The following is a 72,089-nucleotide window of genomic DNA, read 5'->3' on the forward strand; positions in this document are numbered from 1 at the left end:
GCTACGCCTCATATAGTAGGGGTAACTTTACGCCGGAAAAAGCCTTACGTAAACAACGTAAATCAATGCGCCGGGCGGACGTACGTTTCTGAATCGGCGTATCTTGCTAATTTGCATATTCAAAGCGGAAATCAACAGAAGCACCACCTAGCGGCCAGCGTAAATATGCACCCTAAGATACGATGGCGTAGGAGACTTACGCCGCTCGTATCTAGGCAACTGTGAGGCGTATATGATTCTATGAATCAGGCGCCGAGTTGCGACGGTCCGCATTCAGAGTTACGATGGCGTATCTGGAGAATGTTTTTTTTTTTTTTTAGCAAAGACCCTAGGCAAAAAAATGGGGGCTTAAATCCCCTTTCTTCCCCATTCTGATGCTCAGTTTGGACTTCAGCAAGTCGTCTTCACCACGCCTAGGAGCCTAAAATGCATCAAGTTGCTTTCATGGGATTGGCCGGTGAGTGTATATTGTATAAATTGTCAAGAAAACACAACAGAGGAGCAAGGAAATCCATAGTGCAGAAAGTATTACAAAATGTTTATTGATAAATATTCAGTTACAAAAGTGACGGCAGAACATGGCGGTGAAGAGCAAGTCCTCTTGTGTGACGAGTCCTTCCAGCAATCAGAGTCCTGCCCTGGCCGCAGGCAAGGGAAGCAAGCCGCACTCAGTGTCCAAACGATGGAAACCGGTGTTCTGACGAGAAATGCCCCCTGTCGAATAATGCACGCTCGGTACTGCGCATGAGCAGCGCTTGCGTAGTATGGAGCCGCCGAAAGCCTCCAAACATCGGAATTGACGATCAGCGGCCCATCATTAAAATATACGCCCCCTTCTATAGGCATTCGCCCCTCACACGCACCCATCATGAAGTAATCCGCCCCTTGCAGACTTGCACTAGCATCGGGAGCGCGTGGCACAATCTTGGCTATTGTGCGCAGGCGCTGTCTACAGCTGATCGTAAATTTTGATGTTCTAATGCCGTGTATACACGATCATTTTTTCCATCAGAAAAAACGATCGTGTGTGGGCCCCATTGGACTTTTTTCCATCGGTTTTAAAAAATAGAACAAAAAAACGATAGGAAATTCCAATCGTCTGTGTTGAACTCCATCGGAAAAAATCCACGTTTTACGTCACCGCGTTTTGGGCGGTCGGAATTTAGTCTGATCGTGTGTAGGCAAAGACTGATGAAAGTCAGCTTCATTGGAATTCCGACGGAAAATTCCATCGGAAAACCGATCGCGTGTACGCGGCATAAGGCTTTCAGCGGCTCCGTACTGCAAAAACGTTGCGCATGCGCAGTACCAGGCGGGCATTATTCGACAGAGGGAATTTCTCCTCAAAACACCTGCACCAGCATGGACTGGCGTGGGTAAGCATACAAGCTCCGCCCTTTATGGGATACGTCACTGCGTCATGCAAAACGCGATTCAGGGATGGCACGAGCCTACCTTGGTGGACTAGATCTGTCCTTAAAGCTAAGCAAATATTTGATTAAATATAAGAATGGCGTGTTCCTTGCTACATGATATTTACAAGCATTAAATGTATGGGGGCATGTACCAAATACGAAGGAGGTGTTATCCCAATATGGCGGCAAAAGTGGCAATACAATGTAATCCTGCGGACAATGTGAAGTATTGTAATGTCCGGTGATCACACAATGCAGATCCTGATGGCGGTGCAGGTGAGGAGCACCGGGATAATTTTCCAGGCTGTGGTCCAGGTGGCGGAGTTTTCAATAATAGCGATTGGCGTATTTCCATCTGCAACGCAAAGAAGCAACCATGAGAGCCGAACTCACCGGAAAAAGAAACTCGGGGGTAGATTCACGTAGAATGGCGTTTCTTTGTGCGGGCGCAATGTATCCTATTTACGTTACGCCTCCGCAACTTTTACAGGCAAGTGCCGTATTCTTAAAAGAAAGTTGCGGCTAATTCATATTGTGAAGAGGTGGGCGTGTGTTATGTAAATCAACCCTGACCCGACGTGATTGACGTTTTTCACGAACGGCGCATGCGCCGTCCGTGGAATTTCCCAGTGTGCATTGCTCCAAAGTACGCTCCAAAGTGTACGCCGCAAGGATGTCATTGGTTTCGACGTGAACGTAAATGACGTCCAGCCCCATTCACAGACGACTTACGCAAAACGACGTACATTTTTCAAATTTCGTCGCGGGAACGACGGCCATACTTAACATTGGTGCGCCGCATATACGCCTCATATAGCAGGGGTAACTTTACGCCGGGAAAAGCCTAACGTAAAAGTTCGTGAATTTGCGTATCTAGCTGATTTACATATTCGACGCGTAAATCAGCGTACACGCCCCTAGCGGCCAGTGTAAATATGCAGTTAAGATCCGACGGCGTAAGAGACTTACGCCGGTCGGATCTAATAGAAATTGATTCTAAGAATCAGGCGCATAGATACGACCGGCCAGACTCAGAGATACGACGGCGTATCTCCTCTGAGAATCTGGTCCATACACTCCAGGACCGCCCCCAACTCCTCCTATCCCAGGACACAAAACAGGCGCCATTGTGTACCGCAACACAGGTTTTATTTTTTTTCTAGTTCTTTATTTTATTACGTATTTTCTATAACACCAAGTGCAGAGGATATACATGGAAAGGACCCTACTCGGGTCGTAATGATGCAGCTTAACCACTTACTGGCCGCCCTATAACAGTTTTATTTGTATGTGATTCCACACTTCCACCTGCAGGGGGCGCATGTTTCGCTTCTGCTGTGATTATTCAATTGAATATAAATGCATGCCTCACTTTTTAGATATTTATTTGAAAACAATTTATAATTTTCCTTCTACTTCACAATTATGCACCACTTTGTGTTGGTCTATCACATAAAATCCCAATACAATAAATTTAAGTTTTAGGTTGTAACATGACAAAAGGGGGTATGAATACTTTTTCAAGGCACTGTAGCTGTGTCCAGGGGTGGACTGACAACTCATGGGGCCCCCGGACAATAGAAGATTATGGGGCCCCTGGGCTTACAGATGGCCACCACGCCAGGAGGCAGTGCAGAGGCGGGGCAGCTAAAATCTCAGGATTTTCACATCAGAAACATGTCGGTTTCTGACATATCAGGGACAGATGTAAAAAAAAAACACAGATTTTTACATACTGTCCCTGGTTTTACTGAGCCTGGCAACCCTGATGGGGCCCCCTAGTGACTCAATGGTCAGTCCGCCCCTGGCTATGGCTAAGACTTTATGATGCCCTTAGGCTCTTTCCTTCTGCCCTTTAGGTAGAGCCCCAAAACAGCGGTCTTCTAAAGATGACTGGACCCCAGGCTCTGCTCTCTGACTGCCAGGCTCCTGCATATATTTATGGATTGTGTCCCACCTTCTGGGCCCTGCCTCCCCAGGGATTGGTAAAAACTGCTTAAATATTCAGGCTGCAGCCTCTGCTTTCCCACCAACTAAGTTCTACAACTATCCAGAGAATCCCAGAAGACATGGAAGCAGGGGTGGATCCAGGGGGGGGGGGGGGGGGCAACGGGGAAAATGACATCCCCAAGAAATTAGTGGTAGTTGCAGAACTTGTGGCGCCTAAGAGTCTGAGGGGGCGGTAGTTGCGGAACTTGCGGCACTTGAGAGTCTGAGCGGGCGGTAGTTGTGGAACTTGCGGCGCCTGAGAGTCTAAGCGGGTGGCTCTGCGGCGAATGAGAGTCAGAGAGTGGGTGGTCAGCTGGTCGGCTCTGTGGGTGAGCGGGCGGGTGGCCAATCAACAAGTCGGTGGCCGGGGGAGCAGAGAGATGACATCATCTCTCACCGCCCTGCGCCCGCCCTGCATCCCTGCAGTAACTTCCACCCTCACTGTGCAGGCAGCAGAGAGATGATGTAATGACTCTGACAAGCAAAACACCACCTTAGCAAGTGACAATCTACAAGGTGTGGCAGGTGAGGTGGCAAGTAACAATCTGCATCTGGTGGCAGGCAGGTGACATTCCACAACATGTGGCAGGTGACGTGGCAAGTGACAATCTTCAAGTGTGGCAGGCGACTTGGCAAGTTACATTCCGCAACATGTGGCAGGTGATGTGGCAAGTGACAATCTTCAACGTGTGGCAAGTGATGTGGCAAGTGACAATCCACAATGTGTGGCAAGTGATGTGGCAAGTGACAATCCGCAACGTGTGGCAGGTGACATGGCAAGTGAATATCCACAAAGTGTGGCAAGTGGCAATCCGCATGTGGCAGGTGATGTGGCAAGTTGCAATCCGCATGTGGCAGGTGACGTGGCAAGTGACAAGCTGCAACTTGTGGCAGGTGACGTGGCAAGTGACAAGCTGCAACGTGTGGCAGGTGACGTGGCAAGTGACAATCTGCAACGTGTGGCAGGCGACGTGGCAAGTGACAATCCGCAACGTGTGGCAGGCGACTTGGCAAGTGACATTCCGCAACATGTGGCAGGTGATGTGGCAAGTGACAATCTTCAACGTGTGGCAAGTGATGTGGCAAGTGACTATCCACAATGTGTGGCAAGTGACAATCCGCAACGTGTGGCAGGTGACAATCCGCAACGTGTGGCAGGTGACAAGCTGCAACGTGTGGCAGGTGACGTGGCAAGTGACAAACCGAAACGTGTGTCAGGTGACGTGGCAAGTGACAATCCGCAACGTGTGGCAGGTGATGTGGCAAGTGACAATCTTCAACGTGTGGCAAGTGACAATTCCGCGTGTGGCAGGTGATGTGGCAAGTGACATTCCGCAACATGTGGCAGGTGATGTGGCAAGTGACAATCCGCAATGTGTGGCAAGTGACAATCCGCAATGTGTGGCAGGTGATGTGGCAAGTGACAATCTGCAACGTGTGGCAAGTGACAATCCACAACGTGTGGCAGGTGACGTGGCAAGTGACAATCCACAACGTGTGGCAGGTGACGTGGCAAGTGACAATCCGCAACGTGTGGCAGGTGACGTGGCAAGTGACAATCCGCAATGTGTGGCAGGTGATGTGGCAAGTGACTATCCACAATGTGTGGCAAGTGACAATCCGCAACGTGTGGCAAGTGACAATCCGCAATGTGTGGCAGGTGATGTGGCAAGTGACAATCTGCAACGTGTGGCAAGTGACAATCCACAACGTGTGGCAGGTGACGTGGCAAGTGACAATCCGCAACGTGTGGCAGGCGACTTGGCAAGTGACATTCCGCAACATGTGGCAGGTGATGTGGCAAGTGACAATCTTCAACGTGTGGCAAGTGATGTGGCAAGTGACTATCCACAATGTGTGGCAAGTGACAATCCGCAACGTGTGGCAGGTGACAATCCGCAACGTGTGGCAGGTGACAAGCTGCAACGTGTGGCAGGTGACGTGGCAAGTGACAAACCGAAACGTGTGTCAGGTGACGTGGCAAGTGACAATCCGCAACGTGTGGCAGGTGATGTGGCAAGTGACAATCTTCAACGTGTGGCAAGTGACAATTCCGCGTGTGGCAGGTGATGTGGCAAGTGACAATCCGCAACGTGTGGCAGGCGACTTGGCAAGTGACATTCCGCAACATGTGGCAGGTGATGTGGCAAGTGACAATCCGCAATGTGTGGCAGGTGATGTGGCAAGTGACTATCCACAATGTGTGGCAAGTGACAATCCGCAACGTGTGGCAGGTGACAATCCGCAATGTGTGGCAGGTGATGTGGCAAGTGACAATCTGCAACGTGTGGCAAGTGACAATCCACAACGTGTGGCAAGTGACAATCCGCAATGTGTGGCAGGTGATGTGGCAAGTGACAATCTGCAACGTGTGGCAAGTGACAATCCACAACGTGTGGCAGGTGACGTGGCAAGTGACAATCCGCAACGTGTGGCAGGCGACTTGGCAAGTGACATTCCTCAACATGTGGCAGGTGATGTGGCAAGTGACAATCTTCAACGTGTGGCAAGTGATGTGGCAAGTGACAATCCACAATGTGTGGCAAGTGACAATCCGCAACGTGTGGCAGGTGACAATCCGCAACGTGTGGCAGGTGACAAGCTGCAACGTGTGGCAGGTGACGTGGCAAGTGACAAACCGAAACGTGTGGCAAGTGACAATTCCGCGTGTGGCAGGTGATGTGGCAAGTGACATTCCGCAACATGTGGCAGGTGATGTGGCAAGTGACAATCCGCAATGTGTGGCAAGTGATGTGGCAAGTGACAATTCCGCGTGTGGCAGGTGATGTGGCAAGTGACAATTCCGCGTGTGGCAGGTGATGTGGCAAGTGACATTCCGCAACATGTGGCAGGTGATGTGGCAAGTGACTATCCACAATGTGTGGCAGGTGATGTGGCAAGTGACTATCCACAATGTGTGGCAAGTGACTATCCACAATGTGTGGCAAGTGACAATCCGCAACGTGTGGCAGGTGACAATCCGCAATGTGTGGCAAGTGATGTGGCAAGTGACATTCCGCAACATGTGGCAGGTGATGTGGCAAGTGACAATCTTCAACGTGTGGCAAGTGATGTGGCAAGTGACAATCCGCAACGTGTGGAAAGTGATGTGGCAAGTGACAATCCGCAACGTGTGGCAGGTGACGTGGCAAGTGACAATCTGCAACGTGTGGCAAGTGACAATCCACAACGTGTGGCAGGTGACGTGGCAAGTGACAATCCGCAACTTGTGGAAAGTGACGTGGCAAGTGACAATCCGCAACGTGTGGCAGGTGACGTGGCAAGTGACAATCCACAATGTGTTGCAGGTGATGTGGCAAGTGACAATCTTCAAAGTGTGGCAAGTGACAATCCGCAACGTGTGGTAGCAGGGGCGGACTGACAACTCATGGGGCCCCCGGGCAATAGGAAATTATGGGGCCCCCGGGCAATGGGAGATTATGGGGCCCCTAGGCAAAAGAGTATGGGGCCACACAGTAAACACACACACACACATACAGTATACATACACAGTATACACACAGAGAATACATACACACTGGAAAGGTACTGGAGAGGCGGGGCAGCTATAATCTTGGGATTTTTTTAAAAACACAGATTTTTACATACTGTCCCTGGTTTTAATGAAGCTGTTAACCCTGATGGGGCCCCCTAGTGGCATGGGGCCCTCGGGCAGTGCCCGAGTGTGCTAATGGTCAGTCCGCCTCTGTGTGGTAGGTGAGGTGGCAAGTGACAAGCTGCATCTGGTGGCAGGTGGCGTGGCAAGTGACACACTCGGGGCTCCCACTGATTCTGCATTATTGTCAGGGATGGACTGGCCATTGGGACTACAGGGAGTTTCCCGGTGGGCCGATGGCTCAGTGGGCCGGCTTCAGTGACAGCGGACCGCCGCCCCCCTCCTCCGCTCCTCTGTCTCTCCCTCCCCGCAGAGCTCACCTCCTCTCCCTCCCCGCAGCGCTCACCTGGGGGGGAAACAGAGAAGCAGGGGGAGGACCAGAGGAGTATGGGGGAGGGGACAGACAGCTGACTCAACAGCTATGGCCTGGGAGTTTCTCACTTCTGCCTAATCTTGTCCCATAAGGGGGGGCACGGAACTGATTCTTTGCCCCGGGTGAAATAATGTCTAGCTTCCCCACTGGTACTGCCTATAAGAGTACCAGTACTAGCCAGGGCCGGCAGTATGATGGGACCGGGTGGACCAGGCAGCACTTTTAGGGGGGCAGCATACTGATGCCCGCCAGCCCGTTCCGCCAGCTCCGCTACCCAAATAAAATTGATGTCCTTTTTTTCCCCACAAATAGAGCTTTCTTTTGATGATATTTGATCACCTTTGCGGTTTTTATTTTTTGTGCTATAAATATATATATTTTTTTACTTTTTGCTATAATAAATATCCCCAAAATTTAGAAAAATAAACAATTTTCTTCAGTTTAGGCCAATATGTATTCTTCTACATATTTTTGGTACAAAAAAAAAAACACAATTAGCGTACATTGATTAGTTTGCGCAAAAGACATTGTGGCCGCCGGAAATTTACAGGTCACTTTATACTCCTGGATACATGTATAGAGCCATGACAGGTCCTCTTTATACTCCTATACATGTATAGAGCCATGACAGGTCCTCTTTATACTCATATATACATGTATAGAGCCATGACAGGTCCTCTTTATACTCCTATATACATGTATAGAGCCATGACAGGTCCTCTTTATACTCCTATATACATGTATAGAGCCATGGCAGGTCCTCTTTATACTCCTATATACATGTATAGAGCCATGGCAGGTCCTCTTTATACTCCTATATACATGTATAGAGCAATGACAGGTCCTCTTTATACTCCTATATACATGTATAGAGCCATGACAGGTCCTCTTTATACTCCTATATACATGTATAGAGCAATGACAGGTCCTCTTTATACTCCTATATACATGTATAGAGCCATGACAGGTCCTCTTTATAGTCCTTTATACATGTATAGAGCCATGACAGGTCCCCTTTAGTTATCATGATATAAAATAATGAATGTGGGGGCCTTTTGGTTGGCGTGATTTTTTTTCTGGGGGGGGGGGGGGGGGGGCAGCATTTCATTCTTGGTCCCAGGCAGCACAATGTCTTGGGCCGGCACTGGTACCACTAGTGAAGGGGGAGAGGGGGTGCGGGTGGCCGAGGGGGGGGGGGGGTTGCGGGAGTTGTCCGGCCGCCATGGGAGAGACCTGTTAAAGTGGGTCAGTCTGGATGAAAAATTGACCTGCGCCAGGAACATTGAGGGGGCTACACGTGGATCCCTACCTGAGACCACAGCGCGGACGGTTCTTTGCAGCCTCCCTTCCCGGATCTGACAGAAGTAGGCAACGTTTGGCATCATTTCCATCGTCAGAACAGATTCCACCATCTTCCTCCCGTCTCCGAGATCTGTGACGCTTCTGGTGGCGTTGCGGGATAAGTCTATTTTATGGAGATCATACCAGCTGACCTGCAGGTCCCGGAACACCCCGGAGCTCAGGCAGCGCAGGTACTGATCCCCGCCTATGTAGGTGAAGATAACGGCGGGGTCCGTTACATTTAAACCTGAAAGAAAAATGTGTTTGGGATTGAAAACATTCCAGAAGTGAAAACCGATTCTAAAGAGATACATTCAGGTAGAGTTAGGCCGACTTATCAGTAGATAAGCCGACCTTACTCGGAATCTGTGCTGTCCTAAGTTTAAGTGTATTCTCAAACAGAGATACACTTAAACCTATCTAAGATACGATGGCTTGCGCTGTCCTATCTTAGGGTGCAATATTTTGGCTGGCCGCTGGGTGGCGCTTCCATTGCGGTGGGCGTAGAATAAGTAAATCACTAGTTACGCCTATTCCCAAACGTACGCCCGGCTGACGCAGTACAGATACACCGTTTCCGTAACGCATTATCAGGCCTAAAGTTATTCCATCTAATAGATGGAATAGTAATGTTAAAGTATGGCCGCCGTTCCCACTTCGAAATTCGAAAATTTTACGTCGTTTGCGTAAGTTGTCCGTGAATAGGGATTTACGTCGTTTACGACCACGTCGAAATCAATAGGCCCGTGCGGCGGACTTCGCCGCAATGCACACTGGGAAATGTAGGCGCCCGGCGCATGCGCAGTTATACAAAAAAAACGTCAATCATGTCGGGTCAAGCCTCATTACCATAAAACACGCCCCCTCAGACAAATTTGAATTAGGCGCCCTTACGCCCGCCCGCTTTAGGCTACGCCGCCGTAACTTAGCAGGCAAGTACTTTGAGAATCAAGTACTTGCCTCGCTAACTTACGGCGGCGTAGCCTAAACACGCTAAGCTACGCCGCCGCAAAGTTGCGGCAATCTCTCTGAATCTACCTAATTGTATTTATATTTAACCACTTCAGCCCCCGGACCACTTGGCTGCCGCTTTTTGCGATTCGGCACTGCAACGCTTTAACTCGAGCGACGTGGCTCCCAAACAAAATTGGCGTCCTTTTTTCACCACAAATAGAGCTTTCTTTTGGTGGTATTTGATCACCTCTGCGGTTTTTATTTTTTGCGCTATAAACAAAAATAGAGCGACAATTTTGAAAAAAAAAGCAATATTTTTTACTTTTTGCTATAATAAATATCCCCCAAAAATATATTAAAAAACAATTTTTTTTCCTCAGTTTAGGCCGATACGTATTCTTCTACATACTTTTGGTAAAAAAAAAAAAACGCAATAAGCGTTTATCGATTGGTTTGCGCAAACGTTATAGCGTCTACAAAATAGGGGATAGTTTTATGGCATTTTTATTATTATTATTTTTTTTTACTAGTAATGGCGGCGATCTGCAATTTTTATCGATACTGCGACATTATGGCGGACACTTCGGACACTTTTGACACCATTTTGGGACCACTGTCATTTTTTACAGCGATCAGTGCTATACAAATGCACTGATTACTGTGAAAATGACACTGGCAGTGAAGAGGTTCTCCTGTAGGGGTGCTGAAGGGGTTAAGTGTGACCTAGGGAGTGCTTCTAAGTGTTAGGGGGCGTGGCTTGCCGTGTCACATCACTGATCGCTGTTCCTGGTGACAGGGAACAGACGATCAGTGACATAACACTAGGAAGAACGGGGAGATGATGGCCCGGATTCAGAAAGCACTTACACCGACATATCTCGATATACGCCGCGTAAGTGTAAATTTGCGCCGTCATATCTATGCGCCGTACCCACAGAACTAGATACGCCTGAAAATCGGCTTCTTCCGACCGACGTAACTTTCCTACGCCGGCGTATCGTGGGTGCATATTTACGCTGGACGCATCTTGCGCTCCCATTGATTTCCTATTCAAATATGCAAATGAGGGAGATACGCCGATTCACGAACGTACTTGCGCCCGTCGCATGAGTATACGCCGTTTACGTAAGGCGTACGTCCGGCGCAAGTTTACCCCTCATAAAGCAGGGGTAAGTCATGTTAAGGTATGGACGTCGGAAACGTCGGAACAGCCGTCGTATTTTACGTCGTTTACGTAAGTCGTACGTGAATGGGGCTGGGCGTAGGTTACGTTCACGTCGTAGGCATTGAGCCGGCGTATCTTAGGGAGTATATGCGACGTGATTCTGAGCATGCGCGCGCATGCGCCGTTCGTTGGGCCCTTCATTTGCATGGGGTCAAGGTTAATTTACATGTAGCATGCCTCTCAAAGTTACGTCGGCGTAGCGCATATGAGATGCGCTACGCCGGCACAAAGATGCGCCGATGTACCTGAATCCGGCCCGTTGTGTTTACACTGACATCTCCTAGTTCTTCAGCTCTGGGACCCGATCGCAGGATACCAGCAGACATCGAGTCACATCAGCCGGCAAATTAAAGGGGACGTATATATACGCCCATTTGCCCAGCCGTGTCATTTTGTTGACGTAAAAGTGCGTGCGGCGATCGGCAAGCAGTTAATGACTAAAATTGATCTGAAGAGTCGTGTCACGGAGCGGCAGAACGGGGAGATGCCTTTGTAACCAAGGCATTTCCCTGTTTTTTCCTAGTAACAGAATACTGATCGTCTGTTCCCTGTCATCAGGAGCAGTGATCAGTGTCATGTCACATGTAGCCCATCCCCCACACAGTGAGAATCACTCCCTAGGACACACTTAACCCCTTCCTCGCCCCCTAGTGGTTAACCCCCTTCCCTGCCAGTGTCAATTACACAGTAATCAGTGCATTTTTATAGCACTGATCGCTGTATAAATGACAATGGTCGCAAATTAGCGTCAAAAGTGTCAGATATAGTGTCCGCCATAACGTCGCAGTCATGATAGAAATCGCAGAATGCCGCCATTACTAGTAAAAAAAAGTTATTAATAAAAATTACATAATTCTATCCCCTATTTTGTAGACGCTATAACTTTTGCGCAAACCAATCAATAAACACTTATTGCGATTTTTACCAAAAATAAGTAGAAGAATACGTATCGGTCTAAACTGAGGAAGAAAATTCTTTTTTTTTTATATACCGTATTTATCGGGGTATACCGCGCACTGTTTTGCCCTGAAAATCAGGGCAAAATCGTGGGTGCGCGGTATACGCCGATACTCGCTTTCCCGCGCCAAGTTTGAATACTGCGCCGCCAAATTCTGAGCACAGTACACTCGTGTATAGTCTCGGGCACACGTATTGGACCTAAAAGGACGTGAGCGCGAGAGTAGCCGAGCCTGCCCGACTATACACGAATGTACTGCGCTCGGTATATGCCGGCGCAGTATTCAAACTCGGCGCGGGAAACGAGCGGGGAGGACGCCGGACCCGACGAAGAGGACACCCGAAGCCGCAGACGGACGCCGGACCCGACGATGGACGCCGCGCAAGACACCAAAACTGTAAGTACAAAAATCTTTTTTCCACAGAAATGCGGGTCCACTTTATACGCCGGAGAGTGCAATACCCCGATAAATACAGTATATTTTTAGGGGATATTTATTATAGCAAAAAGTAAAAAATATTGGGCTAGATTCAGATACAATCGCCTATCTTTAGGCGGGCGTAGCGCATCTCATATACGCTACGCCGCCGTAACTTTTAGAGGCGAGTCCCGTATTCTGAAAGAACTTGCGCCCGAAGTTACGGCGGCGTAGCGTATATGGGCCCGGCGTAAGCCCGCCTAATTCAAAACAGGCTGGTAGGGGGCGTGCTGTATGCTAATTAATCGTGACCCCACGTAATTGACGTTTCAAACGAACGGCGCATGCGTCGTCCGTGAAAGTATCCCAGTGCGCATGCTCCAAATTACTCCGCAAATAGTCAATGCTTTCGACGTGAACGTAACTTACGCCCAGCCCCATTCACGGACGACTTCCGCAAACAACGTAAAACTTGGAATATTCAACGCTGATCCGGCGTCCATACTTAACATTGGCTGCGCCATCTTTTTGGTGGTTTATCTTTACGCCTGAAAACGCCTTACGTAAACGGTGTATCTTACATGCGACGGGCGTGCGTACGTTCGTGAATAGGCGTATCTTGATCATTTGCATATTCTTGGCGTAAATCGACGTACACGCCCCTAGCGGCCAGCGTAAATATGCAGCTAAGATACGATGGCGTAGGAGACTTACGCCAGTCGTATCTTAGCAACAGATAAGCGTATCTCAAAATTGAGAATAAACTTATAGATACGACGGCGCCGCATTCGGACTTACGATGGCGTATCTACTGATACGCCGTCGTAAGTCTTTATGAATCTAGCCCATTGTTTTTTCTTCAAAATTGTCGCTCTATTTTTGTTTATAGCGTAAAAAAAAAAAATGCAGAGGTGATCAAATACCACCAAAAGAAAGCTCTATTTGTCGGAAAAAAAGGACGTCAATTTTGTTTGGGAGCCACGTCGCACGACCGCGCAATTGTCAGTTAAAGCGACGCAGTGCAGAATCGCAAAAAAATGGCACCGGTCATTGGGCAGCCAAATCCTCCGGGGCTGATGGGTAAGGAAAAAATCCGAAATGAAACAAAACAAATGTTTCTGTGGTGCGCATGTCTATAAATCCCATGCATGGCGTGTCCTCCTCACCACTGATAGCCAGCTCCACCGACACTTCTCCGTCATCCTTCTCATGGGCGGCCTTGCAGAGATACGTCCCCTCGTCCTGGAAGGTCACGGTTCTCAGCGTCAGGTTCAGGTTCCCCAGCGAGAACTTTTTGGAGAGTTCCACGCGCCCTTTGAACTGCGGATCCTGGTCACTGAGGAGGTCTTTGCCGTACATGAGCTTATAAACCAGCAATTTGCTTCCATCAGATTCTACTTTTTGCCAAACCACCGTCAGGCCCTCCGGTTCTTTTACAAAGGGGAACGAGCACGGCAGCTGGACCGAGCCGTACAGATAGGTGGACACTGGGAGGAGGACAGAAATACATTTAGAGATGTATGTGGACCTGTCTGTGGACAAGTCTGTATGAATAAGCTCCTGACTGGGGATGAGCCGAACACCCCCAGAACATGCGACCAGGCAAAAACATTTTTCGAACATGCAAACACCAATAAAGTCTATGGGACACGAACGTGATAAATCTAAAGTGCTAATTTTAAAGGCTAATATGCAAATTATTGTCCTAAAAAGTGTTTGGGGACCCGGGTCCTGCCCCAGGGGAGTGTTTGGGGACCCGGGTCCTGCCCCAGTGGAGTGTTTGGGGACCCGGGTCCTGCCCCTGTGGAGTGTTTGGGGACCCGGGTCCTTCCCCAGGGGAGTGTTTGGGGACCCGGGTCCTGCCCCAGGGGGAGTGTTTGGGAACCCGGGTCCTGTCCCAGGGGGAGTGTTTGGGGACCCGGGTCCTGCCCCAGGGGAGTGTTTGGGGACCCGGGTCCTGCCCCAGGGGAGTGTTTGGGGACCCGGGTCCTGCCCCAGGGGAGTGTTTGGGGACCTAGGCCCTGCCCCAGGGGAGTGTTTGGGGACCAGGGTCCTGCCCCAGAGGAGTGTTTGGGGACCCGGGTCCTGCCCCAGGGGAGTGTTTGGGGACCTAGGCCCTGCCCCAGGGGAGTGTTTGGGGACCGGGTCCTGCCCCAGGGGACATACATCAATGCAAAAAAAGTTTTAAAAATTTCAGGCCCAGATTCTCAAAAGAGATACGACGGCGCATCTCCAGACACGCCGTCGTATCTCTGCGTAGCGCCGTCGTATCTATGCGACTGATTCTTAGAATCAGTTACGCATAGATATCCATTAGATCCGACAGGCGTAAGTCTCTTACGCCGTCGGATCTTAACTGCAATTTTTTTTTTGCCCGCTAGGTGGCGCTTCCGTCGATTTCCCCGCCGAGTATGCAAATTAGCTAGATACGCGAATTCCCGAACGTACGTGCGGCCGACGCAGTAAAGTTACGACGTTTACGTTAGGCTTTTCCCGGGGGAAAGTTGCCCCATGGTCTATGAGGCGCAATCAATGTTAAGTATGGCCGTCGTTCCCGCGTCGAAAATTTATAAATTTACGTTGTTTGCGTAAGTCGTCCGTGAATTGGGCTGGACGTCATTTACGTTCACGTCGAAACCAATGACGTCCTTGCAACGTCATTTTGAGCAATGCACACTGGGATATTTTAGGGACGGCGCATGCGCAGTTCATTCGGCGCGGGGACGCGCTTCATTTAAATGAAACACGCCCCCTGCCCGCCGAATTTTAATTACGCCGGGTGATTTACGCTACGCCGCCGCAAGTTTACACGCAAGTGCTTTGTGAATAAAGCACTTGCCTGAAAAACTTGAGGCGGCGTAACGTAAATGAGATACGTCAATCTGGGCCTTCGTTTTTTCGGGAGCAGTGATTTTAATAATGCTTAAAGTAAAACAATAAAAGTGAAATATTCCTTTAAATTTCATGCCTGGGGGGTGTCTATAGTATGCCTGTAAAGTAGCGCATGTTGCCTGTGTTTAGAACTGTCCCGCAGCAAAATTACATTTCTAAAGGAAAAAAGGTAATTTAAAACTGATCACGGCTGTAACGTAATGTCGGGTCCCGGCAATATACATAAAACTAATTGAAAAAAAAAAACGGCATGGGTTCCCACCCCAGTGCATTACCAGGCCCTTTGGGTCTGGTATGAAAATTAAAGGGAATCCCGAACCAACTTTTTTTTTTAAATTGCGTGGGGGTCCCCCCAAAATCCATATCAGGCCCTTCAGGTCTGGTATGGATATTAAGGGGAACCCTGCGCCAAATAAAAAAAAATATGTCGTAGGGGTCCCCCCAAAAATCCATACCAGACCCTTACCCGAGCACGCAATCTGGCAGGCTGCAGGAAAAAAGGGGAGACGAGAGAGCGCCGTCCCCTCCTGAACCGTACCAGACCACATGCCCTCAACATGGGGGGATGGGTGCTTTGGGGCAGGGGGGGCTCTGCGCCCCACAACCCAAAGCACCTTGCCCCCATGTTGATGGAGACAAGGGCCTTATCCGTACAACCCTTGCCGGGTGGTTGTGGGGGTCTCCGGGCAGGGGGGCTTATCGGAATCTGAAAGATTGGGCACTGATAGGTGGTCACTGGTAGGTGACACTGTGGGCACTGATGGGTGGCACTGTGGGCACTGATGGGTGGCACTGTGGGCACTGATGGGTGGCGCTGGTGGTCACTGGTAGGTGACACTGATAGGTGGCACTGTGGGCTCTGATGGTGGCACTGTGGGCGGAACTGTGGGCACTGATGGGTGGCACTGTGGGCACTGATGGGTGGCGCTGGTGGTCACTGGTAGGTGACACTGATAGGTGGCACTGTGGGCTCTGATGGTGGCACTGTGGGCGGAACTGTGGGCACTGATGGGTGGCACTGTGGGCACTGATGGGTGGCGCTGGTGGTCACTGGTAGGCAGCACTGTTATGCAGGTGGCACCTCTCCTTCACCGGCCCTGTTTACATCACATGATCAGCTATCATTGGCTGACAGCTGATCACGTGGTAAGAGGTCGGGATTGACCCCTTACCCCGATCTCGCTGATCACAGAGCGCGCCACGCACGTCCTGCAGGGGGCGCGCAGGCCTCTCGGGAGGACAGCACCAATTCCCGGTGTTCTATCGATTTGTTCCCTCCGTCAAAATGTGCCCGCACATGCGCAGAACGGAAGGGCACTCCAGCTGATTTGCCGAGTGACGTTACCATAGCGCATGCGCACATCGTAGGAGGGTTTTTTTCAACGGGAGATACCATTTCTCGGGCACAATTTAATGCTATACATAGAGCGGAGGGACACAGTAGATGTCAGATTGTGCCTCGCTGTAAACCCCACGGGGCAAACAGTGAGCATTGTGCCCGAGAGATGGTATCTCCCGTCGGAAAAACCCTCCTACGATGTGCGCATGCGCTATGGTGACGACACTCCAGCTGATCGGCAAATCAGCTGGAGTGCCCTTCCGTTCTGCGCATGTGCGGACACTGTTTGACGGACAAATCAACAGAACCCCTGGGACTTCATTCACACTTCAGCTGTCAACAGGGGAACCCAACTGACAGCTGAATGAGTCATCGGTTGTTAAGGATGCGGCGGCCCGGCTCCTTAAAGAGGAAGTAAACCCTGACTTTCTCTTTTGCTCAAAGCAAACCCTGCAAATTAAAAGCATAATGGGCAAGAATGCATTGCATACTATCCCATTATGTGACACTTACCTGCAAACGAATCCAGCGCTGTCCTCTGTGCAGGCTGCGTGCCTCTTCTCGCCCCTCTTTCTTCCGGGGGGCGCGGACTCAGGCTCTGCGATTGGCCGGAGCCGCCTGACGTCATGTGCCACAACGTGCCATTGCTTCAGTGCGCATGTGCCGATGACTTCCGCACATGCAATTACAGGGGGATATTCAGGATAGCCACAGGTAAGCCTTTTTATAGGCTTACCTGTAGCAAAACGTGGTTTGTAAGGGTTTACAACCACTTTAACAACCGATAATTTCCTGCTTTTTTTTTTTTTACATTTCAGCTGTCAGTGGGGGAATCCCGCTGACAGCTGAAAAAGCCTGAAATTATCGGTTTCAGGTATCGGAGCACTTGAACAAGTACCGATACTCCTGCAAATGCTTAGTATCGGCACCTATACCGGCAGTAGTGTATTTAGGTTTTGTGCTGCCCTAGGCCTGACTAAACCAGTGTACCCCCTAATTTAAATACGACCCACCCCTTCCTGTCAAGGCCAAACCCCTTGCTGTTTAAGACCCGCCCTGAATTGTATACCGGTATCGGTGCAACCCTAGCAGGGCTGGACTGGGACAAAAATTTGGCCCTGGACTTCATCCAGACTGGCCCACTTTGACGGTTCTCTCCTATGGCGGCCGGACAACTCCCGCCCCCCCAGCCACCCAAGCCCCCCCTCCCCCTTCACTAGCCACTAGCCGTTCTACTTTATTAGAGTAGAACGGCTGGTACTGGTACTCTTATAGGCAGTACCAGTGGGGAAGCTAGACATTATTTCACCCGGGGGAAAATAATCAGTTTGGTCCCCCCCTCCCCCCATGGGACAAGATTAGGCAGAAGTGAGAAACTCCTAGGCCAATACTGTTGAGTCAGCTGTCTGTCCCCTCCCCCGTGCTCCTTCTGGTTCCCCCCATGCTCCTCTGTCGTCCCCCCTGCTCCTCTGGTCCTCCCCCTGCTTCTCTGCCCCCCCCCCCAGGTGAGCACTGCGGGGAGGGAGAGGAGGTGAGCACTGCGGGGAGGGAGAGACAGAGGAGCGGAGGGGGGCGAGGGTCCGCTGTCACTTAAGCCGGCCCACTGAGCCATCGGCCCACCGGGAAACCCCCGGTAGTCTCAATGGCCAGTCCACCCCTGAACCCTAGTAATAATTTCATTGACCCATAATATGTCTTTCCTTTAAGTGGAATGAGGAGACGTTGGGGCGCCTATTCATGGAGAGAGACACACAGAATTAGTTCTTTTATAGGGGGATCATTACCTGGGGCCCCCACAGACTGGATGATGGTACATCCCACCCACAGCAACTGAAACAAGAAGAAGAAATTAGATTTATTCAGTATCACCCGTACAGGTGACACCCAATCCTTATACAGTATGTGGCAAGTTGATCATTCTGATTAAAGATTTGAAAACCAAATCCTTCTTATTCCGGTGATCTGTCGATATGGTTCCGGCTAACGAGAAAGTTCCTTTAAGGACTGCGCAGGCGCAATCCTTGCCGACGGAAATCTCCGAACCTCGGCCGGCATCCAGGGCGACGTGGACTTTGAGGAAAGTGGCCAGTCGGCCTCACGTCCTCGCTTCGCTCGGACCGCCTATTGGCTCTTTTTTTAACATCCTCCAATCCACGGGGATGTTAAGGAATGAGCCTGGATGCCGGCCGAGGTTCGGAGATTTCCGTCGGCAAGGATTGCGCCTGCGCAGTCCTTACAGGAACCATCTAGTTAGGGGAACCTTAACGACAAGTCACCGGTACTTCACTAATATGTGAATGGCACTCAGAACACCATGAAGCAGACGTTGGGTTAGTAGACTTGGTTGTTGGTCGTACCATCACCAGGAGACTCATCTTGGTGGGGGATGCAGATTCAGGATCTGGATAAAGACACAAATAATATAGTCAGTGACATCACAGTTGGTTACAGATTTCATTTTTGTCTCTAAAAGGTGTCCAGAGATCTCTCACCTGAACCCTCATACAGGGCCGCCATCAGGGGGGTACAGGCAGTACACCTGTAAGGGGCCCGGAGGTCCCCAGGAGCCCGAATGGCAACCCCCTTTTTTTTTCTTTTTTAGGGGTCTGGAGGCCCCCCAGGGCCCCAGATGGCGGCCCCCCCTTTTTTTATTTATTTTTTATACACAAAATATATATTTTTAAATATATTTTTCTTTTATTTTTTATGAAAGGGCCAATTTTTTCTTTTTTTTTAGAGGTCCGGAAGTCCCCAGGGGCCCGGCTGGCAACCCCCTTTTATATATATATATTTATATATATATATATATATAAAAATAATTTTTTTTCATATATATATATATATATATATATATATATATATATATATATATATATATATATATATATATATATATATATATATATATAAAAGAAAAAAAATTGAAAAATATAAAAAAAAGACATAATATATATATATATTTTATTAAAGGGCTCAGAGGTCCCCAGGGCCCTGGATGGCAACCCCCCTTTTTTCTATATAAAAAAATAATTTTATTTATTTTTAATATATATACACACATATATATATATATATATATATATATATATATATATATATATATATATATATATATATATATATATATATATATATATATATATATATAAAAATTTAAAAATATATATAAAAAAAAGAAATTAAATATATATTTTTTATTAAAGGGCTCAGAGGTCCCCAGGGCCCTGGATGGCAACCCCCCCCTTTTTTTTTATAAATGTTTATTTTGATTTTTTTTATATTTGTTTTTTTATTTATTTTTTATTAAAGGGCCCAGAGGTCTCGAATGGCAACCCCCCTTTTTTTGTAATTTCTTTTCATAAAAAAAAAATATATTAAAGGGCCCAGAGGTGCCCAGGGCCACAGATGGCTACCCCCTTTTTTTATATATATTTTTCTTTATTTCTTCTTCTTTTTGTAACTTCTCAATTCGCGGCAGCCCCCCCCCCCTTCTCAATTTCAGGCGGCAGCACCCCCCCCCCCCTTCCCCGGTTCTCTGCTCCAGGGGGCACATGCCTGAAGCTGTGTAAGGGGCCCCATAATTCCTGATGGTGGCCCTGCCCTCATAGAGTAAACCTCTAGTAATGTGTTTGATGAGTGGTGTTTTCTACTTAACCTCTTCTTCAGGTGTAGGGTACGAGGACACTTTGCTGTAAATCCATAATTGACGGCTTTCATGATCTTCCACCTGCGTGGCTGAAACGTGTCAACTGTTTTGTCCCTGGTACTTTACCCCAACATTGCTTTAAACACTTAAAGTGGATGTAAACCCGAAAAACAAAAAAATAAAACTTTTTGATGTCACAATGTAGAGTATAAGATTTCCTATCATCTGTGCCCAGTCTTGCCACACAGAGTTAATCCAGCTCTGAGCAATCCTCTTTTATTGTTCAGTGAAATAAAATGGACTTAACGGAAAAACCTTAGTCCGTTCCGCCCCCCTTGCTGTGAGTGACAGGTTATTTACATATCTCATGCACTAGCCTGGAGACAGGCATTATTTTTTAATTCCCACCCCCCCACTCCTTTTCTGAAGTCATGTGGTTACTTTTCTGGATTTTGACTGGATGTTAGTGATCATAGCAGAATTTAGTGTAAGGAATACACAAGAGAAAATGCATGTTGGCAAGGGGAGTGTAAAGGTGGGCGGGGAGTCTACAGACATCATGACTCCACCCACAGAGCTCCAGACAACAGACCCACCCACAGAACAGACATTTGACAGGTGAGGATACATGCAGGAGGCATCTATATCCTTATAGATCAGCACTATGGGAGTATTTCAGAAAGGATGAGAGGGCGGGGTTACATCCACTTTAACCACTTAAGGACCGCCTCCTGCACATATATGTCGGCAGAATGGCACGGCTGGGCACAAGCACATACAGGTATGTCCTCTTTACGTGCCCAGCCATGGGTCGCGGGCGCAGATTTAGGGTTAATTTACACACATAAAAACGTGCCGACCGCTTCAACATTCTTTTTTGATGTTCCTGTGATGCTTTAATGAAGCCCTGTGTGTGTTGATTTTATATTTGTATAACAGGGGCTCAGTAGAACCCCCCGGCTCATTAGTTCCCCCAACTCAGTAATACCGCCAGTTCATTAGTACATCACCAGATCATTAGTACCTACGCTCAGCAGATCCCCAGCTCGTTAGTACCCTTGTTCAGCAGATCCCTGGTACAGTAGTACCCCCAGCACTTCTGATCCCCCACTCAGTACTACCCCCAGCTCTGCTGATCCCCCACTAAGCAGTACCCCCAGCTCTGCTGATCCCTCACTCAGTAGTATCCCCAGCTCTTCTGATTCCCTGCTTAGTAGTTACTTCCAGTTCTGCTGACTCCCTGCTTATTAGTAACCCTCAACTCTGCTGATCCCCCATTCAGTAGCAACCCCAAGCTCTGCTGATTTCTCACTCAGTAGTAACCCCCAGCTCTGCTCAGTAGTTACCCCCAGCTTTGATGATCCCTCACTCAGTAGTAACCCCCAGCCTGATGATCCCTAACTCAGTATTAACGCATAACTCTGCTGATCCACCACTCAGTAGTAACACCCAGCTCTGCAGATCCCCCACTCAGTAATAACACCCAGCTCTGCAGATCCCCCACTCAGTAGTAACACCCAGCTCTGCAGATCTTCCACTCAGTAGTAACCCCACATTTTGCCGATCCACTGCTCAGTAGTTACCCCCAGCTTTGATGATCCCTCACTCAGTAGTAACGACCAGCCTGATGATCCCTAACTCAGTAGTAACCCTTAACTCTGCAGATCCCTCACTCAGTAGTAACACCCAGCTCTGCAGATCCCTCACTCAGTAGTAACACCCAGCTCTGCAGATCCCCCACTCAGTAGTAATACCCAGCTTTGCAGATCCCCCACTCAGTAGTAATACCCAGCTCTGCAGATCCCCCACTCAGTAGTAACACCCAGCTCTGCAGATCCCCCACTCAGTAGTAACACCCAGCTCTGCCGATCTCCCACTCAGTAGTAACCCCCAGCTCTGCTGATCTTCCACTCAGTAGTAACCCTAGACTCTGCTGATCCACTGCTCAGTAGTTACCCCCAGCTTTGATGATCCCCCACTCAGTAGTAGTAGTTACCCCCAGCTTTGATGATCCCCCACTCAGTAGTAACGACCAAAAAAATACAGGTATATGCGCAAAAAGCTAATAACTCATGTTCTCTGCCAATTAGCAGCATTTGGTATCATGACAGGACTCTGAGTCTCTGAGAGTCCATGCAAAAAATGATTATGGTTTGAAAAGGATGGGAGCCCAATGTCCAGGGGCTCTGAGGGCAAGCGTCATAGGGGAAAAGAAACCTGATTCCAGACTGCAAACAAACAACAAGAAGAGAGGTAGTAATGACCAGCCTGATGATCCCTAACTCAGTAGTAACCCTCAGCTCTGCAGATCCCCCACTCAGTAGTAACACTCGGCTCTGCAGATCCCCCACTCAGTAGTACACTCCCAGCTCTGTTGATCTTCAACTCAGTAGTGACCCCACACTCTGCTGATATACTGCTCAGTAGTAACCCCCAGCTCTGCTGATCTTACACTCAGTAATAACCCCCAGCTCTGCTGATCTTACACTCAGTAATAACCCCCAGCTCTGCTGATCTTACACTCAGTAATAACCCCCAGCTCTGCTGATCTTACACTCAGTAATAACCCCCAGCTCTGCTAATCCCTCACTTAGTTGTAACCCCCAGCTCTGCTGAATCTGGTGGCAGGTGACGGTGGCAAGTGACACGCTGTAAAGTAGAAATATTGGCCCAGATGCACATTACGCCGCCGTAGAGTAACCAATGTACGCTACGCCAACGCAGCGCAGAGAGGCAAGCAATGCATTCAGCAAGCCAGTGCTCCCAACGCTGCGCCAGCGTGGCGTGGCAATTCGAAGGCGTAGACCGGCGTAGGTGGAAGTGGGCGTGACCCATGCAAATGAGGCGTGACCCCATGCAAATGATGGGCCAAGCGCCAGACAGATGCATATCACGAACTGCGCATGTGCCGTGACGTGGACGCATCCCTCTGCTTACAACCACGTCGGAACAACTGCCTAAACTACGCCAGATTACTGCGTACGGCGTGAACGTAACGTACGCCCAGCCAGACACACGTCCAACGTAAAATACGCCGGCTTGTGTTCCCTGGTGCAGACCTTTGCATGTCTGTTGCTTTATGGAGAATAACTTTACGCCGGACGTACAACTTACACGCACCTCGCGCAGCCTGCGTCGGGCGCACGCAGGTTCGTGAATCGCCGTATTTCCCTCATTTGCATGTTTGAATAGCTAATCAATGGGAGCGGCACCATGCACCCAGCCTAAATGTGCGCCCACCCTACGCCGGCGTGAGCAAGATACGTCGGCGGGGTGTAAGCCTGGTTTTAGGCGCATATCTGTTTGTGGGTCTGGCGCACAGATACGACGGCGCACATTTGCACTTACGCCGGCGTAACTTGTTATACGTCGGCGTAAGTGCTTTGTGAATCTGGGCCATTGTACTTTCATTCGTGAGAGTAGGTGCATACATTGGGGCAGGCTTGTAGGGGCCCCATAGCACTACTTTTCCCAGGGGCCCCTGATGCTATTAAAATGGCCCTGCAGGTGCCTTAAAGAGATGACCTTGAAACTTCTATGAGGTTTTAGCGAATACTCACACTAGATTCCTAGGAGGGGTTTCACGTAAAACTCCAAACTCCCTGTAATGATTTGTAAAGTGTAAATGTTTTACCTGATTGCCGTCACCACATCCTCCCTCCCGGAGCTGCCAGTCGCTATGTAGTCTGATCTCCCAGCCTTCGTTGTACTCGGTCTCTTCGATCCGTCTCTTCGATCCTTCCGCATGGACGGTTCTCCTCCCCCCTCCATGGAGAGAACTGGTTGTAGAGATTCACATCTACCTGTCTGTCGGGTTCCAGCCAGAATCTCAGATCCATAAAAAGTCGACAAACACTTTGAAATTTAATTGGATAGAAAGTAATAGAGAGGTGAGGAGATGGAAGGTCTCCGGTGATCTCACCTGCCTGACTCATCCATTAATGACCACATTCCAGAAGCCGCTCACCAATCTCCGATCGCCTACTGCACACGCTCTGACCGTCCAGCAACTGTCATTGATTCACCTTTTCTTTCCTGTTGGGCTGTGCAGACTCTTCCCAGGTGCGAGCTCCGCCCCCTGCTGGCCGAAATAGGGAAATGCACCCTAACATTGCCTTCTACACTCACCAGACACTTTAATAGGTACACCTGTTCAATTGATTGGTAACACAAATTGCTAATCGGCCAATCACATGGCAGAAACTCAATGCGTTTAGGCATCTAGACGTGGTGAAGACGACTTGCTAAAGTTCGAACCGAGCATCAGAACGGGGAAGAAAAGGGATTGAAGTGACCTTGAACGTGGCATGGTTGTTGGTGGCAGACGGGCTGGTCTGAGTATTTCTGGGATTTTCACACACAACCATCTCTCGGGTTGATGTCAGAGAAGAATGGGCAGACTGTTTCCAGACAGTGCCGCCATCAGGAATTATGGGTCCCCTTATACAGCTTCAGGCATGGGCCCCCCTGGAGCAGAGAACCGGGGGGTGCTGCCACCTCAAATTGAGAACGGGGGGCTGCCGCAAATTGAGAAACGGGGGGGTGCTGCCGCTAATTGATATATATGTAGCGCTCACCCCCAAAGGGGCCGCTGATTTGTTTTGGGACCGGCCTGCTAAGTTACCCTGGCGTTGTCTAGGGGTGTAGTAGTGAGAACAAAAGCAGTGAGCGAAGGTCCAGACAGTGAATAAAGGTTTTCTCAATGCTTTTCTTTTCCAGGCCCAACACGGCCAACATCAACATCAATTGGGAAGGACAAAGTTGATGAAAAATAGAGAGGAGAGAACTTTGCAGTATCAGGCCTGGATATTAAATGGAGCAGTCAGTACTGTTCTGCATAGTACCAACTTGTAACACGTCGCCACTCCAACTGAGTGGGTAAAGTGCCCCCGGACAGTACCTTTTTAACAAGTCTGGCAACCAAGGTGTCACTTAGAATTTCTGGGAGGATGCGGGCCTGTCTCACGGGCCAATTACAATAACTGGGCTAGGTAAATGAATAGAGCGAATCCTCCCAGTAGATTTCTGCGTTGGTCACCAGATGACAGCAAACATACCTGTCAGTACTCTGGTCACCGGATCCCCAATTGGTTTGTTCAGGCTCTGTTGGACGACCTGCCTCCGGATTCTCCTCAAACCGACTCTCCAATCGCGCGGCTCTCAGCCTGGGATCCCTTCAATAGAAGCGGGAACCCAGCAAGTCACTGGGGTCCCCTTGTACCTCCGAATGAGGGTTTTCGTAAACTGCAACTCTGGCCAGGTGGGCCACGCCGGAGGGGTCCATGGATGCGCGCACCCTGAAGGTGGATGCCGCACCTGGAACGGGACCCCGCAAAGATTTTAGAACACATGACACCTGTCACAGATATACTCCTCCCCAGCATGCCCCGCGAGGAAGAAACTTCTCCAATTGGCTGCTGGGGAAAACTTTCTCTGCCTTCTGGGAAAAGGGATTGAAGTGACCTTGAACGTGACCTTGATTCTTCCCCCTGGCGCCAACTGCTGGCCAGGGATGATGTTGCATCCCTGGACCACAGACTGACCCAGCGGACATTTCTGGAATGACAGAAGTCCCAGAAATTTAAACAATTCGTGTATGGGAGCAAAGTAACTCTCCCATTCCCCACTAACTTTAGTGTAGTGCCCATACTGAAAGTAGGGGGGCGCTATATATATATATATATATATATATATATTGTATTAAAAAAAAGGGGGGGTTGCCATCCAGGGCCCTGGGGACCTCTGGGCCCATATATATATATATATATATATATATATATATATATATATATATATATATATATATATATATATATATATATATATAAAAAATGTTTTTTATTAAAATAAAAAAAAGGGGGATTACCATCTGGGGCCCTGGGCCACTTACAAAAAAAAATAAAAAAAATATATACATATACCCTGCTGTGAACTATTATATCAAGAATTGTAATTACATGCCATTGGTAAACAGTGGTAGAAAAATTGGGCCTTTGGTGGTGGCGCTGGTGCCACAACACTGTAAGTCCTCACAGTTACTCTTGGTGGGTGCAGGAACGGGCCCTGCTGTGAAATATATCAAGAATTGTAATTACATGCCCCTGTTGAACAGGGGCAGAAAAATCGGGCCTTAGGCACTGGTGTTGGTTAGGGATGAGCTTTGTGTTCGAGTCGACCCATGTTCGAATTACAAACGCTACGGGCCGTTCGCGCCAAATTCGAGTGGCATGTCACGGCCTATAATTCACTGCGGCATCGCAGTGCATTGCTGGCTGATGATTGGCCAAGTATGCACTATGACCCGCATGCTTGGCCAATCACAGCACGCAAAAAACGGAGAGCCATAATTGGCCAAAGCCAGGGTGGCTTTGGCCAATTATGGCTCAGGGGGTTTAGTATACGCCCCACACTATAAAAGGCCGTCTGCAGGTCGGCCTTGTGTAGTGTGGTGCGGCGGTGGTTAGCGAGACAGAGAGAGACAGAGAGAGTGACACTTTTTGCAGGCCGATAGAGCAGGCAGGCTAGTCAGTTGAAGTTACTGTGTGTAGAGGATATATATACATCCCAGGTGTTGTACATATATTTATACACTGTATAGTTTAGCTAGATCAGCTCTTCCTAATTTACTGGCAGGCAGGTGATTGTGCTAGCTGCAGTATTCTCACATGGTGTACTGCCTTTGTCCTCTGCAGTTTGCACCTAAAGCTACTTGGTGTGTACTGCCCGTGTCCTCTGCAGTTTGCACCTAAAGCTACTTGGTGTGTACTGCCTGTGTCCTCTGCAGTGTGCACCTAAAGCTATGTGGTGTGTACTGCACGTGTCCTCTACAGTTTGCATTTAAAGCTACTTGGTGTGTACCGCCAGTGTCCTCTGCAGTTTGCACCTAAAGCTACTTGGTGTGTACTGCCTGTGTCCTCTGCAGTGTGCACCTAAATCTACGTGGTGTGTGTACTGCCTTTGTCCTCTGCAGTTTGCACCTAAAGCTATGTGGTGTGTACTGCCCGGGTCCTCTGCAGTTTGCACTTAAAGCTACTTGGTGTGTACTGCCCGTGTCCTCTGCAGTTTGCACCTAAAGCTACGTAGTGTGTACTTCCTGTGTCCGCTGCAGTGTGCACCTAAAGCTACTTGGTGTGTACTGCACGTGTTCTCTGCAGTTTGCACCTAAAGCTACGAGGTGTGTGTACTGCCTTTGTCCTCTGCAGGCCATTAGTATGTCTGGAAGGACAACAAGGAGAGGCAGAGAGTCACGAGCCGACTCTGCGTCTAGAGGCAACAGTGCTGGTCGTGGACACGGTGCATCCTCATCAGCACGTGGCCGTGGGACACGCTCGTCCTTTTTTTCGACAGCTGGCCGCGTTAGGACGCAACATGCGGAAGACATGGTAGAGTGGATGACCACAAGCCGTCCTCATCCTCCTCATCCTCTCACCCAGGCTCAGGGTACTTTGTCTGGCAAAGCAGCTGCCAAGGCGTCATCTTCCCTCTGCTCAATGGCATCAGTCACTCCTTCCCTAGTCCCACCATGTTCTCCTGAGGAGTCCCCCAGACTGTTTGACCACAGTGTTGGGTACATGCTGCATGAGGATGCACAGCGTTTTGAAGGCTCTGATGATGGTACACAGCTAGAGGAAGGCAGTAATGTGAGCCCAGAGAGAGGGGGTGCCCAAGAAGTACAGCAATCTGGCAGTCATGTTCCCCCAGCTGCAGCATACTGCCAGGTTTGCTCCAGTGATGAGGAGGGAGGGGATGATGAGGTCACTGACTCTACGTGGGTGCCTGATAGGAGAGAGGAGGAGGAGGCACAGGCACATCTCCAACGAGGCAGGATGCCCTCCAGGGGCCAGCTTAAGGGCGCATGTGCGGGACGCTGCTGTGTCTCAGTGTTATTCCAAAAGTTCTTTGGTGTGGGCCTTTTTTGAGACGAGTGCATCAGATCGCACCGCTGCTATTTGCAACATATGTCTCAAACGTATCTCGCGTGACCAGAACATCATCCGCTTGGGCACCACATGCTTGACCAGACATATGTCGACCTGCCATGCAGTTCGTTGGCAAGCGTACCTCAAAGACCCACACCAAAGAACAAAGCGGACCTCCCCTTGCCCCTCATCAGCTGGGATCTCCAACCCCACTATACCCTCAGTCCTCTCTGAAGCCTGCACCGATGGGACTGAAGGTGTAGAATTAGGTGTGTCACAGCCTAGTACATGCGGGCAATTTACTATCGGTACACCGATGGCAGGTTGTACCAGGCAAATTTCCCTGCCCCAGCTGCTGCAGCGGCGAAAGAAGTTTTCTCCCAGCCATCCACATGCCCAGCGGTTGAATGCTACCTTAGCTAAATTGCTAGCACTTCAACTGCTGCCTTTTCAGTTGGTAGATTGTGCCCCCATTCCGTGAGTTTGTGGAATGTGCGGTACCTCAGTGGCAATTTCCAAAATGCCCCTTTTTCTCACGGAAGGCGATTCCGGCTCTCTACCACCATGTGGAAGGCAATGTCCATGCCTCGCTGGACAGGGTGGTCAGTGGTAAGGTGCATATTACCGCTGACTCATGGTCCAGCAGGCATGGATAGGGACGTTACCTATCTTTCACGGCGCATTGGGTGACTCTGCTGGCAGCTGCGAAGGGCGCAGGGCAAGGTACAGTAGTGTTGGAGGTTGTTCCGCCACCACGCCTCCAAAACACTACTACTGGTTGTGACACACCTCTCTCCACCCCCTCCTCTTCTTCTTCCTCTGTGGCCTCTTCCTGTGCTGATGTGTCCTCGGAACCAGCGGTGCTCTGTAGGCGTTCAAGGGGCTACGCAGGTACGCAGGCAATGAGATGCCATGCGGTGCTTGAGCTGGTGTGCTTGGGGGACAGGAGCCACACTGGGGCAGAGGTTCTGTCAGCTCTGCAGGGGCAGGCTCAGAGGTGGTTGACGCCACGCCAGCTTAAGCCAGGGATGGTGGTTAGCGATAATGGCACCAACCTCCTATCCGCCCTGCGACAGGGACAACTGACCCATGTGCCCTGTTTTGCTCATGTCCTTAACTTGGTGGTGCAGCAGTCCTTGGGCAGGTACCCGGGCTTACAGGATGTCCTGAAGCAGGCCAGTAAAGTCTGTGTGCATTTCCGGAGGTCATATAATGCCACTGCTTGCCTGACAGACCTCCAAAGGGAATACAGCCTGCCCAAGAACCGCCTAATCTGTGACATTCCCACCAGGTGGAACTCTACGTTGGCCATGCTGCAGTGGCTGCACACGCAGCAGAGGGCCATCAATGTGTATCTGTGCCAATATGGCAGCAGAACTGGGTCAGGGGAGCTTGTTTTTTTTCCCCACGCCAGTGGGCCATGATCAGGGATGCATGCACTGCCTGTCACCATTTGAGGAGGCCACGAGGATGGTGAGCAGTGACAGTGCATGCATCAGTGAGACTGTCCCTCTTATTAACATGTTGGAGCACACGCTGCGTGGAATAACTAGCCCTCAGCATCAGCAGCAGTCTTCAAGGGATCAATTACAGTCCCAAGAAACCCATGGACTTGTACGTGGCTGGGACGAGGTGGCTGTGGATCAGTGACCCAGAGGACTGTGCCCTGAATGCCTCTGCAAACCTACGCTGTATGGCCTCCCTGATCCTGCAAAGCCTGCCGAAGGATCCTCGTATTCGTGCCTTCAAGGAGAGGGATCATTACTGGCTGGCAACTCTCCTTGATCCACATTACAAGAATAAGGTTGCGGACCTTATCTTGCCGGCGCAGATGCACCGCATGGCATCTTTTTGCCTGCGTACCTGTGTAGCCCCTTGAATGCCTACGGAGCACCGCCCATAACGTCACGCCCGGGTCTTTGACGGTCATAGAGATGACTAGTGACCATCTGGTCACCGGAAATCTCTATCGTCGTCATCCGGTGCCAGCCGATTCGTTCTCCGGGCCCCCGATGGCACGGGAAAGCCCGGAGAAGCACCGGATGGGCGCTATGATCACTCTTATGGTGCGCAGAATCGCCGGCTGCAAAGAATGATATCTGAATGATGCCTGTAGCTGCACCCATAATTCAGATATCCCCTCGAAAGTCAGCAACGTCATTTGACGGTGTGCGGTATTGAAGTGGTTAATAAAAACGAACTAAAGAGACCAAAAACAAGCCACATTTTTTTAGGTATTTTTTACGTATTTTTAATGTTATTTTTCAATCACATCACGCTCGATCATGTTGGCTGATAACAGTTAGTTATTAGGAACCTTTTGGTAGTTAGTGGTGTCTTGGCCTAATTCTGCATGTTGTCCCCAAGCAAGCGAATGACCCAGAAACTCGCGCTGGAGGTCGCTGATGACGGAGAGAAGAGGAAACGCATCATGTGGTTTGATCAGATCGTCAGTAGGTTAGTGAGCCGCCATTGTCCTGATTAGAGGTGTTTATCTTTATTATATATCTCGTTCATCTGTTGGAGACACCATGGACCTTATCCTCCTCCTCCTCCTCGGGACCATCCAAGGTAAGTACAGCCATCTCATGCCTTTTACCTTTATGAATAGATAGGGGGTTTATCAATAATTCTCTCAATAAATCAGCATTATTGGAAGGTGTATAGAGCCATGGGCGTCCGCAGAACTTTTTCAGGCTCTGACGCTTTCCAACAATGTCATTATCATGGTCAGAAACTGCAGATGTAGTTCAGGAGATGGTCAGAGACTGCAGACATAGTACAGGAGATGGTCAGAGACTGCAGACATAGTACAGGAGATGGTCAGAGACTGAAGACATAGTACAGGAGATGATCAGAGACTGCAGACATAGTACAGGAGATGGTCAGAGACTGCAGACATAGTACAGGAGATGGTCAGAGACTGAAGACATAGTACAGGAGATGGTCAGAGACTGCAGACATAGTACAGGAGATGGTCAGAGACTGAAGACATAGTACAGGAGATGGTCAGAGACTGAAGACATAGTACAGGAGATGCACAGAGACTGCAGACATAGTACAGGAGATGGTCAGAGACTGCAGACATAGTACAGGAGATGGTCAGAGACTGAAGACATAGTACAGGAGATGATCAGAGACTGCAGACATAGTACAGGAGATGGTCAGAGACTGCAGACATAGTACAGGAGATGGTCAGAGACTGAAGACATAGTACAGGAGATGGTCAGAGACTGCAGACATAGTACAGGAGATGGTCAGAGACTGAAGACATAGTACAGGAGATGGTCAGAGACTGAAGACATAGTACAGGAGATGCACAGAGACTGCAGACATAGTACAGGAGACGGTCAGAGACTGCAGACATAGTACAGGAGATGGTCAGAGACTGAAGACTTAGGCCCAGATTCAGATACAATTGTGTATCTTTAGGCGGGCGTAGCGTATATCTCCTATACGCTACGCCGCCGTAACTTTGAGAGGCGAGCAGGGGCGGACTGACAACTCATGGGGCCCCCGGACAATAGAAGATTATGGGGCCCCTCTGGCTTACAGATGGCCACCACGCCAGGAGGTAGTGCAGAGGCGGGCAGCTAAAATCTTGGGATATTCACATTAAAAGCATGTCATTTTCGGACATATCAGGGACAGATCTAAAAAAAACACAGATTTTTACATACTGTCCCTGGTTTTACTGAGCCTGGCAACCCGGATGGGGCCCCCTAGTGGCATGGGGCCCTCGGGCAGTGCCCGAGTGACTCAATGGTCAGTCCGCCCCTGGAGGCGAGTATGTTATTCAGAAAGATAATGCGCCCGAAGTTACGGCGGCGTAGCGTACAAGGGCCGGCGTAAGCCCTCCTAATTCAAATATGGAAGATGTGGGCGTGTTTTATGTAAATTAAGTGTGACCCCACGTAAATGACGTTTCTAACGAACGGCGCATGCGCCGTCCGTGAACGTATCCTAGTGCGCATGCTCCTAATTACGCCACAAATAGTCAATGCTTTTGACGTGAACGTAACTTACGTAAGGCCCTTTTCGCGAACGACTTATGCAAATTACGTAAACTACGGAAAAATGTGACGCTGTCCCGACGTCCATACTTAACATTGGCTACGCCTCATATAGCAGGAGTAACTTTTGCCGGAAAAAGGCTTACGTAAACGACGTAAAAAAATCTGCCGAGCGCACGTACGTTTCTGAATCGGCGTATCTAGCTCATTTGCATATTCTACGCTGAAATCAACGGAAGCGCCACCTAGCGGCCAGCGTAAATATGCACCCTAAGATACGACGCCGGTCATATCTTAGCAACATTTAAGCGTATCTCAATTTGAGCATACGCTTAAAGATACGACGGCGCGGATTCGGACTTACGACGGCGTATCTACTGATACGCCCGTCGTAAGTCTTTCTGAATCTAGCCCATAGTACAGGAGATGGTCAGAGACTGAAGACATAGTACAGGAGACGGTCAGAGACTGCAGACATAATACAGGAGATGGTCAGAGACTGCAGACATAGTACAGGAGATAGTCATAGACTGCAGACATAGTACAGGAGATGGTCAGAGACTGAAGACATAGTACAGGAGATGGTCAGAGACTGCAGACATGATACAGGAGATGGTCAGAGACTGAAGACATAGTACAGGAGATGGTCAGAGACTGCAGACATAGTACAAGATATAGTCAGAGACTGCAGACACAGTACAGGAAATGGTCAGAGACTGCAGACATGGTACAGGAGATGATCAGAGACTGAAGACATAGTACAGGAGATGATCAGAGACTGAAGACATAGTACAGGAGATGGTCAGAGACTGCAGACATGGTACAGGAGATGGTCAGAGACTGCAGACATGGTACAGGAGATGGTCAGAGACTGCAGTCATAGTACAGGAGATGGTCAGAGACTGCAGACATAGTACAGGAGATGGTCAGAGACTGAAGACATAGTACAGGAGATGGTCAGAGACTGAAGACATGGTACAGGAGATGGTCAGAGACTGCAGACATAGTACAGGAGATGGTCAGAGACTGAAGACATAGTACAGGAGATGGTCAGAGACTGCAGGCATAGTACAGGAGATGGTCAGAGACTGCAGACATAGTACAGGAGATGGTCAGAGACTGAAAACATACTACAGGAGATGGTCAGAGACTGCAGACATAGTACAGGAGATGGTCAGAGATGTTGGCTGGTGCAGATGATGCAAAGAATAATCAGACATATAGTACAGGAGATGGTCAGAAACTGAAGACATAGTACAGGAGATGGTCAGAGACTGAAGACATAGTACAGGAGATGGTCAGAAACTGAAGACATAGTACAGGAGATGGTCAGAGACTGCAGACATAGTACAGGAGATGGTCAGAGACTGCAGACAGTGGGTGGGGGGGGGGGATTACTTTGACGTGAGATATCTGTTGTGCTCATGTGTGAAAATAAAGCAGTTTGTTGTTTGCCACTCTACACTGAGGTGTTGTCTGGTGACTGGGGGGGCTGGAGAGTCTTGGATGGTGCTGGTTCTGGGCAGAGGAAGCATTGACGGCGGACCTAGTGCTTTTTGAGAACAGAGAATTCGTCACACTGATATTAAATTCCAAATTATTGGAGCCTGTCTTGAAACGTCTTCACCCATTAAAGCTGATGAGATAAAAATGACTATCAGGTTTTGGACCCCACCCTTAATATTATGTGTTGTGTATGTTCATATATAATGGTGGAATATCTTTGCAGGCCTCGGCTCAGTGAAGGTGGTTCAGCATCCGCCGGTTCTCCTCTTGTCATTGGGTGAGAGGGCTCAGATGTTCTGTAATATCAGCGGTGATGAGAAGGTGGAGATGCTCCACTCATACTGGAAACGAAGGAGGTCCCAGGAGGTCACACTGGAGAAGACACCCAGGGTCACCATCACGCCTCATTCCCTGGTCATCTTTCCGGTCACCCCCAGAGACAACGGGCTCTACATCTGCTCATACCGGGACAGCTCTCTGGACTCCTACAGGGGGAACGGGACACACCTTGTGATCACAGGTGAGAAGCTGTAGAGAAAGGTGGGTTTGGAAATGACAACAACATTAGACGCGACCGTTCCAAAAAAAGCTGACAATCCTTGTGACGAGATCCTTTGCTCGCCCAGTTCTGCTCTCCCGACACTCCTCTGCTACTATTGAGTCATCTGGCAGATTGCAACGTCTGATGGTCCAGTCATCCAAGGTTCCGGGATCCGAACTACAGGGTTCAGACCCATTAAGAACAAACACCAGGCAGGCTGTATGTATGTTCAAACAGGACTCTTTATTTTCAAGTACACAGCACACTTTTATACAGAATTTGGAACATCCCACCCTCAACAACCGCTTTCCTATTGGTCAATTGTAAAGTATATGCAGTTCTCACTCAGGTCCTCCTTGACCATGCAAATGAGGACTTGAAATAGTCAACAGGGATTGCTCCAATAGCTGGATAGAAAGACTATTGGGCCAGATTCACGTAGCCTAGCGGATCTATAGATCCGCTCGTTCTACGTGAATTAAGATCCGCTCCCGCAAGTTTAGGAGGCAAGTGGCTAATTCACAAACAACTTACCTCCAAACTTGCGACGGCGGATCCTAAATCCCCCGGCGGAATTCAAATTCCGCGGCTAGGGGAGTGTACTATTTAAATCAGGCGCGTTCCCGCGCCGATTTAAATGCGCAGGCGCCGTCCGGGGAATTTCCCGGCGTGCATTGCTCCCACTGACGTAGCTAGGACGTCAGTGGTTGCGACGCTTACGTAAACGACGTCCGTCCGTATTCGAGAACGACTTACGCAAACGACGTTAAAAAATTTAAATTCGACGCGGGAACGTCGGCTATACTTAACATTGGCTGCGCCTGATAAAAGAAGGGGTAAGTATACGACGGAAAACCGCTACGGAAACGACGTAAGAACACTGCGACGGGTCCGCGTACGTTCGTGAATTTGCGTATCTCGCTGATTTACATATTATTTATCGTAAATCAGCAGGAACGCCCCCGGCGCCATTTTTAAATTTAAAAAAAGATCCCACAGTGTAACACATTGTAACACTGTCGGATCTTAGCCCTATCTATGCGTATCTGATTCTATGAATCAGGCGCATAGATAGGACCAGTGTAAGTCAGAGATACGATGGTGTATCTGTAGATATCAGGAGATAATACACCGGAGTATCTCTTTGTGAATCCGGCCCATTATGTGTATTGAGAAAGAAGCCCCAGGGGGTAATCAATGTACACAATAGCCCGGTCTATTTAGCAGAACTTAATTACTACCTCTGAGAGGTTACATTCTTTTAGATATTACCACGCTAATTCAATACTCCTGACAGGAGGCTTCTGACCTTTAGAACAATACAAAGTCTTTTAGCGTAAACACATACATCTTCAAACACACATTCTGAAAGTCATTTAGTGGAGGTAATTATCTCCTAGAGACGTGTCGTCTCTGACACCCGCTCTTAACCTGCAGAACACAATAAAAGGTATTTCACAAGCCGGTTCCACTTAGCATTTCAATAGTCTGAGCTAAGCATTGAAGGGTCATTGTCTATTGACCTAGTCAGGACAACTAAACCACTTGTAATGTGTCCAGTATCTCCTGCAATGAACTGTCAATAATGTCCCATCTTCTGAAATACACGAATTGGGATTTCAAGTAGAAACATTCCAGCACTGCAAGGCAAGGTCCATGACAATCCTGAAATGTAATTCATTCGTGCAACACTGGGCTAAATGTACCCATATTTTTGGATTAGCTTCATTCCTATGATTGTCACCTCCGCCTAGTGGCCAAACTGCAGTATAGTTTCTCATTGAGGTATTTCAGAGATCTATACCACATTTTGGCCACTAGATGGAGCAGGAATTATTCTATTACAGAAGAGACACTGGCCCGGATTCAGGTACATTTGCGCTTTATTTGCAGAGGCACAGGGCAACGTTTTTGCCCTGAGCCCCGGCAAATTTTTTGCGCTGCCCTCGATTCACGGAGCAGAAGCTCCGTAAATTGCGTGGGCGCTCGGGGCAAAATGCGCGGCGTAAGCGCGTGCAATTTAAATCATCCCGTAGGGGGCGTGAATCATTTAAATTAGGCGTGTTCCCGCGCCGAGCGTAGAGCGCATGCTCCGTCGGGAAACTTTCCCGACGTGCATTGCGGGAAATGACGTCGCAAGGACGTCATTTGCTTCAAAGTGAACGTGAATGGCGTCCAGCGCCATTCACGAATCACTTACGCAAACGACGTACATTTCAAATTTCGCGACGCGGGAACGACGGGTATACGTAACATTGGCTGCCCCTGCTAATAGCAGGGGCAGCCTTACGCGAAAACCGCCATACGGAAACAACGTAAACTGCGTACGCAGGGCTCGCGCAACGTTGTGAATCGGCGTAAGTATGCAATTTGCATACTATACGCTGAGCACAACGGGAACGCCACCTAGCGGCCATCGCAAGAATGCAGCCTAAGATATGCGGGCATAAGAGCCTTATGCCACACATATCTTAGGCTGCAGTCGGCGTAACGATGTTCCTGAATCAGGAGCACTCGTTACGCCGGGGCAAGTAAGCAATTGCGCTGTGTAACCTATGGTTACACAGGCGCAATTGCTTCTTGAATCCAGGCCAGGGACATTTCAGCTAGCCTGCATGAACACTTGACATTTATCTAACTAAGGTTAGTCACCCACTATTATTATTATACATGTACCGTATATACTCGAGTATAAGCCAAGTTTTTCAGCACATTTTTTTGGGCTGAAAATGCCCCCCTCGGCTTATACTCGAGTCTGTGTCCATCTGCATACCTGATGAGCCGCGTCATGCAGTCAGACGGAGGCCATCCAGTGTACAAAAGCCGCGCCTCCTCCTCGTCCTTGTTTGTGATAGGGGAACACTCAGTATCCCAGCAGTGAGTCACTGTTCAGCGTTCTGCCTATCACGGACGTCCTCATCCCAGGGACGAGGAGGAGAGGATGTCTGTGATAGGAGGAACACTGAACACTGCTGGGAAACTCTGTGTTTTCCCCCTATCACGGATGAGGACGAGGAGGAAGCGTGACTTTTGTACACTGGATGGCCGCCGTCTGATTGCAATGCATGACACAGGCTGATCAGGTATGGCACAGTGAGGCATGTAATGAGCACAGTGAGGCATGCAATGGGCACAGTGAGGCTGCAATGAGCACAGTGAGGCATTAATGGGCACAGTGAAGCATTAATGGGCACAGTTAGGCTGCAAAGGGCACAGTGAGGCTGCAATGAGCACAGTGAGGTGTGCAATGGGCACAGTGAGGCTGCAATGGGAACAGTGAAGCGTGCAACGGGGCACAGTGAGGCGTGCAATGGGCACAGTGAGGCTACAATGGGCACAGTGAGGCTACAATGGGCACAGTGAGGCTACAATGGGCACAGTGAGGCATGCAATGGGCACAGAGAGGCATGCAATGGGCACAGTGAGGCATGCAATGGGCACAGTGAGGCATGCAATGGACACAGTGAGGCTGCAGTAGGCACAGTGAGGCTGCAATGAGCACAGTGAGGCATTAATGGGCACAGTGAGGCATTAATGGGCACAGTGAGGCATCAATGGTCACAGTGAGGCTGCAAATGGGCACAGTGAGGCTGCAAATGGGCATTGTTGACCCTCTTTTCCACCTACAGTAGCTGCTGCATTCTCACCCTAGGCTTATACTCAAGTCAATTATTTTTCCCAGTTTTTTTGTGGTAAAATTAGGTGCCTTGGCTTATATTCTGGTCGGCCTTTTACTCCAGTATATATGATATATAGCATGTCACATATACTGCAGCGCTGTACAGAAAACACAGAGCCAGTCACATCAGTCTCTGTACCAGAGGAGCTTACACTCTAATACCCCCTGCAGTCAGTTTCTGAACCATATTGTAAAGGCTTTTAGTTCTGGTGGCCCGTTTTTTTTTTCTAAAAGTTTTTTGAATTTCACATTTATTTTCTTTCTTTCCAATTCTATGTTATAATTTCCAGCCACCCCGGTAGTGACCCTGACAGAGGACACTGAGAATCATCTTCTGATCTGCCAGGCGGAAAGGTTTTATTCTCCAGATCTAAACATTTCCTGGAGCGTCCCTTTGGGCGAAGAACAGACCCATGAGAACCTGACAGAGAACGAGGACGGAACTTTCACCAAGGTGTCCATACTGACCCTGACCACAGAGACCGAAGGAGAGAACGTGGCCTGTCACCTGGGTCACAGCACTCTACGTACCGTCCTCTACCGATATGGTGAGCAGGGTGGTTCAGGGGTTGAACTTGTGTGGATCCAGTTGAGATATAAATAAATTGTCGGTTAGTGAAGATGATTCACTTCCATTCGGATACTGGTTGGTAGGGCGTTCCATAGTCTAGGTCCTTGGACTGCAAATCTTCCTTCTCCTTTGGACTTGTATCGGGCCTTGGGTATCTGGAGTAGATTTTGGTTGGTGGATCTGAGAACGCGATTGGGGTTGTGACGTTTTAATTGTTCACATAGATATTGGGGGGCACTTCCTTGAACCCATTCGTGTGTCAAGCATAGTGCCTTAAACGTAATTCTGTCTTTTACGGGCAGCCAGTGGAGGGACGGAGAGATTGATTCCCAGGGTTTTTTTCCTGTTACAAGTCGTGCCGCCGTATTCTGGACGACTTGTAGACGAGCAATTTGGTATTTTGGGAGTCCGAGGTGAAGGGCGTTTGCATAGTCGAGTCTGGAGTTAATAATTGTTCCCACCACGACTGCTATGTCTTCTTTTGGGATGAAGGGGATGAGTCTACGTAGTAGGCACAGCAGATGGTGAGATCCGCTGACTACTGAACTTATTTGTGCATCCATTGTCATGTCGGAGTCAAAGGTGACTCCGAGACTTTTGACTTTGGTTCTAGGGACGATGGTTTGATTCCCAGCTGCTGGTCCTGGGGCCTGGCTTCTAGGGCTGGGTCCTGGCTTCTGGGGCTGGGCTGCCGGTCCTGGAGTCTGACTGCTGTGCCCTGGCTGCTGGTCCTGGGGTCTGGCTTTTAGGGCTAGGTCCTGGCTTCTGGGGCTGGGCTGCCGGTCCTGGAGTCTGACTGCTGTGCCCTGGCTGCTGGTCCTGGGGTCTGGCTTTTAGGACTGGGTCCTGGCTTCTGGGGCTGGGCTGCTGGTCCTGGGGTCTGACTGCTGTGCCCTGGCTGCTGGTCCTGGGGCCTGGCTTTTAGGGCTGGGTCCTGGCTTCTGGGGCTGGGCTGCTGGTCCTGGGGTCTGACTGCTGTGCCCTGGCTGCTGGTCCCGGGGTCTGGCTGCTGGTCCTGGGGTCTGACTGCTGGTCCTGGGGTCTGGCTGCTGGGGGCTGGGCCCTGGCTGCTGGGGCCTGGGCCCCACTGCATGGCGGCACCTGAAAGTGAACAAAAAAGTGTGCTTGTCTTGGGATATTTTTGTTTTTTATTGCTGGAGATCGTGGCGCCCAGTCTTCTCTCTGCCTCCGCCCACCCCTAGGGGCTCCAGACTTATAAAGTTTCCTCATACAGAAGCCGAAGCAGCCTGGGCTGTCCCGCCCCCTGATGGCGCCCCTCCCTCTGCCTCAGCTGCAAGCACTGGGGCCGGATGCACCCCATGTACCCGCCCAGGATCGGCCCTGAAATTCTGTGTGCTGTACAGTAGCCATGGGGTCAAGATGTTCTACCTTATCTCTCTATATTGTCTGTTTCCCCCACAGATCCTTGGTCCATCCTGTATGTGCAGCTCTTTCCTGTCCGCGTAGCTCTGGTCCTGATAGTAGTATTGAGCCTGGTGTCTTTCCAAATCTATCTTCACCGAAAAGGGAAGGTAAGTCTTCCCCACTTTTAGATGTTTCTCATTTTCTAATAAGACTTAGGGGGTGATTCACAGAGAGTTAGGCCATCGTATCAGTAGATACGCCAACCTAACTCGGAATCTACGCCGACGCAAATTTAAGCGTATTCTGGAAACCAGATACGCTTAAATTAGGCTCAGATACGAGCGGCGTAAGTGTCTTACACCGTCGTATCCTAAAGTGTAATTTTTAGGCTGACCGCTAGGTGGCGCTTCCATTGCGGTCGGCCTAGAATATGTAAATGAGTAGATACGCCGATTCACGAACGTACGCTTGCCCGACGCAGTACAGATACGCCGTTTACGTAACGCACTTTCAGGCCTAAAGTTATTACAACAAATAGCTGGAATAGTAATGTTAAGTATGGCCGTCGTTCCCGCGTCGGAATTCGAAAATTTTAAATTGTTTGCGTAAGTCGTCCGTGAATAGGGCTGGACGTAATTTACGTCCACGTTGAAACCAATAGGACCGTGCGGTGTACTTTGCCGCGATGCACACTGGGATATGTACACGGACGGCGCATGCGCCGTTCGTAAAATACGTCAATCACGTCAGGTCACCCTCCATTAGCATAAAACACGCCCCCTCAGCCGAATTTGAATTATGCGTGCTTACGCTCGCCCGATTTACGCTACGCCGCCTTAACTTAGCAGGCAAGTACTTTGTGAATCATGTACTTGCCTCGTTAACTTACGGCGGCGTAGTGTAAATGCCATACGCTACGCCACCGCAACTATGCGCCCGCCTACCTGAATCCACCTAAAACTGTTTTTCAGTTACCTGTAATAATATACTGCCACCTAGTGCTCAAGTGTTGGAACTACCCCTAGCATCTCAGTTACTGTAAAGGTTTTATTGACTGTTCATCTCTGTTCAATACTGATTGCATAATGTCTGCCTTTATTTATTGTTGAGCGCTGCGCATACTGTTGGCGCTATATAAAACCTGTATAATAATAATGATAATAAATACTCTTTCTTTGTGCATTGTCAAGTCGCCCTACATTCATTCAGTAAAAACCTTGTTGTACAATGCTGTTTGTCTGATTTGGCTGCCACTGTGACATCACACATGTACAATACAAAATACACACTGGTGACTTTCAGTTTTCTCGATTTTTTTTCTAATTTTTCAGGCGTCACAAAACCGAAAAATGCGAGCAGAAGAGCGGGAAACCGTGGCTGCAGAACTATCAGAGGCTGGCAGTCTACAAACAGTCCCCGGTTCTATGTGAACATTCTCATGGTCCTCGTTCTCTGGGGACATCGTCATTATTTCTAATTTGATGGCTCGTTACTTTTTGGGGTTCGAGAAAGAAAAATCCTAGAGAGCCAATTGCAAGGAGTTGCCTTTTTATATAACACCAAACCATAAACGTTGCTTTTTGTTTGAATGTCTGTTAATTTTGGGCGAATTGCGAAAAAAATTGACAAATAGACCGAGAGCAATTACTCCCTCTAGTGGTCAACCTACAAATGACTAAAGCAGTAATAAAATTATAAAAATTTGAAAGTCACATTAAAAAACTATTACTTTACAAATAAATATGTGAAAAGTGTGTGTGTGTGTGTGTGGGGGGGGGGGGGGGGGCGCATTTGTATTCAGCCCCCTTTACTCCAATACCCCTAACTAAAATCTAGAGGAACCAATTGCCTCCAGAAGTCACCTAATTAGTAAATAGAGTCCACCTGTGTGTAATTTAATCTCAGTATAAATACATCTGTTCTGTGAAGCCCTTAGAGCCGGTTCACACTGGGGCGACTCGTCAGGCGGCTCAGCCGCCTGACGAGTCGCATCCCATTTAATGCAATGGAATCATTCTAAGTCAAACCTTAGAAAAAGGTTTTTGCACAACTTCGGGGGCGGCTCGGGGTGACCTGCATTGACTTCTATACAGAAGTCGTTTTGCAGGTTGCCTCTGAAGTCGTCTTCAGGATGACTTGCAGAGTCGCCCCCGAAGTCGTGCCGCGAAAGTGTGAACCGGCTCTCAGAGGTTTGTTAGAGAACCATCACAAAGGCCGAGGAACACACCAGACAGGTCAGGGATAAAGTTGTGGAGAAGTATAAAGCAGGGTTGGGTTATAAAAAAAATCTCCCAAGCTTTGAAGATCTCACGGAGCTTCTGTTCAATCCATCATCCGAAAATGGAAAGAGTATGGCACAACCGCAAACCTACCAAGACATGGCCGTCCACCTAAACTGACCAGGCCGGGCAAGGAGAGCATTCATCAGAGAAGCAGCCAAGAGGCCCCATGGTAACTCTGGAGGAGCTGCAGAGATGCACAGCTCAGGGGGGGAGAATCTGTCCACAGGACAACTATTAGTGGTCTCTCCACAAATCTGCCCTTTATGGAAGAGTGACAAGAGGAAAGATATTGGGGAAAGAAAGACATAAGAAGTCCGGTTTGCAGTTTGTGAGAAGCCATGTGGGGGAGGGGACACAGCAAACATGTGGGGGAGGGGACACAGCAAACATGTGGGGGAGGGGACACAGCAAACATGTGGAAGAAGGTGCTCTGGTCACATGACACCAAAATTCAACTTTTTGGCCTAAAAGCAAAACACTATTAGCTAGATTCAGAAAGAGTTAAGCCAGTGTATCAGTATATACGCCGTCGTAACTCTGAATCTGCGCCGTCGTACATTTAAGTGTATTCTCAAATTTAGATACACTTAAATGTAGCTAAGATACGACTTGCCTGCGCCGTCGTATCTTAGCTGTCTAGTTCCACCGGACGCTAGGGGCGTGAATGCTGATTTACGCCTAGAATGCGTAAATTAGCAAGATACGCCTATTCACGAACGTACGCTTGCCCGCAGTAAAGATACGCCGTTTACGTAAGGCGTTTTCAGGCGTAAAGTTAGTCCAACAAAAAGCTGGCCTAGCCAATGTTAAGTATGGACGTCGTTCCCGCGTCGAATTTTAAAAATTTTACGTTGTTTGCGTAAGTCGTCCGTGAATGGGGCTGGATGTAATTTACGCTCACGTCAAAACCAATAAGTCCTTGCGGCGTACTTTGGAGCAATGCACACTGGGATATGTCCACGAACGGCGCATGCGCCGTTCGTTAAAAACGGCAATCACGTTGGGTCACGATTCATTAACATAAAACACGCCCCCCTATATGTGTGGGGGAAACTAACACTGCACATCACCCTGAACACACCATCCCCACTGTGAAACATGGTGGTGGCAGCATCATGAGGTGGGGATGCTTTTCTTCAGCAGGGACATGCAATTACAGAGGAGTCAAAACATAAGGGAGAGAGAGAGAGACACCAGGCAACTTCTGGTGCGGTAGTGACCATGACCAGGCCATTTTTCCTGTTCTGCACTGCGCTACTTTACCTGCAACACTGTACCCAACTGACATTTATATCATTTTTCCCCCACAAGTAGAGCTTTCTTTTGGTGGTATTTAATCACCTTTACTTTTTTTTTTTTAATTATATAAACGAAAAAAGACCGAAAATTGTGAAAACAATGATATTTTCTACTTTCTGTTCTAAAACATACCCAATAAAAATAAAAAATAAATGTCTTCATAAATTTAGGCCAAATGTCTTTGTTGACCACTTAAGGACCCCTTCACACCGATTTACGCCGTGGGGTCGCGGGCGCGTGCATGCGACCCGGTCCAAAGCTCCGTGACCATGGCCGCGGGACTCTCGGACCCGATCGCTGCTGGAGTCCCACGATTGGTCCCCGGAGCTGAAGAACGGGGAGAGCTGTGTGTAAACACAGCTTCCCCGTTCTTCACTGTGGCGCCGTGATCTATCGTGTGTTCCCTTATATAGGGAATCACAATCGATGACGTCACACCTACAGCCACACCCCCCTACAGTTAGAAACAGACATGAGGTCACACATAACCCCTTCAGCGCCCCCTTGTGGTTAACTCCCAAACTGCAATTGTCATTTTCACAGTAATCAGTGCATTCTAAATGCATTTTTTGCTGTGAAAATGACAATGGTCCCAAAAATGTGTCAAAATTGTCCGAAGTGTCCGCCATAATGTCGTAGTCACAAAATAAATCGCTGATCGCCACTAGTAGTAAATTTTTTTTTTTTTTTATAAAAATGCAATAAAACTATCCCCTATTTTGTAAACGCTATAAATTTTGCGCAAACCAACCGATAAACGCTTATTGCGGGTTTTTTTTACCAAAAATATGTAGAAGAATACGTATCGGCCTAAACTGAGGAATTTTTTTTTTTATATATATATATATTTTTGCGTGATATTTATTATAGCAAAAAGTAAAAAATATTGCATTTTTTTCCAAATTGTCGCTCTATTTTTGTTTATAGCGCAAAAAATAAAAACCGCAGAGGTGATCAAATACCACCAAAAGAAAGCTCTATTTGTGGGGAAAAAAGGATGCCAATTTTGTTTGGGAGCCACGTCGCACGACCGCACAATTGTCAGTTAAAGTGACGCAGTGCCGAATCGCAAAAACTGTCCGGGTCCTTTAGCTGCCTAAAGGTCCGGGTCTTAAGTGGTTAAAAAATAAATTCCAATAAGTGTATCATGGTTTGCGTTAAAATTATAGTGTCTACAAACAATGGTATATACACTGGGTATTGAAAAGAATCACTCCTCCTCCCCCTATAAAATAATTACATTTTGTTGCTTTGAAACCTGAAATGAAGACAGACACAGTTTTTGTTTTATCCACCTGTATTTACTCAGTGCAACTTATAGCATCAAAGTGAAAGATATAACACCAACATGTCAGAAAAAAAATGTAAAAACAGAATCACTGAGTTGGAAAAAGGATCACCCCCTCTCCTAAAAATGACTTGTAAACTCAATCAGGTGTAGCGAATCACCTGCTCAATGGCACACAACGCCAATTGATTTTCAACTGTGATCAGCTGTGGTCATTTTGATTAGCTCAGCATGAAGGGAGCTTTCCTGGAGCATTTCGGTCCCTGGTAGTGCAACTGAAGCCAACAATCAACTATGGGTTGCAAGGCGCTGTCACCAGGATAAAGTTGTGGACAGGTACAAGTCAGGAGATGGATACAAATGGGTAGATTCAGGTACAATGGAATAAAGTTACGGCGGCGTAGCTTAGCGTGTTTAGGCTACGCCGCCGTAAGTTAGCTAGGCAAGTAATGATTCTCAATGTACTTGCCTGCTAATATACGGCGGCGTAGCCTAAAGCGGGCGGGCGTAAGGGCGCCAAATTCAAATCTGTGTTAGGGGGGCGTGTTTAATGGTAACAAGGCTTGACCTTATGTTTTTGACGTTTTTTTGTTACTGCGCATGCGCCGGGTGCCTACATTTCCCAGTGTGCATTGCGGCTAAGTACGCCGCACGGGCCTATTGATTTAGATGTGGACGTAAACAACGTAAATCCCGATTCGCGGACGACTTATGCAAACGACGTAAAAATTTCGAAATTTCGCGTCGGGAACGGCGGCCATACTTGACATTACTATTCCAATAGGGCCCAGCTCTAACTTTACGCGGCCTATCTCTTACGCAAACGGCGTAAAAGTACTGCGTCGGCCGGGCGTACGTTCGTGAATCGGCGTATCCCCTCATTTACATAATCTACGCCGACCGCAATGAAAGCGCCACCTAGCGGCCATCCAAAATATTGCAATCTAAGATAGGACGGCGCAAGCCGTCGTATCTTAGATATGTTTAAGCGTATCTCTGTTTGAGCATACGCTTAAACATAAGTCAGCGTAGATTCTGAGTTAGGTCGGCTTATCTACTGATAATTCGGCCTAACTCTACCTGAATCTACCTAGTAGGCTTTATCAATGCCTAGAAGCAGAATGATACACATGACTGATTAGCGCAACCTTATATATTTTTATTCTTATACTTGTAGATAATCGCTGCATGAGAGATTACATGCGAGTGGCTGGTTCTCAATCTCTGAGAACTACAGAACCACCCTCCCTCTACAGAACCTGCCCCTCCAAAGCAGGGATAAGAAGCAGAGAGATCCTTGACTCTGTACAGAGTTGTTTGTCAATTGGTGATTGGACACTGCAGGTCCCGGGCATGAATTATTACCTGAGTGCTTCTACTTCTAAGAAACCATTAACTTTGTCCAATTTTATCTAATGATATGTATTAGTGTGCGTCTAATGAGACAGATCTGCCCCCCGGAAGATACAAGGACATGATACATCCTCTCTGTGGATCTGGTGTGATGAAGGTTTTGTTTCCTGGCTGCTCTGTGGTTTTGAGTTTGTTTTTACTCGAGATATCAGCCACATTGTATCAGAATTTTTTTCCCCTATCTGGAGACGGCATGGAGCCCAAAATCCTCCTCCTGGGGGTGATCTCAGGTAGGTCCAGGCTATATGGGGGGGAGGGGAATTGGGGGGGATATATACAATACGCAGGGTTGTTTTATTATCATTATCTTGTTTTCAATTTCTTTTTATTAATCTTTTTACCAAATACAAAAAATTATACATTTATACATGATTCCTTTAAAATTTACATCATTCCTTTTTTCAATATACGGAATCTTGATAAATATTAGCTACTTTATTCTTAAAACCCAATACCTTTTACTAGGGTTGTCCCGATACCACTTTTTTAGGACCGAGTACAAGTACCGATACTTTTTTTCAAGTAGTCGCCGATACCGAATACCGATACTTTTTTTAAATGTGTCCCCAAATGCAGCCATGTCCCCCCCATGTGCAGCCATGTCCCTCTAGCCATGTCCCTCACATATGCAGCCATGTCCCTCTAGCCATGTCCCTCACATATGCAGCCATGTCCCTCACATATGCAGCCATGTCCCTCTAGCCATGTCCCTCACATATGCAGCCATGTCCCTCTAGCCATGTCCCTCACATATGCAGCCATGTCCCTCTAGCCATGTCCCTCACATATGCAGCCATGTCCCGCGGGGGGGAAGTATTCTATTTAGGTATCAGGGGTATTTGCGCGAGTACGAGTACTCCCGCAAATACTCGGTATACTCGGTATCGGTCCCGATACCGATACTGGTATCGGTATCTGGACAACCCTACCTTTTACCTTATATATATATATATATACTCCCATTCTCTTCCATTCCCATTCATACCCTCATTCATACAAAAAAAATTAATGGCCCGGATTCAAAGAGATTTGCCCCTTTTTTACGGAGGCACAGGGCAGCGTTTTTGCCCTGCGCCCCCGCAAAATATCTGCGCTGGGCGCGATTCACGGAGCAGTAGCTCCGTAAATTGCGTGTGCGCTCTTTAAAATTGCCCTGCGTAAGGGCGCCTAATGTAAATGATCCCGTAGGGGGCGGGAATCATTTAAATTAGGCACGCTCCCGCGCCAAGCGTAGAGCGAATGCTCCGTCGGGAAACTTTCCCGACGTGCATTGCGGCAAATGACGTCGCAAGGACGTCATTTGCTTCCAAGTGAACGTGAATGGCGTCCAGCGCCATTCACGAATCACTTACGCAAACAACGTGAAATTCAAATTTGGTGACGCGGGAACGACGGGTATCCTTTAGCATTGGCTGCCCCTACTATTAGAAGGGGCAGCCTTACGCTAGACACGCCGTATGGAAACGACGTAACTTGCGTACGCAGGGCTCGCGCAACATTGTGAATCGGTGTTAGTATGCAATTTGCATACTATACACTGAGCACAATGGGAGCGCCCCCTAGCGCCCATCGCAAGAATGCAGCCTAAAATATGCGTGGCATAAGAGCCTTATGCCACGCAGATTTTAGGCTGCAGTCGGCGTTACGATGTTCCTGAATCAGGAGCATTCGTAACGCCGGCTCAAGTCAGCAATTGCGCTGCGTAACTATGGTTACGCAGGCGCAATTGCTCTCTGAATCCGGGCCAATATATATATATATATTTATCCTACTATACCTTTATAAATATTCTTTCATTTCTTCCGATAGCCAATACTCATCCCATTTTTTCCGTAGTTCTGACATTTGACTATTTATATATCCTTCTTTTCTTATCTGTTTTTCCATATATTGTATTTCGCTCAGTTCACATATCCAATCTGCTATGTTTGGGCTTATATTTTCTATCCAATTATGAGCTATAATTGTTCTAGCTGCTGTTGTCATATGATGAAGCATATCCTTTTTTTTATACTATTGAGTCTGTGGAGTCAGGGATAGCAGTGAAATATCTAAACCTGGATTCCTCTCTACTCCCGACACTTTCCAAAATTTTTCATGTACTTTTTCCCAGAAATTTCTCACTAAGTGGCATCCATACCAAATATGGTCCATGGTCTCCCTTTCGACCTTACCTCTCCACGTCATCCTACGACGAAACGCGTCACTTTTTATGTTGTTTAATGCTACTGGACTCCAATACCATCTCATTGCAATTTTATAATTTCTTTCTTGATATTTATTTGCTATAGGTGATCTATGAATTGTTGAGAATATTTTATACCAGCCCCATAGCATGATTATACAAGCTCAACCACATAACGTCATCATTTTCTTGTTCATAAAAGGGAAAACCATACATTTTAAAGCACATTTGAAGAGTGCCCAGCAGCCTAGCCTGTTCAGTGCCCAGCAGCCGAGCCTGTTCAGTGCCCAGCAGCCGAGCCTGTTCAGTGCCCAGTAGCCCAGCCTGTCCAGTGCCTAGCAGCCCAGCCTGTTCAGTGCCCAGCAGCCCAGCCTGTTCAGTGCCCAGCAGCCCAGCCTGTTCAGTGCCCAGCAGCCCAGCCTGTTCAGTGCCCAGCAGCCCAGCCTGTTCAGTGCCCAGCAGCCCAGCCTGTTCAGTGCCCAGCAGCCCAGCCTGTTCAGTGCCCAGCAGCCCAGCCTGTTCAGTGCCCAGCAGCCAAGCCTGTTCAGTGCCCAGCAGCCAAGCCTGTTCAGTGCCCAGCAGCCAAGCCTGTTCAGTGCCTATCAGCCCAGCATGTTCAGTGCCCAGAAGCCCAGCCTGTTCAGTGCCCAGCAGCCGAGCCTGTTCAGTGCCCAGCAGCCGAGCCTGTTCAGTGCCCAGCAGCCCAGCCTGTTCAGTGCCTAGCAGCCGAGCCTGTTCAGTGCCCAGCAGCTGAGCCTGTTCAGTGCCCAGCAGCCGAGCCTGTTCAGTGCCCAGCAGCCGATCCTTACCTGTGATCAGTGCAAGGCGATTGAGGTAAGGAGAGGGATTATACAGGGAGTGCAGAATTATTAGGCAAATTAGTATTTTGACCACATCATCCTCTTTATGCATGTTGTCTTACTCCAAGCTGTATAGGCTCGAAAGCCTACTACCAATTAAGCATATTAGGTGATGTGCATCTCTGTAATGAGAAGGTGTGTGGTCTAATGACATCAACACCCTATATCAGGTGTGCATAATTATTAGGCAACTTCCTTTCCTTTGGCAAAATGGGTCAAAAGAAGGACTTGGCAGGCTCATAAAAGTCAAAAATAGTGAGATATCTTGCAGAGGGATGCAGCACTCTTAAAATTGCAAAGCTTCTGAAGCGTGATCATCGAACAATCAAGCGTTTCATTCAAAATAGTCAACAGGGTCGCAAGAAGCGTGTGGAAAAACCAAGGCGCAAAATAACTGCCCATGAACTGAGAAAAGTCAAGCGTGCAGCTGCCAAGATGCCACTTGCCACCAGTTTGGCCATATTTCAGAGCTGCAACATCACTGGAGTGCCCAAAAGCACAAGGTGTGCAATACTCAGAGACATGGCCAAGGTAAGAAAGGCTGAAAGACGACCACCACTGAACAAGACACACAAGCTGAAACGTCAAAACTGGGCCAAGAAATATCTCAAGACTGATTTTTCTAAGGTTTTATGGACTGCTGAAATGAGAGTGAGTCTTGATGGGCCAGATGGAAGAGCCCGTGGCTGGATTGGTAAAGGGCAGAGAGCTCCAGTCCGACTCAGACGCCAGCAAGGTGGAGGTGGAGTACTGGTTTGGGCTGGTATCATCAAAGATGAGCTTGTGGGGCCTTTTCGGGTTGAGGATGGAGTCAAGCTCAACTCCCAGTCCTACTGCCAGTTTCTGGAAGACACATTCTTCAAGCAGTGGTACAGGAAGAAGTCTGCATCCTTCAAGAAAAACATGATTTTCATGCAGGACAATGCTCCATCACACGCGTCCAAGTACTCCACAGCGTGGCTGGCAAGAAAGGGTATAAAAGAAGAAAAACTAATGACATGGCCTCCTTGTTCACCTGATCTGAGCCCCATTGAGAACCTGTGGTCCATCATCAAATGTGAGATTTACAAGGAGGGAAAACAGTACACCTCTCTGAACAGTGTCTGGGAGGCTGTGGTTGCTGCTGCACGCAATGTTGATGGTGAACAGATCAAAACACTGACAGAATCCATGGATGGCAGGCTTTTGAGTGTCCTTGCAAAGAAAGGTGGCAATATTGGTCACTGATTTGTTTTTGTTTTTTTTTTGAATGTCAGAAATGTATATTTGTGAATGTTGAGATGTTATATTGGTTTCACTGGTAAAAATAAATAATTGAAATGGGTATATATTTTTTTTTGTTAAGTTGCCTAATAATTATGCACAGTAATAGTCGCCTGCACACACATATATCCCCCTAAAATAGCTAAAACTAAAAACAAACTAAAAACTACTTCCAAAAATATTCAGCTTTGATATTAATGAGTTTTTTGGGTTCATTGAGAACATGGTTGTTGTTCAATAATAAAATTAATCCTCAAAAATACAACTTGCCTAATAATTCTGCACTCCCTGTACAGTCCCGCCTCATATGATAGACATCACCAGTGTGCTGCCTATCATAGGAGCCGACCCAGGAGGCAGGACTACGTCTGACAGCCGAATAAGCGGGAGATCCCAGGCTCTGTATAATCTGGTGGCGCTCGTCCCCTCAATGTCCGAGATGGCCCATGATAGGGTCGGCCCTGGGCGTCCCTCTCTGCACCAGCTCGTGGTGCACCTGTCCAGGATCATCCCTGAATCCAGGGACAAAACTGGGGACAGAGTCCTCAATCCGGGGACTGTCCCTGGAAACCGGGGACATCTGGTCACCCTAATCCAGAGCCTCTGGTGTATAGACCAGATACATCCTAAATACAGAACCATTTATCTAACTGTCCATCCAGAGCCTGGATCCATCCAGAACACACATTTGATTAAGGTATACCCTCTGTAAGATGACCTCCTCACCGATTTAACATGCCGTATGTGCAGTGAGACATAACAACCCAGCATATCCTGTGTATTACTTGTTTAGCTATGTGGTTAGAAGATTAGGGCGATATTTCCTTTTCAGAAGAACATCACAAGTGGAATGTGTGATCAGCTGAGGTTCCAGCTCTTAGATTAGAACCGATACTTACTCATAGTGCTCACCACCAACTTCCTGTATTTTCACTGATGACCTCCACAGTGCTGCTCCTGAGCCTGATTATAGGATAGACGGGAAGTTGTCTTGGTTTGATTTTGTGAACCCGACCTCACCACCATAATCCAGAAGATTAATTTTTATATCAATTTTTTTTTTTTTACATTTTTTACATTGGTGATGAGTCCTGCTACTTTGTGTAATTAGTGGTTTAATAAGTCAATGTGTAAGCTTTCCTGTGCTTTGAAATAAATCTATGAAGTCAGAAGATTCAACACATTATATTTTGTGGTCACATCATTTTTTTAATAAAAAGCTTTTAGGGCCCACCCCACTGAAAATGCTTTACCAAACATTAGCACGTGTACACAGGTCAGCCATTATTTTATATGGCGGTGAATTACATCTGTGCAATGTTCTGGTATACTCTTTATTTTTATTTTTTTATTTTTATGCAATGATGCACATTTTAGGGTCTTTTTAGGGTCAGACGCGTACGCATTCCCCGGCCTATTTAAACCTGCCACTAGCGCTTACAAGTTGCTGGAGAATCGTCAGCTTCCTGTGTTCCTGTGCCTTGTATATCCTGGAACCCCTGGCTTGACCCTTTGGCCTTCGTCTTGACCTGTGATCAGGGCTCAAGTCCTGCAGGAACGCGTGGGAATGGAGTTCCTGCACTTTTTTCACAGCTGGAACGCAGTTCCCTTTGCAGGACTAGAGCAACCGAGAGCAGCCGAGCCGCCCGAGCCAATCCTTCACTAAGCGGCGATGCCCAGCTCGAGTCACTGTCAGGGGCAGTTCTGCCGCAAATTATCGCGGGATTTAGAAAGAAATTGCTTAAAGTTCTTTCTAAATCCCGCGATATCTCGCGGCAGACCTCCGCAATGTCTCCTGGGAACAATGACAAAAGCTCTCAGGAGACATTGCGGCATCGAGGAAGTGATGGAATACCCGCACACTACCCGATGAATCCATATACAGGAAGCGGCCAGTAACATAAAGGATTACTAAGGTACAGTGGATCGAAAAAAAAACAAAAAACATGCGGTTTAGTAATTATGCATATGAGCGTATCATTTTTTTTTTTGGTGGGGGAGTGGATTTTGGATGGGAGTTCCCACACTTTTTTCCCCAGGACTTGACCCCTGCCTGTGATCCCATCTATCTCCTCGCACTGACTCCGGCTTTGCTGACCTTTCTTCGATCCACTGCCCACCGTGTATGACCCGGCTTGTTCCTGTACTCATCTCGGACTGTCTCTCGGTATATGACCCAGTGTCTGGCTACGGACTCCGTTCCTGGTTTACCCTGCCGTCTCATACCCGGTCTTCTCCTTGCACGGCTGCCAACACCGCTACCCAGCGCACCCCAGCTACCTTCTGCCAATCAGCCCAGTCTGCAACATTACTGGCAACACGTGCACTTTTGGGCACCGTATCTCCAGTATCACTCCGAGGGGAATGTTGCACTCAGCCCCAAGGGGAGCCCTCTCAGCAACCCGGCCCCACACCAGGGACTTGACAGTACTGTATAATCCAGCAACTTGTAAGCTCTAGTGGCAGGTTTAAATAGGCCCGGGGAATGCGTTTGCAATTGTCACATTGTGCGCGCTTCGGCGTGCACAGACCGGCGAGTACGGGCCGTCGCGCACCTGTGTGCGTGTATGCACACAGGTATTCGTCTGGCGCAACCATGACGGTTACTGGCGGAATTGCCCACACTACGGCCATTTCCCTGACAGGCTTTCATTAAACGAACGTTAACCACATCCAGTCTTGCAGTGCCTTTATGTGGTAAGAATGCTGCTTAGAAGAGTTTGAGTTCTACTGGTGTCCGGGCCTAGAGAAGGTTCCCAGGGTCTGGACTGGAACCCTTGGGAGTGAGGGGGGGGGTGAAGCACACAGGTGGGTGAGTGGATTGGGGGTCAGTCTTCCGCCCACCCACCAGCCACACATCAGGGAGAGAACCATCGGGCAAAGTTTTTACCTGGCTGAGGCCTGAACTTGTGCCATCCCTCCCATGTGGGTACCATGGTCAAGGTCCCTCCTACACATCTGAATTTTATTTGGGATGATCTGGAGATAGCCATACTGCCTTCTGCTATAGGAACCTGATATTTTCTTTTCTTTTTTTTAGATTTTGCGACCTTGTTGCACCATTCAGCTTATGGTAAATGTTTTTTTTTTTATTATATTTTTTTCTAATTCACTCTCTTTATTGTTTTTATCTAGGACGTTTGACCATCCTAATCTCCCTAGTGTCATCATATAACGTCTACATACCGGCTGGATCAGATATCACCGTTTGTAATGTGACGTGTCCTCAGTCTTCTGGCGTCCTGGACCTGTACAGACAATGTGAAGGCTCTGAACATACTTTAATGGAGATTCACTGTGGCAAAAATCTTACCATAAATTACCACATGTCCAGACTTCGCCTGGACACACGGAGCGGCTGCTGGAAGCTGACCCGGGCTGGGAAGAAAGACTCCTGTGTGTATATTACAGGGTTTCGTAGTTTCAACCAAACACGTCAACTTTCCTATGTAGACATCCATGTAGGTAAGAGTCCATATACCGCATGAACCTTCTGACCACACTGCATTGTACTCTATGGTAAGGTGACCAGATTTTTAAAATGAAATCCGGGGACATATTTTTTCTTTACTAGTAATGGCAACAATCAGCGACTCTCTGCCCATCGCCACCCGCCTCACAGCCTCTCAAGTCTTACTCTCCGGGCCCCGGCTACTACTGGATGGGGAGCGGAGGAAGATCACTCCGCCAGGGAAGGCAAGGAGATAAGCAGGAGGCTGGCCAGGATTTGAGCCAAGGCAGAAGAACATGTGAGTGAAGCTGATAGGGCATGCGCCCGAAACTGAAGAAATATTCCCTCCGCTCCGACCAGCACATGATCATCAGAAAGGGGCACAGATAATGGGAAAAATACACCCCCCTATGCTAGTAGGCACGGCGGAGTGAGGGGGTGTAATTCAAATTTTTTTATCTTAATTCTGCACTGACTGTCTTTGAAATTGCCCCTGCCCCCTATTAAATCCAATCCAGGGACAAAACCAGGGACAGACTTGGTCCAGGGACAGTGTCCTTAATCAGGGGACTGTCCCCTGAAACTGGGGATGTCTGGTCACCCTACTCTATGGGGGAAGATGAGGTGAAACACTCATTTAAAGAGACCAGTAACACAACACCGGGGACTATATCGTCTAGGGCAGCCCTCAAAAAATCCACTCGCCTGCTCGAATTTTGCGAGTGGATTTTGAGAGGGGGCGAGTGTGGGCTGCCTGGGAGCGGGGGGGGGGGAGCACCGCCGTCGGCCCGGGTTGTATTGCCTTTATCCCAGCGATCGTAGGGGAAGAGAGAGGAGCCGCTGCCTGGTTGATTAGAGCACTGGGGAACATGGCAGCTTTCATTACAATAGCTGTGTGTTTCCCCGCCGTGAGGCGCCTTATACAGCCCCTCCCCCTTGTCTGGGCACTTTGATAGAAAGGTCACCGTCCAATCCTGGGGAGGGGCTTATATGGCGCCGCACGGCGGGGAAACGCACAGCTATTGTAATGAAAGCTGTCATGTTCCCTAGCGCTCTAATTAGCCAGGCGACGGTGGCGGCTCTCCTCTCTCATCCCCTACGATCGCTGGAACACAGGCTGAAACTGGGGGGGGAGCACATGCTGAAACTGGGGGGGTACACAGGCTGAAACTGGGGGGGTACACAGGCTGAAACTGGGGGGGGACACAGGCTGAAACTGGGGACACATGCTGAACTGGGGACACATGCTGCACTGAGGAACGGGACACAGGCTGCATTGGCGGACACAGGCTGTACTGGCAGACATGGGCAGGCTGCATTTTTGGGTATGGATAAAATTGTTGTTAATATTTTTATAACTTAATTCTGCATAGAACATTTAAGTGTAATTTCATGAGATAATATATGAGGACGTGTTTAGGGGCGGGATTAGGGGCAGGGCAGGGTAGGGGTTGGGCGGGGCAACTGTTGGCGAGTAACCCTTGAGGCCTGGCTAGTAGATCAGGACTTAACATTTTGAGCCCTGGTCTAGGGCAGTGGTTCTCAACCCTGTCCTCAAGTACCCCCCAACAGTAGGGAGACCACGTGTCCCAGAATGCCCGGGACAGTCCCGCATTTTGCAGGTCTGTCCCGGGGCACCTTCATTCCAGGACAATCCAGTGTCCCGGAAGGAAACCAAAAAAGGCCGCCACATCACCGCTTTACTCACTGACAGTACTTGTCCTGGCCGGGAATGCCTGGAGGAGCACAGTCCCCGCCCCCTGCCTGTGATTGGAGAATCATAAATCCCGCCTCTTGTGTCCAATCACTGTGCTGTGATTCGTTACACCATAAGCTGATTTTTGGGAAGGGAGGGTGTCCCTGAATGGTAGTTTGGAAATGTGGCCACCCTACCCAACAGGCCATGATTGCAGGTTTTCCTTTATCTTGCACAGGTGCTTTAAATGTAGGGTTTCCCCCTGGGATTTACCCGGACAGTGCAGGTTTTAGATCCTATGTCCAGGTTTCAGTCCACCTGAAACCCGGACACATTAGTTGCAGCCCTGCAGCACCAGTCCTCCTATTCCCCTCCCGCCTCCAAATTGGCTTCCAGTGTTTTTAATTATATTGGCGGGGGGTGCTTTAACTGGGGTACAGACTGGCCTGGTGGGGATTATACTGGGGGACAGACGGACCTGGGGGGGATCTACTAGGGGACAGACTGACCAATGAGGGATTATACTGGAAGACAGACTGACCTGGGGGGGGATGTACTGGGGTACAGGTTGACTGGGGGAGGGCGACTGTCCTGGGGGACAGACTGACCTGGGGGGAACTGTACTGGGGGACTGACTGACCTGGGGGGCGACTGTACTGGGGGACATACTGACCTGGGGGGACTGTACTGGGGGACAGACTGACCTGGGGGACAGACTGACCGGGGGAGGGCGACTGTACTGGGGGACAGACTGACCTGGGGGAGACTGTACTGGGGGACAGACTGACCGGGGGAGGGTGACTGTACTGGGGGACAGACTGGCCCGGGGGAGGGCAACTGTACTGGGGGACAGACTGGCCCGGGGGAGGGCGACTGTACTGGGGGACAGACTGACCTGGGGGGGACTTTACTGGGGGGACAGACTGACCTGGGGGGGACTGTACTGGGGGACAGACTGACAGGGGGAGGGCGACTGTACTGGGGGACAGACTGACCTGGGGGGGACTGTACTGGGGAACAGACTGACCTGGGGGGGACTGTACTGGGGGACAGACTGGCCCGGGGGAGGGCAACTGTACTGGGGGACAGACTGACCGGGGGAGGGTGACTGTACTGGGGGACAGACTGACCTGGGGGGGACTGTACTGGGGAACAGACTGACCTGGGGGGGGGACTGTACTGGGGGACAGACTGACAGTGGGAGGGCGACTGTACTGGGGGACAGACTGACCTGGGGGGGACTGTACTGGGGTACAGACTGAGCTGGGGGGGACTGTACTGGGGGACAGACTGACCTGGGGGGGACTGTATTGGGGGACAGACTGGGGGGTCCGGGCAATTTTCCATTTTGACCCTTATAAATCCAGCACTGTATAAACCCTTCTGCTGCAAACACCATGCCTAGCAGTGGGGGGTGTATGATGTCCTGCAGGGAGTGCAGTTTCCGCCCCTTGTGGTTGGTTCATCATGTTTTTTCCATCTCGTATTAGAGGCTCATGGTGAATGACATGACATTAGATAAGAACCAATGTCCTCCTATTTTTTGCCTTGCAGGGTCTGCATTGGGTGGAGGCTCTATGGCTGGCATAGTGCTTGGAGTCATTTGTTTTCTTATCTTCATGGCGGGCATGATGTATCGTATAGTGAGAGGTGAGTGCAGTAAATCCTTCTTTGTGCGTGTTTAGACATCTACCATCTATGTGCAGACATTTTTTTGTTGTCTCCTGCATGTTGCTGAGCACATTGTACACCAAGCAAGCCTTTGTACTTCACCCGACTTCCCACCACTCTTCAGATATGGAAGAGGGAAATCCCCCATAGGCACACATCAATGCTTTACACCAGTGCCGGGGAAAGGTCATCTAGTGCCCATTGCAAGGATGCCAAACTGCACCCCCCTTCCCTTAGGTTTAGGGTCAAGGCGCCCCCATCCCTGTAATAAATCACTGTGCCCAGGCAGGGCCGATCCTAGGGTCACAGGCGCCTGGGTGCAGAAATATTTCCGGCGCCCCCACGTGGGTGTGGTCATCTTGATAGCTCCTCCCCTTTACAAATGCTCCCCTAAGGAGACTTCATTACCCTGGGATCCTCACACGATCTCTTAACAATAAAAAAAATACAGGAAGAGAAGCAGAGTACTTTTGGGACCTTGATGGGGGGGGGGGGGGGGCAATCTGATGGACACAGAGAGGGCTTATATTAGAGAGTCTGTTAGAAAGAGCCCCAGACATACTACAGACATGATACAGGAGATGGCCAGAGACTGCAGACATAGTACAGGAGATAGTACAGGAGATGGTCAGAGACTGCATACATATTACAGGAGATGATCAGAGACTGCAGACATAGTACAGGAGATGGTCAGAGACTGCGGACATGATACAGGAGATGGTCAGAGACTGCAGACATAATACAAGAGATGGTCAGAGACTGCAGACATAATACAAGAGATGGTCAGAGACTGCAGACATAATACAGGAGATGGTCAGAGACTGCAGACATAATACAAGAGATGGTCAGAGACTGCAGACATAATACAAGAGATGGTCAGAGACTGCAGACATAGACGAGGAGATGGTCAGAGACTGGAGACATAGTAAAAAAGATGGTCAGAGACTGCAGACATGATACAGGAGATGGTCAGAGACTGCAGACATGATACAGGAGACGGCCAGAGACTGCAGACATAGTACAGGAGATGGCCAGAGACTGCAGACATAGTATAGGAGATGGTCAGAGACTGCAGACATGATACAGAGGACAGTCAGAAACTGCAGACATAATACAGGAGACGGCCAGAGACTGTGGACATGATACAGGAGATGATCAGAGACTGCAGACATAGTACAAGAGATGGTCAGAGACTGCAGACATAGTACAAGAGATGGTCAGAGACTGCAGACATAGTAAAGGAGATGGTCAGAGACTGCAGACATAGTACAGGAGATGATCAGAGACTGCAGACATAGTACAGGAGATGGTCAGAGACCGCAGACATAGTACAAGAGATGGTCAGAGACTGCAGACATAGTACAGGAGATGGTTAGAGACTGCAGACATAGTACAGGAGATGGTCAGAGACCGCAGACATAGTACAAGAGATGGTCAGAGACTGCAGACATAGTAGAGGAGATGGTCAGAGACTGCAGACATAGTACAGGAGATGATCAGAGACTGCAGACATAGTACAGGAGATGGTCAGAGACTGCAGACATAGTACAGGAGATGGTCAGAAGCCTCATACACACGATCGGTTTTCCCGGCAGGAAAACTGCCAGGAGAGCATTTGGCCGGGAATCCCAGCCGTGTGTATGCAACCTGGCAGTTTTCCTGTCAGGAAAACAGGCAGGAATCCCGATGGGAAAATAGAGAACCCTGCTCTCTATTTTCCTGTCGGGATTCCCGACAGTGTTTTCTGCTGAGAAACCGGTCATCTGTATGCTTACCTGCCTGGTAACGAAACTGCGCATGCTCGATAGGACTTCGACGCATGCGCGGTAGCATACAAGGTTGGTGTGGAGTATAGCAAGATGGCGGCTGGCGCCGGCTCGTCATTGTCGATGCGTCATAGTCGATGATGTCACCGCGTTCTTGCCATTCAAAAGAACGGCGGTTCTTTGGAGTGGCCGTCTGTACACAGGGCTTGGCAAGGCAAGCTTGCCAGGAATCCATCAGGAAAACCAAAGTGACTGACTGCGACATTATGGCGGACACAACGGACAATTTTGACACATTTTTGGGACCATTGGCATTTTCACAGCGAAAAGTGCTATAAAAATGCACTGATTACTGTGAAAATGACAATTGCAGTTTGGGAGTTAACCACTAGCGACCCACGGCTGGGCACTTAAAGGGGACGTACCTGTACGTACATGTGCCCAGCCATGCCAGTCTGCCAACGTATATGTGCAGGAGGCGGTCCTTAAGTGGTTAACAAAGGAAATCATTCGTCCGGACCTACTTGGCCCAAGCAAACTATTTAAAGTCACAGTTAACATGTTATGCCACGTACACACGACCGTTTTTCGGGATGTAAAAAATGAAGTTTTTTAATGTCATTAAAAACAACCGTGTGTGGGCTCCAGAGCATTTTTCACGATGTAAAAAATGGACATTAAAAATTTTGAACATACTCTAAAAAAAAGCGCGAATAGTCTTTTACTAACACAGAATCAGCTAAAGCAGCCCAAAGGGTGGCGCCATCCGCATGGAACTTCCCCTTTATAGTGCCGTTGTACGTGTTGTACGTCACCGCGCTTTGCTAGAGCATTTTTTTTTTCACGATCGTGTGTAGCAAGGCCATTTTAAAGATCGGGTTGAAAAAAACGTCATTTTTTACAACCCGAAAAACGGTCGTGTGTACGCGGCATTAGGCTTTAACCCCCTCCACTGTTCTCTAGGCATATAGCCAGATTGAAGTAGGGCGCCGCATCTTTAAGGCGGCGTAGTGTATCGTATTTACGCTACGCCGCCTTAAGTCAGAGAGGCAAGTGCTGTATTCACAAAGTACTTGCCTCCTAACTTACAGGGGCGTAGCGTAAATGGGGCAGGCGTAAGCGCTCCTAATTCAAATGAGGATGAGGGGGCGTGTTTTATGTCAATGGGGGGTGACCCGACGTGATTGACGTTTTTTTACGAACGGCGCATGCGCCGTCCGTTTACATATACCAGTGTGCATTGCTCCAAAGTACGCCGCAAGGACGTATTGGTTTCGACGTGAACGTAAATTACGTCCAGCCCCATTCATGGACGACTTACGCAAACGGCGTAAAATTTTCAAATTTCGACGCGCGAACGACGGCCATACTTAACATTGGGTACGCCACCTAGGGGGCAGCTTTACGCGGGGTATCTCTTATGGAAACGCCGTATCTTTACTGCGACGGGCGCACGTACGTTCGTGAATCGGCGTATCTATGCATTTACATATTCTACGCCAAACTCAACGGAAGCGCCACCTAGCGGCCAGCCTAAATATTGCACCCTAAGATACGACGGCGCAGGCTGTCCTATCTTAGCTAGGTTTAAGTGTATCTCAGTTTGAGAATACACTTAAACTTACGACGGCGCAGATTCCGAGTTACGTCGGCGTATCTACTGATGCGGCGGCGTAACTCTTTCTGAATCTAGCCACTAGTGTGTTCTTTTCTTCCATCTCTATCCAGCCTCCAGGATTGCACACCAGGTTTGAGAGGGAGGCCCAGATCATTGATGGCCACCTCTCTTCTAATTAGGAGAAAGTATGTGAGGTTGAGTGCTATCAGGAGGACATCTGTGGCACTGGTCTGACCCTTATCTGTCTCATAGTCGTTTGCTGTCACAGGGATGCCTAAAGTGGTCTGCATACACTAGGTTGTATATAACATACTCCTGACCCCCCGCACTTTTTATGCTCTATTTTACAGCGGATGCTGATTCCTCAGTGGACACTGATACTGAAGCTCTTCTTTAAGGTAGGCTGTGTGTAGAAATGTATAAGTATCGGCAGAGTTTCATATATGACAAATCAATGTTCTGAGGTTTGTGTGTGTCTGCTTGTAGCACAGTAATTCATTTTGGGTTACAAGGACTGTGGTATATGTTACTGTGTACTGTACACATAATTTAGGTTCAGGTTCTAAACCCTGCCCACTGTTAGCACAATTTCCTCACACCCACAATTTGTCACAGTGTGGCCTGCATGCTGCCTGTAACGGTCACCACCGTTTACGACCTTCCATCACATCCAAGACAGCTTATGGACACTCCAACCAACAGGACCCGATCCATCCCATTTGCCCAGAATCAAGACGAGACACGCAGCTCTGTACTTGTTCCAAATGTAATGACAACTTTTAATGGTAACTTTCAGTCTTATATACAGTACAAGGCATGGAAGGAACAATCAACTCCCCACCCACACTCAGGGATGGACTGGCCATAGGGACTACAGGGAGTTTCCCGGTGGGCCGATGGCTCTGTGGGCCATTTTTTAAAACAGAGATGCTGCTTGGAGGACTTTTTTTAACGCCCTGGCAGCGCCCCAGTGTGAAAGCACTCAGGCTTTCACACTGGGACTGCAGCAGAAGCGTTTTTCAGTCGCTTTACAGGCGCCCAAAAGCGCCTAAAAAACGCCTCAGTGTAAAAAGGGGTCCTACACTCACCCCCTCTCTTTTACACTCACTCTCTTTTTCTTACACTCGCCCCCTTTCCCTCAACCCTCCCTCTCTCTCTCTCTCTTATTCCCCTCTCTCTCACCCTCTCATGATATACAATAATGTATGTAGGGACCTTTTGGTGGGCGTGATTTTTCGGGGGGGTGGGGGCAGCATTTTATTGAATTAAAGTGGGCCGGTCTGGATGAAGTCCAGGGCCGAATTTTTGTCCCAGTCCAGCCCTGCCACACATCACACCTTGGGGGGCTTCAATCACATTCTTTGAGCTAATTACTAATCATTCTAGACATGTCGGCGCCAGGCTTTAAATAATCATGATCTAATCACTGCACATTCCTTCATTAACAGCATAACAAACAAAACACCATCACACACAATGATCTCTTCTTAATCCACATCCCTAGACAGACGTTCTGTCTTCGCATACAGCTTGACCGAAAGGTATTCACACCTCTGAGCATCAATAGGCTTAAAGCAGTGTTATCACACAATGAAAGGTCTTCCAGGAGCCTGACTCAATTAGCATGTCACTAGCCAGGGCTAATCATAGAAATGAGTCACTATTGACTGGTTGGGTCCCAATTAACCAACATCTTGCAGTATCTCAAAATCCTGCAATATGAACTATCAGTGATGTCCCCTGTCCTGTAATTTAGGACATAATTTCTCAGTCACCCTATGACCCTATCGGACATAAGGTGACCCTAGACATAAGACTCCTTGGTGACGCCGGTACAGGAGTACCCCTCATCCTTACAAAGTCTCTGGGTGTCCCGGGTCATTCCGTTACACTGCCTAATTATTGTCCTCTGGCCCCCTCCAGGAAAAAAAAATACCTACAGCCCTGCTAAAAGCCATAGAAAAGTTTGTAAGCAGATGCCTAGCAATTACCGTATTTATCGGCGTATACCGCACACTTTTTTCCCCTTAAAGTCAGGGGAAAATCGTGGGTGCGCGATATACGCCGATCCCCACCATCTAGAGCCTGTACTGCGCACTCAGCTAGGCCACGCCCGCAGCCACGCGAGAGGAGCCCGAGACAAGCCGAACACACAGGAAATCCATCTCCTCTCCTCTCCTCTACGCTCGGCCTAGGCGCCAAATCCAAAAACAAACACCGCTGCAACCCCAGGCAAGGTGCGGATGGACTCGCAGACGGACACGCTGGATGGAGACGGACACCTGTATGGAGGCCGCAGACGGACACCTCCAAAGCCGCAGACGGACACCCACAAGGCTGGATGGACCCCGCGCAAGGAAGCCGCAGACGGACACCCACAAGGCTGGACGAACCCCGTGCAAGGAAGCCGCAGACGGACACCCTTTCTAAGGTTGGGGTGCGCGTTATACGCCGGCGCGTGGTATACCCCGATAAATATGGTACTTGATACTCATTAGAGGGCCTACTATATACTCACATGTGGATATCCTCTTGGAAAAACTACATGCACATTAGTAGAAATAAGAATATGTTTACCCAAGCTGAACTCCTGGAAACAACATTTAAACTGTGTGTAGAGATGGGCCAAACGACCCCCTGTGCAGTTTCTCCGCCCTCTTCTGACGTCATGGACTGGTACCTGCTGGGTCGGCAACGTCACAAGGGGGCAGTGCCACCGGGTGATGTAGCTAGGTGACGCCACCCCTTACCTATATAAGAAATGTCAAATGGCAGCACCCTGCAGAAGGCAGCCAGCCTTCATGACGGTGGGAATTTTTTTTATTTTTCGGGTGTGGCCGGTGACATGATTGATGATGGATTTACATCAGGGGACACTGTTTTTTAAATAAAGGAATTGTCAAAAACTGTCTCTGTGTTTTTATTACTTTGACACTTTTTTGGTGAATGGGTAGGGGGACTTCCAGATTTCGATAAGCCTCCTGCCCGTAGACCCCCCACAACCATCGGCCACGGTTGTGGGGATGAGGCCTTTGTCCCCATCGACAATCAACCACCCCCCATGTGTAGGGCATGTGGCCTTGTATGGTTCAGGAGTTGGGGGGCTCGCTCGTCCCCCCCTTAAATGACCTGCCAGGTTGCATCCCCAGATAAGGGTCTGGTATGGATTTTGAGGGGGGGCACACCGTATTGTTTTCCCTTTTTTTTAATCAGCGATTTTTTTTCCATTTATTTATTTCATTCAGCTGTCAGGCCTCGTACACACGATAGGTTAACCAGAGGACAGCAGTCTGATGGACCGTTTTCATCGGTCAAAACCGATCGTGTGTGGGCGCCATCGGTTATTTAACCATCGGTTAAAAAAAAGCCAAATTGCTTTAAATTTAACCGATGGATTCCTAACCGATAGGTCAAAACCGATCGTTAGTAGGCACAACCATCGGTTAAAAATCCACGCATGCTCAGAATCAAGTCGACGCATGCTTGGAAGCATTGAACTTCGTTTTTTTCAGCATGTCGTTGTGTTTTACGTCACCGCGTTCTGACACGATTGTATTTTTAACCGATGGTGTGTAGGCACAACGGACCATCAGTCAGCTTCATCGGTTAACTGATGAAAACGGTCCATCAGACCGTTCTCATCGGATGGACTGATCGTGTGTACGAGGCTTTAGCGGGGAAACCTATAGCTGATGACTCATCGGTTGTTAAGGACGCCATGGCCGCCTTCCCGGGCCCCGCTCCTTTCCAACCAGCTTATACTTCTCATACTACCAATCCACATTCCCCGCACCCCCACCTATTCTTATATCCCTAATTATTCCAGCATTAAAGCAGAGGTTCACCCTAAAAAAACATCTATATACCATTACATCTAGCATACTGCCGACATCTACAGTATGCTGTTTTTTTTTTTTTGCCGTACATACCGTTTTATTGTTATTTTCCCCCCGGCTTCCGGGTTCTGGCTCCCACGGGAGCATGCGTTCCTATTCAGAGGTTAGATGATTGACGTCTGGTGAAAAACTTCCCCTGGCGCATAAGCCGCGTCACGAGTTTTCCGTAAGTAGCCGAACTGCGAGTCGGCTCTATATGGCGCCTGCGCAGTCAGCTCTACACGGTGGGCGCAGGCGCCGTATAGCGCCGTATAGAGCCGACTCGCAGGTCGGCTACTTACGGAAAAACTGGTGATGCGCCTTATGCGCCAGGGGAAGTTTTTCACCAGACGTCAATCATCTAACCTCTGAATAGGAACGCCCACTCCCGCAGGAGCCAGAATCCGGAAGCCGGGGGGAAAATAACAATAAAACGGTATGTACGGCAAAAAAAAAAAAAAAACAGCATGCTGTAGATGTCGGAAGTATGCTGGATGTAATGGTATATAATTGTTTTAGGGTGAACCTCCACTTTAATCTAAACATTTAAAAAAAAAAACTGCGCTGCTGACCTTAAATAAATTCATCAAAATATGTACCCATGAACTGCTGTAAAAAATCTCTCTATAAATATTCCAAACATAAAATTAACAAAAAATTACAGCTTACAACTACCTCCCAAACCCAATACAAACATACGTGATCATGTGACCACCAAATCTGGTTTATTCCTGTAGTTGATGAACTCAAATAAGAACATTATTACTGGTAACCCACACAGAAAGGAAAACTTTATATTTTTTGTCTGTTTAAGTTTTCAGCCTGAGACTGGATTTTCAGCAGAAGTGAGGAAAACAGCAATTATTACATTCTGTCTCCTCTCCGGTCTCTGGACCCGTCATTCCCTCTGACCGATACTGCTCAACGCCGCCTTTCAACTTTCCCCTTTACAGACCGGCAATTGCTTTGCTAAGTCTTATCTCTGCCTCTAGTCAAACGCATTTGTTTTAGAGTATAATAGTTACTTAGGGCCATATTCTTGGTAAATGTAAGCGGGCGGCGCATAAGCCATTTACACTCCGCCGCCCCAACCTACAGGAGCAAGTGCTGTATTCCCCAAACACTTGCTCCGTAGTTTGCGGCGGCGTAGTGTAATTGGCCCCGCGTATCTCCAAGGGGGCGGCTTCTATTTAAATTAAGCGCGCCCCCGATTCTAACGAACTGCGCATGCGCCGGGCTTAAAATAGCCCAGTGCGCATGCTCCATTTCTCGGCGTAAGACGTCAATGACGCCGACGTGTGCGTCATTGACGTAAAGTCGTATTCAAGAACGACTTAGTAAAACGACGTAGCCGACGGGAAAACACGACGCGGACCCGACGCCATACTTAACATGGCCTACGTGGGACTTGCGTAAACTTACCCCTCATATAGCAGGGGTAAGTTTACGCTTACGCAAACGACGTAAGCGACGGTTACGCAACGCGAATTCGTTCGGGAATCGGCGTATCAGGCTCATTTGCATAAACAAATGAGACCTGAACGTAAACGCCACCTAGCGGTGGGCAGAGTAATTACATTTAAGATCCGACAGTGTAAGTGACTTACACATGGCGGATCTTAAGTGTATCTATGCGAAAATGATTCTAAGAATCAGTCGCATAGATACGCGGGCCAAAAAAGGGAGTTACGATGGAGTATCCTGAGATACTCCATCGTATCCTTACTCAGAATATGGCCCTTAGTTCATAGTTTGTCCATTAATAAGTATGTTTTTTATTTATCTTGTATTCATTGTTTTTTTTTTCTTCTAAAACATATGTTCGAACACTTACCAGAATAACAAAAGGAAAGAAACAACCTCTGATTACGGTGAAAGTTTAGAAATTTTATAGAGAGGAAAAGTTACAAGTAGAAGTTTAGTAGGAAGACCAAACAGCACTTAAAGTGATTGTAAAGGTTCAATTTTTTTTTTTTTTAAATAACAAACATATTATACTTACCTCCACTGTGCAGTTCGTTTTGCACAGAGTGTCCCCGATCCTCAAATCCTTCAATGAAGTCCAGCAAGTTCCAGAAGAACAGGCCCCCCAGCTTTAGCATAGCTGGAACCTCGATGAGCACAAGAACAGGCCCCCCAGCTTTAGCATAGCTGGAACCTCGATGAGCACAAGAACAGGCCCCCCAGCTTTTGGATAACTAGGACCTCAATGAGCACTAGAACAGGCCCCTCAGCTTTTGGATAACTGGGACCTCAATGAGCACTAGAACAGGCCCCTCAGCTTTAGCATAACTGGGACCTCAATGAGCACTAGTACAGGCCCCCCAGCTTTAGCCCAACTGGGCCTTGATGAGCACTAAAACAGGCCCCCCAGCTTTTGCATAACTGGAATCTTGATGAGCACTAGAACAGGCCCTCCAGCTTTAGCATAACTGGGACCTTGATTAGCACTAGAACAGGCATCCCAGCTCTAGGATAGCAGGGCCCTTGTTGAACACTAGAACAGGCCCCCCAGCTTTAGCATAGCTGGGATCTCAATGAGCATTAGAACAGGTCCCCCAGCTTTAGCATGACTGGGACCTCAATGAGCACTAGAACAGGCCCTTCAGCTTTAGCCCAACTGGGCCTCGATGAGCACTAGAACGGGCCCCCCCCAGCTTTTGCATAGCTGGGACCTCAATGAGCATTAGAACAGGTCCACTAGCTTTAGCATAACTGGGACCTCGATGAGCACTAGAACAGGCCCTCCCAGCTTTAGGATAGCTGGGACCTTGATGAGCACTAGAACAGGCCCCCCAGCTTTAGGATAGCGGGGACCTTGATAAGCACTAGAATGGCCCCCCAGCTTTAGGATAGCAGGGCCCTTGTTAAACACTAGAACAGGCCCCCCAGCTTTAGCATAACTGGGACCTCAATGAGCACAAGAACAGGCCCACCAGCTTTAGCATAACTGGGACCTCAATGAGCACTAGAACAGGCCCCTCCAGCTTTAACATAGTAGGGACCTCTATGAGTGAATGCAGAAGTACAGATGAAATGCCCAGAAGGGCAGTAGCCCTTCAGGCTCGGAACTTCTCCTCCTGGGCAATAACCCCACTGTCCCAGGCCTCAGAATATTTATGCACTTCCCCAGCCACCTACTGGGCACCCTCCCCCAGGGATTGGCTGTGACTGAATGAATATTTATTCTGTAGAACACTACATTTCAGAACTGCCCAGAAGGCAGAGGGAGCAGTCAGACGCACAACCACTGATTACAGGGGAACCAAAAGAACTAAATTTAGCTGACCTTACTAGCATCCTGTCTAGGAGGGTTCTACATACATATATAGGGCCAGATTCTCATACATTCGCGCTGCTCCTGGGCAGCGGAATATATGAGATCTACGTTACACCGCCGCAGGTCTACAGGTTTACATCCTGATTCTCAGAACACTTACCTGTAGACTTGCGGCGGTGTAGCGTTAGATTGCTCGTCGCAAGCCCGCCCAATTCAAATGGGGCGGGCACCATTTAAATTAGGCGCGCTCCCGCGCCGAGCGTACTGCGCATGCTCTGTCGGGTAAATTACCCGACGTGCATTGCGCTAAATGACGTCGCCCCGACGTCATTTGCCTAGATGTATACGTAAATGGCGTCCAGCGCCATTCACGGACATCTTACGCAAACGACGTAATTTATATTGAATTCGACGCGGGAACGACGGCCATCGTTAACATTGGTTGCGCCTGCTAATTAGCAGGGGCAACCTTACGCGTCGGGTACGCTACGCAAACGACGTTAATTCGCTGCGTCGACCTCGCGTATGTTCGGGAATCGCCGTACTTACCTCATTTGCATAGACGACGGGGAAAAGCGACGATGCGACACCTAGCGGCGGGAAAAAAAAATACATTTAAGATCTGACAGCGTAACAGCCTTACGCATGTCAGATCTAATGGGTACCTATGCGCAACTGATTCTGAGAATCAGTCGCATAGATACCCGGGGCCAGATGAGGTGTTACGACGGCGCTAATGGTGTTGCGCCCTCGTAACGCCTTTGAGAATCTGGCCCATAGATTCCTAAAAGCCACAAAGGATACTGTGATGAACCCTTGTCCTCAACAGGACTATGTCCGCTGTAAATGCTTTCTCTGTCCACTGTCCAGTATCACATGATCCAATGACCCACCCAGTCACCAGCCGTAACACAGTGTAGAGTGGCAAACAACAAACTAATTTATTATCTCACATGGACACAATAGATATCCCACTTGGGACCATTACCTTCCCCCATTGGAATTCAGGGCGGGGTAAAATGTCCAATCAGCAAGGAGAGCTGTTGGAGGAACCCCCCCCCCCCACAGTCAGGGCAGACAAAACAATAAAACAATGGAATACAACCACACCCCAAACAATCTCAGCAAAAGAGTCCAGCAGCATTAGACAACACGCAATATATACATATATATACAAGGTTCCAGTATGGCTGTAAAGAGAGTCCGTCTAGTACAGATCAGAATGGAGTTCTCCGGCACCCCACCCAAAGTGACTCCCGTCACAGATACTTTGAAAGAAATTGGAAACTCTGTATAAAACTGTATAAAACCACTTTGTATGCTTTGCTTATGTATTACACGCTGAATTCGTTGTGCTCACGGCACTCATAAGGGGGTAGATTCACGTACCGTTTTACGGCGGCGTATCTCCAGGTACGTCGCCGTAATTTGAAATCCGCGCCCGCGTATCGTTACGCCGATTCTCAAAGTCAGATACGCTTAAAAAATAGGCTTACTCCACCGACGTAACTTGAATGCGGCGGCGTATAATTGTGTGCAATATAACGTTGTCCGCTAGGGGCGCTTCCGTTGTTGTCGGCGTAGAATATGCTAATTACCTAGATACGCCGATTCACAAACGTACGTACGCCCGGCGCAATTTATTTACGTCGTTTACAATAGGCTTTTTCGGCGTAAGGTCGTTCCTGCTATTAGGAGGCGCAGCCAATGTTAAGTATGGACGTCGATCCCGCTTCTAAATTTGAATTTTTTACGTCGTTTGCGTAAGTCGTTCGCGAATAGGGCTGGACGTAATTTATGTTCACGTCGAAACCAATACGTCGTTGCGCTGTACTTGGGAGCAATGCACACTGGGACATGCGCCGTCCGTACAAAACGTCAATCACGTCAGGTCATCATATATTTACATAAAACACGCCCCCCCCCATCCACATTTGAATTACGCGCGCTTACGCCGGCCCCATTTACGCTACGCCGCCGCAACTTACGGAGCAAGTGCTTTGTGAATACTGCACTTGCTCCTGTAAGTTACGGCGGCGTAGCGTAAATACGATACGCTGCGCCGCCGTATCATTGCGCGACCCTACCTGAATCGACACCAATGTTTTGATTACGCATTCACATTCTTATGACGGATAAAAAACGATCCCACCCGTAGTGCCGACAATTGTAATATTAATGTGTGTAAAAAAATAAAAAATAAAACATTGCCCCTAATAAAGAGAACCGTAATTTGGAAAAATGTTGAGTATCTTTTTGTGTCTGTTCCCTTCTGCACTAATTATTATTAATTTGGAACCAATGATCGATATGACGATAGGAGTTTCTTCTCTAAAAAACTTCCAAGACAGTAGTAAGGCCGACACCCATGGACAGCACCATTGTCAGTCTGGGGGGGTTTGGGAAAAAAGATTTAGATGGACTTGACTAGCAAATCAAAGCAGAGAACACTTTATAATCGGTTACTAGAGATGTGGACGATGGAAACATTTATTTTGCTTAATTAGTTCGTTAAGTTAACCACTTAAGACCCGGACCTTTAGGCAGCTAAAGGACCTGGCCAGTTTTTGCGATTCGGCACTGCGTCGCTTTAACTGACAATTGCGGGGTCGTGCGACGTGGCTCCCGAACAAAATTGGCGTCCTTTTTTTTCCACAAATAGAGTTTTCTTTTGGTGATATTTGATTAAAAATAGAGCGACAATTTTGAAAAAAATTCAATGGGGTAGATTCAGGTAGCAATTACGCCTGCGTATCCATAGATACGCAGCGTAATTGCTAAGTAGCGCTGGCGTATCAACTTTCTGTATTCAGAAAGCTCGATACGCCGACTGTAGCCTAAGATACCACTGGCATAAGGCTCTTATGCCGTCGTATCTTAGGGTGCATTCTGCCGCTGGCCGCTAGGTGGCGTTCCCGTAGTGGTCAGCGTAGAGTATGCAAATTGCATACTCACGCCGATTCACAAACGTACGCGCGCCCGGCGGTCGTGTTTTACGTCGTTTGCGTTCGTCACTTTCGTCGTAAGGCTGCTCCTGCTATTCGGAGGCGCAGCCAATGGTAAGTATGGACGTCGTTCCCGCGTTGCGATTTTCGAAATTTACGTTGTTTGCGTAAGTGGATCGTGAATGGCGCTGGACGCCATTTACGTTCATGTCGAAGCAAATGACGTCCTTGCGACGTCATTTACCGCAATGCACGTCGGGAAATTTTCCCGACGGAGCATGCGCAGTACGTTCAGCGCGGGAACGTGCCTAATTTAAATGATCCACGCCCCCTACGGGATCATTTAAATTACGCGCGCTTACGCCGGCCCCTTTTACGATACGCCGCCCCAAATTACCGAGTAAATGCTTCGTGAATTAAGCGTTGCTCAAGTAATTTACGGAGGTGTAGCGTAAAAACAATACGCTGCGCCGCCGTATCAGTGCGCGCCCGTACCTGAATCTGGGCCAATATTTTTTACTTTTTGCTATAATAAATATCCTCCAAAAATATATATAAAACATTATTTTTCCTCAGTTTAGGCCGATACGTATTCTTCCACATATTTTTGGTAAAAAAAAAATCGCAATAAGCGTTTATTGGTTGGTTTGCGCAAAATTTATAGCGTTAAAATAGAGGGGATAGTTTTATTGCATTTTTATAAAAAAAAAAATCAGCGATATTTTTCGTGACTGCGACATTATGGCGGACACTTCGGACAATTTTGACACATTTTTGGGACCATTGTCATTTTCACAGCAAAAAATGCTATAAAAATGCATTGTTTACTGTGAAAATGACAATTACAGTTTAGGAGTTAACCACAAGGTGGCGCTGAAGGGGTTAAGTGTGACCTCATTTGTGTTTCTAACTGTAGGGGGGTGTGGCTGTAGGTGTGACGTCATCGATTGTGTTTCCCTATAAAAGGGAACACACGATCGATGACGGCGCCACAGTGAAGAACGGGGAAGCTGGGTTTACACACGGCTCTCCTCGTTCTTCAGCTTCGGGGACCGATCGCAGGACTCCAGCGGCTGGGCACTTAAAGAGGAAGTACCTGTACGTGCCTTTGCCCAGCCATGCCATTCTACCAATGTAAATGTGCAGGAGGCGGTCCTTAAGTGGTTAAGTTAATAATTCAGTTTCGTTACATTTGTTATTGTTAGAATGATTCATTTTCGAAGTTTGTTTCATATATTTGTTATTTTTTAATCGAATTTTAAAATGAATTTGAATTTAAAAATGGAAACAAATTGCAGTAAATACAGTGAGGTATAAAAGTGAAATAAGCTGAAGATTCCTATTTAGGCTTCTTTATAGAATAGAATAAAATAATATAGAACAGAATAGCAATACCAAACCGCTCTCTTCGTTCCTCCCAAGACCTCCTGCTCTCTA

At 48.4% G+C, this 72,089-nt stretch overlaps 2 protein-coding genes across 2 annotated transcripts; one reads left to right on the plus strand and one right to left on the minus strand.

Moving 5' to 3' along the window:
- Positions 1–1,329: 1,329 nt before the first annotated feature.
- LOC120928728 lies at positions 1,330–24,193 on the minus strand. Its single transcript, XM_040339722.1, has 6 exons — positions 23,801–24,193; positions 18,878–18,921; positions 18,305–18,350; positions 13,456–13,776; positions 8,703–8,981; positions 1,330–1,770 (listed from the first exon to the last, which is right to left on the minus strand). The coding sequence occupies exons 2-6, from the start codon at positions 18,893–18,895 to the stop codon at positions 1,661–1,663; spliced, it is 774 nt and encodes a 257-aa protein (XP_040195656.1). The 5' UTR covers positions 18,896–18,921; positions 23,801–24,193; the 3' UTR covers positions 1,330–1,660.
- Positions 24,194–33,830: 9,637 nt separating this feature from the next.
- LOC120928729 lies at positions 33,831–41,359 on the plus strand. Its single transcript, XM_040339724.1, has 4 exons — positions 33,831–34,124; positions 38,115–38,372; positions 39,818–39,927; positions 41,092–41,359. Exons 1-4 carry the CDS (start codon positions 33,896–33,898, stop codon positions 41,188–41,190), a joined length of 696 nt encoding a protein of 231 aa, XP_040195658.1. The 5' UTR covers positions 33,831–33,895; the 3' UTR covers positions 41,191–41,359.
- The last annotated feature ends 30,730 nt before the right edge of the window (positions 41,360–72,089 follow it).

Source organism: Rana temporaria, chromosome 2 (genome assembly GCF_905171775.1).
Source record: "Rana temporaria chromosome 2, aRanTem1.1, whole genome shotgun sequence".
Taxonomy (NCBI): Eukaryota; Metazoa; Chordata; class Amphibia; order Anura; family Ranidae; genus Rana; species Rana temporaria.

Bases quoted from the DNA above. Each gene is read 5' to 3' on its own strand.
- LOC120928729 (XM_040339724.1), top strand. From the start codon at position 33,896: ATGTTCTGTAATATCAGCGGTGATGAGAAGGTGGAGATGCTCCACTCA. The intron at 34,125-38,114 runs GTGAGAAGCTGT...TATAATTTCCAG, and splicing joins GACACACCTTGTGATCACAG to CCACCCCGGTAGTGACCCTG. The intron at 38,373-39,817 runs GTGAGCAGGGTG...TTTCCCCCACAG, and splicing joins TACCGTCCTCTACCGATATG to ATCCTTGGTCCATCCTGTAT.
- LOC120928728 (XM_040339722.1), bottom strand. The intron at 13,777-18,304 runs GTAATGATCCCC...TCCTCCTCCCAG, and splicing joins CCAGTCTGTGGGGGCCCCAG to TGTCCACCTATCTGTACGGC. The intron at 8,982-13,455 runs GTGAGGAGGACA...TTTTTCTTTCAG, and splicing joins GGTGGAGCTGGCTATCAGTG to GTTTAAATGTAACGGACCCC.